Source organism: Aegilops tauschii, chromosome 2 (assembly GCF_002575655.3).
Source record: "Aegilops tauschii subsp. strangulata cultivar AL8/78 chromosome 2, Aet v6.0, whole genome shotgun sequence".
In the NCBI taxonomy this organism is placed as follows: domain Eukaryota; kingdom Viridiplantae; phylum Streptophyta; class Magnoliopsida; order Poales; family Poaceae; genus Aegilops; species Aegilops tauschii.
Genome location: NC_053036.3, coordinates 646,867,567 through 646,939,655, shown reverse-complemented (window position 1 = coordinate 646,939,655; position 72,089 = coordinate 646,867,567). Strand labels below are relative to the sequence as shown.

Below are 72,089 nucleotides of genomic sequence, written 5' to 3'. Positions count from 1 at the left end.
TATGTACAACGTGTAACCGTCAGATAAGAACCACTCCTACATGTAGCGTGCCATTGGCGCGCCGTCAAGGCGGTCGGCCGCTGTAGAACTCCTTCCATAAATTTAGCCAAAGTTTACGAAGATTGATATTCGGAGAATATCGGTAAGCACCCGTATTTTTTTAAGAACAATAAGCATTTTTATCGAGGCAAAAAAGTTTTTTGAGACATTTTTTCGAGGCAAATAATAAAGGGCACGGAGGTTTTGGACAGGCCAGCGAGCGGAGAACTGGGCCATACTTGTCTCTGGGCACTTCTTCTTGGACGGATACCGGGCTGGACTGAGCTTGCTTCCGGACCACTTGGTTGAAGCCTTTTCCCAAAACAAAACAAAAATACCTTGGCTGAAGCCTTCAACTAAAAAAAAGGAAGTCGATAAGGACCGAATGTTCGGTCTGGGGGCCTCCCAGACCGAACGAGGAGTTCGGTACGACAGGCAGCTCCCTACGAACGAAATCGTTCGGGAGGAGAGGCCTCCTAGCCCGAACGCTCCTTCCCGTCCCCGGTCTTTTCTATATACAAAAAATGCCCATAAAAAGGAAAAAGCCCTACAGGCCTTTCCTCTCTACAAAAAATGCCCATAAAAAGGAAAAAGCCCTACAGGCCTTTCCTCTCTACAAAAAATGCCCATAAAAAGGAAAAAGCCCTACAGGCCTTTCCTCTCTACAAAAAAAGCCCATAAGAACTAAAAAGACATGTTTTTATTGTGACAAAATAGACATTCACTAGTAGAAAACGAAGTTTTATCACCGGTTCGTACTAAAGAGTGGAGACTAAAGCCCCCCCACCCCTTTTAGTACCGGTTCGGCACGAACCGCCACTAAAGGCCCACCACGTGGCATGAGCTCGCGCTGTGGTATGGGGGACCTTTAGTACCGGTTGGTGTTACCAACCGGTACTAAAGGTTTTTTTTTTTGAATTTTTTTTCTGAAAATTTCAGAAAAAAAAATTGATTTTTTTTTTTATTTTCAATTTTCTGAATTATTTGATGATTTAGTAGTCTCTAATCACCCCTCTTAACTACTCAAGCGTGGATCACTCATTCCAAATCGTCTAACTTCCCGGCCGGTCACCCATCCTCTCACTCCACCAGCCTGAGCACGCTTAACTTCGGAGTTCTATTCCATCTACTTTCCAAGTCTGCACTTGTTGTTTTCCTAACAAATGTAAGCTGACAATCCTATTAACCCTCAGCAGTTTAGCTTGAGCATTAGGTCACACGTTTCATCTTTTGAGTTTGAAACTATTATTCTAAAAAACAGTAATTATTTAGTAACACTAATATTTTTTGAATAAGTTTGACCATAGTTTGACCAGATTTGACCAAAATTCAAAAAAATTGAAATAATTATTTAGTAACACTAATATTCTTGAATAATTATGTAGTAACATTAATACTTCTTGAATAAGTAGTTTGACCATAGTTTGACCAGATTTAACCAAAAAAACTGAAATTTGAGCATATCTTTTTTTCCTTTTGGAATTTGAGGATTCTAAAAAATTGCAAACAGGCCGTAGGCGGTCAAAATCGTATGCGGATTTTCGTGTTGAATTTTTTGATATATTATACGTTTTTTTCTAACATCGTATGCAAAAGTTATAGCCGTTTTACATTTTCCCTACACTTTTTGCAAAACATGTCCAAATTGAAGTTTTCAAATTTTCCTAACTAGTAGATGTAGTAATATAACTACCTCTCGAAGGATTTTATTTTTTGAAGTTTTTATCATTTTCTTTTGATTTTTTCAAAACTGAAATGGCGATACACGAGGGGGGGTAGAGTTTGAAAATTGCCCTATAGTCCCGGTTTGTGTCTCCAACCGGGACTATAGGTTAGACCCCTTTAGTCCCGGTTCATGGCACGAACCGGTACTAAAGGTTAGCCTTTTAGTACCGGTTTGTGCCACGAACCGGTACTAAAGGTGATCGTGGGGCCCTGGCCTGACGCCAGCCTGCCACCACCCCTTTAGTACCGGTTCGTGGCACAAACCGGTACTAAAGGTTCAACACGAACCGGCATTAATGCATAGCCGTTCGAACCGGCACTAATGGTACCATTAGTACCGGGCCAAAATCTAACCGGGACTAATGTGTCTCACATTAGGTCTTTTTTTACTAGTGATTGTTCGTTTGCATGACAAAAAATGCCATGGTCTTTTGCAATGCTATGAAAAAAGTTGACATGCTCATGTGTCCAGAATGTAAGTACACTAAAATAGTATGGGAAATCTACTAAAAAGTTGTTCAACAATTTGCCATGTTCTGCACAAAAAATGTACGTTATGTTATACTCAAATTTACCATCTTCAACATTTTCTACAAAATAGGCCATGTTCCCATGGCAGCTAAGTGAAGTTCATCTAGAGATTTATTTCATGCATCAGATTATATGAGAAGTAAAAAATGCCATGGCAAAAATAGAGTAAAAATTGCCATGGCAAAAAAGTAAAAATTGCCGTGCCATTAAAAGTAAAAATTCTCATGGCAAAAAAGAGTAAAACCCTCATGTCACTTGTGCTGGCAGGCCAAAATAGGCCCATTTAGGTAAATAAAAAAACCATCAAAAATACGAAACCAACTAAAAAACTGAAAAAAAAACTTTACAATAAATATCACACAGAAATCAAGATAATTTGCCATGGCAAAAATGTAGTACTTTTGCCATGGAAATAAATTAAAAAATGCCATGGCTACACAAGTATATTTAAGATGCTACATAGTAAAATTTGCCATGTTCTCTAAAATGTACATTTGCCATAATATTTAAATTAAAATTGCCATGCTCCTTACAATAAATTTGCCATGGCAACTAAAAATAAAATTTGCAATGGCAACTTAAACTAAAAATTTGCCATGTGATAACAAAAAATATTTTTGGCATGGCAAAAATAGAGTTAAATTTGCAATGGCAACTTAAACTAAAAATTTGCCATGTGAAAACAAAAAATATTTTTGGCATGGCAAAAATGGAGTTAAATTTGCCATGTCAAAAGATGGATTAATTATTTCCATGGCAAAAATGGAGTACTTTTGCCATGGAAACAAATTTAAAATGCCATGGCTATACAAATATATTTACCCTGCTACATAGTTAAAATTGCCATGTTCTAGAAAATGTAATTTTGCCATCATTTTTAAAACAAAACTTGCCATGATCTTTACAATAAATTTGCCGCAACTTAAACTAAAAATTTCCATGGCAACTTACACTAAAGTTTGCCATGTGAATAAAAGTATTTTTGCCATGGCAAAAAATTGAGTAAATTTGCCAAAAAAGGGCATGACAGAAGATGTGGATGTTCTTAACAATTACTAAACTTGCCATGATCTACAATTTGTTTTGCCATGGTCAATTACTAAATTTGCCATGATCGAGAAAGGACTTAAAATTTGCCATGGTCAATTAATAAAACTTGCCATGGTCAATAAACTAAATTTGCCATGGCCAATTATTAAACTTGCCATGGCCGGACTTACAATTTGCCATGGCCGATTAATAAAACTTGTCATGGTCCATAAACTAAATTTGCCATGGTTGAAAAAGAACTTAAAAATTTGCCATGGTCAATTAATAAAACTTGCCACATCAATAAACTAAATTTTCCATGGCCAAAACACTAAAATTTCCCATGCTCAATTATTGAATTGCCTTGGTCGAAAAATAGTACTCCAAATTTGACAAGACCAATAAACTAAATTTGCCATGGTAAGAAAAAACTAAAAAATGCCATGAACACTTTATCCTTGAAAAAAAATGCTTTTATGGGACCATATGAATTTGCCATGTGAACACAAGTTAAGTTGCAGTTGTGTTGAACCGAGCCTCAATTCAGAAAAATCATTATAACAAAAATACAGAAACGAAAAACAGGTTCTCTCAGAAAAAAATCATTCTGAAAAATTAGGTACTGATAGCAATCTTACGATCTCACCAGACCAAGAAACAAGCTATGGCAAAAATGACTGCCATCACTAGTGGAACAGAACTATCTAAAAACATGACCAAATAATTGCATGGGAAAACATCTTAAGTTGCCATCACAGAAAAAGGAATTACAAAAAACATGGTTCCTCTAGCTAAAATAAACCCAAACTTGGAGATAACAGAGTACTAGCAAGCAATACGACTGAAGAAATGCGAAAGATACTAGTAGCAGAAAAATGGCCCTCCACGCACATCCATGGCTCTCCAGAGCTTCACATGTACCGAATCGGATGATTTGTAGGAAAAGAATATGCACTAAGAGTTGCCATGGCAATTTTGGAGAATGTGAAAATGGATGAAAATTTCCATCACATCACACAAATCATCACTATAATGCCATCACTATTGGAATAGAACTATCTAAAAACATGACCAAATAATTGCCATGGGAAAAACATCTTAAGTTGCCATCACAGAAAAGGGAATTACGAAAAAGATGGTCCCTCTAGCTAAAATAAACTCAGACTTGGAGATAACAGAGTACTAGCAAGCAATACAACTGAAGAAACATGAAAGATACTAGTAGCAGAAAAAATGGGGACGCACCAACAACAGAAACGATGAGCTAGCAGCCCGCTCGATCCCCGCTCTGCTGCAAGGCGGCACGGCCAGCCATCAAAGAAGGCACACCTAGAGGCCGTGCGCCGTGCCATTCAATTGGTCGCCGTCGCGCAGCCGTCCAGGCAGCCTCCCTCTCACGGTCATCTGAATCGGTGCAGCCCATTACACCTGCCCATCGCAATGTGGATATTACGAAGAATGAAATATACAAAATTTGCCATGTTGTGGAAACATAATGTGTAAGCGAATTTGCCATACAAAGTATATATAAATTTGCCAAGTTATGAATGAATTCGATGAACTTCCTACAGAATAATGCATAGTTGCTATGTCCATCATTTACTGAATAAAAAACTGATGGCAACTTTATAAAAAAGTATTTTTGCCATGGCAATTAACATTACCAATGCATATGGTTCCAGCATCAATTTGGTATGTCAAAAACTGATGGTAACGATGCTCTCCACTCTTAAATTTCTCCCTAATATGATGTAGCCATATCATCTGAATATAAATTGCCATGTGCTATCTGAAGACAGAAAAATTCAGACAAAAAAATGCACAACAAAGAAGAGATCTAGAGCAGGGGGAGAGGGGGGGTCACAGGCGAGCTTGCCGAGCAGAAGGCAGCGATGAGGCAGAGGAAAACACGCCGGGAGCCGGCCTGGCCCTGGGCGACGCCGTGGAAGGTGGAAGCGAGGTCGGCAAAGCCATAATCGATCGGCGTTGAACACCCCTGCCTCATCACGCGTTCACCACGCGTTGAACACCCCCTAACCCCCCCTGCTTGAGACACACTACTGGTGACAAAAAATGTTGTGATAGCTACAAATGAGAACTGAACTTACTGTACAAATATTCAGTTATATCAAGGCTGCAAATGTTTGTGTGTTCTGTAAAATAGCATGGCAAATTTTTATCAAAAATGTTTGACTGTTTTTATATGTCTAAAAATCAGCATGGCAACTTTGTACATGACACAATCTTTGAGCATGGCAAAAATTATTCTAATTCTATGATGGTATCAAGTAAACTTGTATATGGCCGTGGACAGTGAAACTGCAATCACAAAATCAGCATGGCAACTTTGTACATGACACAATCTTTGAGCATGGCAAAAATTACTGCTATGCTCGTTTTATGAAGCTACAGTTGTGTACTAAAAATTGCCGTGTTTCCCACACTAAAACTACCATCTCACGGCCTCACCACTCCAAACATTTGCCATCTTAATAAGAAAGTTGCCATGGTGTTTTGTTTGCTTGTCTAGCCAATTTATATGGATATAATCTCATGCATATCTGCTCTCTCTACTCAAAAACTAAAAATGCTGCTCCTCTACCAATATAGTGAGACTGCAATAATGAAATCTGCCGTGCATCTACTGCATCGTGGCATGGCAAAAAATTGCAGACGATTAACCGAACAAATATGAAAGAAGGTTCAGCAGGATGCTACCTGCAGAGAAATGAATCCAATGGCGGGGTCTTGTGCGGTGAGTCGCCGTGGCTATCTAGCTCGAGTTGCGGCTGTGGCTTTGACCCCGCTTGGGTTGTCAGGAGCAAATCAGGGTGTGCCTTCACCGCGTCATCAGCCTACGCGTCGGTGAGGACACGTGGACAATGGCGAGCGGGGACGGCACGCGCCCTTGCAGCTCGATGGAAGCAGAGGAGCGCCATGTCCGTCCTCGAGCCCGATCCGTCACGCCCGCCCAAAGCCTATGGCTGCATGGATCGCCGCCCCTGTGGAGCATGTCGGCGTCGTCTTCGCCGTTTCTATGCCCCTCCGTGCGCCACGGGGACAACTCTACTCCACCCCCATCCGCGTCCAGCCTCCTCTAGAAGCGCCACCACCTACCTTCCATCTCTCTGGCAACTCCGGCCCACTGGAATCACCACACCACCACGCGCGTGGGCCCTTCTCCGCCGTCGTCGACATGGTCGCAGCCCGAGATCTGCTTGCCGCATGACACGCGCGAGCCTCCGTCTCCACGCCGCGCCATAGGGGCGGCGCTGGGAATCTCCAGCGGTGCCTCCCCGGAGGAAAGGGAGGGGGAGGATGGAGGAATTGATGATAGTTCCCGGTGGTGGGAAGAGAAGAATGCGGGGGGAAGGGGGGTGGGGGAGAGGGAAAATATCTGGTGCTCCGGGAGCACCTAAGCTTAAGTGCTCCCGTGCGCCCTCAGCCGTTGGATCTCAAATCCAACAGCTCCTGTGAGATGATGAATATTTTTGCACAAAAGCCATCATAGAATCTGAAAAATGCGCGCATGTACAACAGCTACAGCAGCTTCTCATACGCCGTTGGATCTGAGATCCGATGGCCCAAAAACCCGTATCATGGGAGCACCTAAGCTCCCGTATCACAGGATACTCTCCCGTGGGGGAGAAGGAAGAAAGACAACGGAGTGGGGGAGGGGAAGCCGTTCGTGGCGATGTGCGTATTTCCCGAACGAAAAAGGGTCTGACGTGGCTAATCACCTTGCTCCAAGATTCGTGCTAATGATCCAAGGGTACAAAACACGTTTGGGTTGGGATCCTAAAATCCTGACGTTCGGCAGTTATCTATTCCAAAAAAAAAAACTTGGTTGAAGCCTAATTGGCGGCGGAATCGGCGACGTAAAGAGAGATTCCGCCGCCGACTCAGAGATTCAGTCCGACTCTGACTCAGCGGAGATCTTATATATCATAGGCGGCGGCGGGAAGAGAGATCCTAACTGAGATCAACTGTGTTGGGGAGAAGAGACGAAGATGGACGTGGACTTCGAAAACAGACATGGTGGACGCTCTTGGTCGCTACCGTGAGACCCTGAGGTGGGAGACCGGTACGCTGAGGAGCGAGGCCACGTCCCGGGGCCTGGAGACGATCGCCGGAAAGAAGGATTACCTAAATCGTCATCATCCCGACGGGAGATCACTATCTCTCGAATCACCTCAGCTGGTCGATCAGAACCAGAAAGTCGCGAGCCTGCCTCTGGTCAGTTTGCCCTACCTCGTTGCAAATCAAGAGGAGGCCCTCGCTCTGCTCTTGCACGAGGCGCTCAAGCTGGGCTACCGGGTCCAATCTCTGAGGGAACTCGGTGTGCCAATCCCCTTGGAGACTGCCAGATTACTCTATCGCCTGTCAAAAAGATGCGCGGAGATCTCCAGAATCATAGCGAGGCATGGGTCACCCAATTCAGGCAAATCTAATTCTCAGGATGCTCCTGCAGTTTCGGCTTACAAAGAGCGCCGTGTCAGCTGGAAATCCATTTGGGGCAGCCCCGTGTTAAGGTGTGGCGGCTTCAATGGCTCCTTCATTATCACACCTAACTTAGTCTCTTTTTTCTTTGAAAAAACCTAACTTAGTCTTTATGGTCAGCTTTGCTTCCTTGTTCTTTCTTAATATGAATCAATTTCTCAATCAGTGCAATCGTATCACTTTCTGCCTTTACTTCTTGTACAGTAAAAGTTTTAGTAATTTTGATAGAAAATTTGTAACTCTGGGGAAACTCATTGTACTAGTTTAGGGGGAATTAGTGCTTGTGCCAGAATTTAGAAAAACCCACACCAAATTCCTAGAATATAATGTCAGTGTACTAATGCATCATGCATGTCAGATTTAGGAACAAATCAACTCTCACCAATTTACTGTAAAGACAAGTGAGTAATTACCAAGGGTATTGATTGATCATATACATATGTCTCTCAGAGGCCTAGCGAACCGTACCGTTCAAACATGGAGACAATAAGTTGTCAAATAGGATTAGCTGTTGGAAGGTAGTGATTAATGAACTAAAGTCAGGACTACAGTGCACATTTCAAAGGAAATAGACCAGTGATACGGATGGTGAAACAGGTATATACCTGCACAAATACACAGACACAAGTGCACAGTTTCCCAAGTGGATGTTCCGATTTGTTGTCGGTGAGGGTAGCACCTATGTGCTCATGTATTTCCTGCTTTTGGTTCCTTTTTGTTTCTTAATATGCATTTCTCAGTCAATGCAATCATATTACATGCTGCTTTCCTTCTTGTATAGTAAAATATTGCACTTCTCTTGGTTTAGTAATTTGTACATTTATATAACACTACACACATTGATGTTGCAGCCACATTGTCTCCTATGTACTTTACCCCCTTTGCTCCTGGTATCATCCCATACTCCGGCTTCGCCACCAAGGCATTGCAGATCTACTCCTTCAAAATATTTGATCTAGATGACAGCTTGAAGTGGCCACTCTATGTGTACGGCGTAGTTGCTGCTCGAGACGCTGTGGATGGTAACCACAACCTTCTCTTCTCTCGCTCCAGGACTAACTGCCAATTACTCACTGAAAAGGTATGTATATGAAATTTTTTTCTCTCTTGAATGTGATTTTGTGTGTTAAACATTTACACTAGCAAACATTTGAAAATTAATATGTTGGTCGATATGGCTCTGCTGGTTCTTAAATAAGCATAGCTTGATAATCATTTTTCATGGATGAAAACAATTTGATTGAAGCAAAGTTTATCCCTATCAGCGTGTAACTACACATGAAGGAAATGGAATTAAGCTCAGCAGCATTAGTCGAGTAGCACAACAGATAACAAACTCACTCTGTGAGTAACATCTAGTGGTAGTTAGTAAAGAAAAGGTTATATGAAAAAAAAGTTTCTACTTCTGGCCAAAGTCAAGATCTATTCTGGATTAATGCAAGCAGCTTCAATACTGCACCTTCCAGGCAGAATACCAGCCCTTGTTGATATGGTTGCATGGTTAAATTTGATTCCAATATTTTCATACATATCTCAACAGCAGCAATATCATAGGTTTCTGTGTTCTAACACTTGCTCCCCAGATATATATTTAGCTTATTCAGTAAACCGAAATGAAAACATTTTAGGAAGTAGAGGTCATTCTCCCGTTTCGACCTTCTAATGACCATGGAAGATGAGTCAGTTTTCATTCAGAGATATAATCAATTGTACTGTTGTCAGCAGCAAGAGGAACATTCAAACAATCAATATGACCATTAATTACTGGTGCTCTGTCCATCAGTACAAAAATCTCTTAGGAAGGGAATACCATTCTCATTCATAGGCATTTCAAACAAACAGATAGATAGCACCTCTATAAATTAAGCACGGCAAGCAACAAATCAAACCCTCTCTAAGCAAAATATCTGTATTTTTTAGCTATTTGTATTAAGGCACATGCAACTAAAACAACCATAAGAAGAAAAAATAGATGATTCATATGACCTTGCAAGCAAGAATATACATGTATTGAAACAAAAAAGGAGGGAGATGGCACTTTGTGTTATTTGTTCACCTTGGCAAAGATCTCATTTTTTTATCAGCTCTGTCACTTCTTAATTTTTTATCTAGTTGCTACATTTCACAATTGTAACTTCGGCAATATAGCACAGATTATCTTCCTCCTAAACATTACATGGCAACCTTCACGTGATTGTCTACGCTCACTTATATTGATGCAAATAAGTAGATATTTGATGCCTCGGTACCACAATGATGTAACTTGGATATTTGATTCGGTGACTCGCTGCTACGTGTTTCAGTTAATGAGATACACTATTGAGTTACCAAGATACCGTATTTAGGCGTCCATCTAGGAAAGACATCCTATCTAGCTACTTGAGCATGCACCGGAGCTTAAATTGTTTTATTTACTTGAGACATCGAAGATAGAAAGAAAGATAAGAGGGAAAAAATAAAAAGTGTTATGCAGGCACAAAACCCCTCGTGCTTGCACCTGAGTAAAACACAAGTAGCATGCAGATTGACTATGCCTATATGCATCTAAGTAACTAAGTACTTCTCCAGTTTGGTTAACTTTCCAATATGAACATGTCTTGTAGCTTCATGTTCCTGTTATGAGGAACATAAAAGTCATTGAGTTTGTTCCTAAGCAAAGTTGTGATGGTCTATTTAAATTTAATTCTTTGTAATACTTTCCATGTTATCTCATATGTTTCATTTTAGCGTTAGTAATGACAACAATGATGTTTGCAGGATCCTTTTTTGCACTTGACTGGCCCGTCTCGTGCTATTCTGGCCGAGTACCCTGTTGACTTTGAAGTTGAACTAAGGATAAAAGATGGAGCAGAGCCCCAAGACAAAGCATTGATGAGTTCTACTAACCACCACCATTTCGGTGGTGATACTGCTCTTTTCCTTGGCTGCCTGTGTAGCGCAGAGGTGGGCCTTCAGACTGTTCGTAGTGCGATCCAGGCCACTATCTTGTCTATTCGTGTTGTTGGAGGGGGATTTCCTTTTATGGTGTACAAGTTTCTTGTTCAACGTCTACTGAAGGTGCTATTGCTGCTGCATGTCGGCAAGTTGTGTTGCTTGATTCTGTTCAAAATTTTCCCGAAGATGGACTAGATGGTTACCTTCCTCTGTCAAGGAATGTTGTTACTGTGGAATCAAAAGGATCGCTTAGGATTATCATGAAAGGCTATTCAAAGTCTGGTATTGTTGCTGATGAAGCCCGGCTAGACTTCCCTGCTCAAGATTGCCAAATAAGCACTCAAGAATGTACTATTGGCAATGCTAAGCTGCAGGTTGTCATTGCTTGGTCTCTACTTGTGAGGGACAAGCTCGACAACTTGGCAGAGGGGTACATCTTCCCTCTATGACTCTTGTTTAGCTCATGCTCTTAGGCGATCAAACTTGGAACTAATTTGTTTATTTTGTTGTCTTGTGTAATCTAATTTGAAGTAGACCTATATATGTTTATGTTGTCTTGTGTGATCAAACCTGAAGAACTGGACGGATGTTTGTTTGATCTTACATGATCAAACTTGAAGAAGTAGTAGACCAATATATGTTTTTTTGTTCTATTCCTACAACTTCTAGGGAGGTACCTTTATTATTTATTATGTTTCAGCTTGGAGTAAACCTACATTTGAGTTTGGGTCGAATTGACGAATGTAATTGTTTTTGGTCGAAGACAAGAGCTTTGCCAAGCTAACAAATGTCGGTCACCCCGCATGGCCAAACTAGATCAAAATGTGCCTGTGCATGTTGGCTACTTGAGTTTTCTAAGCTATAGTACCTGTTTCTCATAGTAGAAAAATAACTATACCCTTGATTAATCACATTTGGGATGCAAATTGTAAGGCCGGGCAGATTGAGACAGAAGCGAGAGGGTAGCAGAGGTGCTTGTGTCGGAACTGGCTGTTGGGTGTTGCAGTACAGCACATCTTTTGCTTAATGGAACAACTTCAGCATATGATTTACAGTATCTAGTACTAATCTTTTTTTTTAAAAAGGAGGATGACCCCGGCCTCTGCATCCGGGAGATGCATGCGGCCACTTTATTGATTATTCTCGAGGACCTTACAAAGTATTACAACAATATGCCTGAATCCGCCATCTTGGCAACATATGCCACTACTCCTATCCATATGATGAAGGGATGCTAGCTGGGTCAAATACCCAGACCACTCACCTAGACCTATCATCAAAGGCCGGAAGCACCCAGCCGAGCCACATACCGGGTCTGGGGCACAAACCGGTCTGACGCACTCACATGTGTCGTCGCCGCCATCTTCCACAGGTCCGTCTTCAGAGTAGATATTGAGGCTGCTTCTACCTTGTCAGGCCACTCTGCCATCGACGCCACCATGACGCCAGACAGCCACCTCCTCCTGCGCGAGTCCATCTACACGCATCGGGCACCGAGTCTCCGCTGCGCCACGCCTCCAAGATCCGCCGTCTTCGATGCGGAGGAGGAAACACTACTCCACCTCTGGGCGCATCGCCGGCCACCTGCGGCGATGTCGTGCAAGTCCAGCTCTCGGAAAGCACGCAGGGAATCACGATCTTCAAGACGACGCCCTCGGGAGAGGAAGCGACGTACCACGCCATCGTCTGGTCCTGCACCGTAGGTCCTGGGCTTTCACCCGAAGAAAGTGACCCGAGAGCGGAGGAGGTCGGAGAACTCCACAACGGCCCCCAGGAGGAGAGCGACATCCGCAGACACCGCGCCATCGGATTTCGCCCGGAGCAACCCTACCTCCGCACCCTCACGCTGTCGGACGAGGATGGGGGAACCCTAGCGCCGCCAGCATGCGAACCCATTGGCCCAAGCACCTCTTGCGCGGCGGCGGCGCCATCACCACACACGACCACTAACCTCACCGCCGGCCGAAACTAACGGGCCAGATCGGCCGAGCCCGCCACGGTCAGATCTGAAACCTCGGGACGCCGTCGCGTCGAGGCAGCCACGAGCAGCCGGCAGCCCATCACCTGCGAGAGGACGAGGACGCCACGCCGGCCGGAGACGCCGAGGACGAGACTCCCACCACCACGGGCTCACGCCGGCAACCTAGGCCGCCGAGCGCGCGGAGATCCCCGCCGCCACCATCCTCCGGCGCGGGCTTCGCCCGGCGGACTCATCCAGCGGCGGCGGGAGGGGGGACGTGTTGTAGAGGGGAGCGGCGGCGGCGTACCTAGGGTTCCCCCGAGCCGCCCTGGGGACGACGCGGGGGACGCGCGGAGAACTCCTATGAAACGTGCGGAAATATTCAAACAAGCAAGCAATAAAGTACTAATCTGAGTAGTAAAATAAAGTAATAAAGCAGTTGATCCTACAGCAGTAGCGAGAATACCACAATGGACTGAACTTCAAACAAGCAATATATGGCATTGGCAGTTTCATAGGTTCCAAAGCATGCCGTTATATTCTAGCAGTCAGAGAGCCTAACACAAGCTTACTCCAGTACTATTGAGTTAATGTTGAGGATACTCTTATGTTTTCTGCTAATAAGGATATTCACCAGGGGCATCCAGTGTAATGATCTCATGCACAAGACTGCCCACAAGAACCCAAGACAGTTGGCGAGCTCTTTGACATCGGCAACATCCATAGGACTTGCGAGGAGGCCATTCGCGGCAGATCCAGAGGTGACAAGGGGAAGGAAGAGCAAGGCTCCAGAGTCCTGCAAGCCTAAGGACCGCACTGAGTCATCTAACAAGAAAAACAAGCAGCAGAAGCGTAAAAGTTGAGGACCTCGTCGCAGCAAATAAACTCTGCCTAGAGGAGAGTGTTAGAGTTGTGTCGAATATTGTGTACAAGGTAGGTTACAGTTGGACTCTGAGTAGTATTGTATTTAGATAGGATATGGAGTTATATCCTAGTAGGACACTTGTATCCTAGGCCTCTCATTTATAGCGGGGGTAGACACAAGATGTCACCTATGCCAACATAATAGCACCGGAACGCAGGGGAAGTTGGCGGCGTGTGCCGGTGTCCAGGGCGACCGTGTGCGGTATTGTAGCGGTGTCATGGGGAGGAGCGCCCATAGTCAGGCCCCGGAGATGTAGCCATATCGGTGAACCTCGTTAACAAATCTCAGTGTCGTGCTCGTGTGATTGCTTGGTCCTCGGATGATCAACGGTATGCCTCGGATTTATTCTATCAAGTGGTATCAGACCTAGGTTGTTCGGAGGCTGCAGATTGTTGATCTAGAGGAGGAAGGAGCGGAGCGGATGAATTCATATCGATGGTCGGGTGGACCGATTGGAAAAGTCGATGGTGCGGCGAGATGCTCTGTTCTTAGCAGTCGGAGGAGTCGTTCATGCGGAAGCTGTCGGCGTGGGATTTTGATCGGCTGATCTCGGCGTCGGATTGGTTCGATCTGGCGATCTCCGCAGCATCAAGGTTACAGCGGCTCTAGACAGAATCGTGTAGCGGCAGGATGCAGCTCTCGGCGAAATCGTGCGGTCGCAGGAGACCAAGGCGGCTCGTGGGCATAGGGCGTGGCATGGTGGCCCAGGTGGGGGCTCGCATGCTTGATGGGCTAGGCCCTCTTGCATGTGTCGTCGCCGTCGTCTTCCATCAATCTATCTTCAGAGCAAAAACTAACGCATCGAGCTTGCCAGGCCTCTCTGCCGTCGACACCACCATGACGTCAGACAACCTCCTCCTCCTGCGCGAGTCCATCTCTGTGCATCGGACACCGAGTTTCCACTGTGCCACACCGCCGAGATCCACCGCCATCAATGTGTAAGATGAAGCACCGCTCCACCAAAGAAGCCGTCCACTGATCCCTCGAGCCCGTGTACACCTCCAAAAATGACGCCCCCAAGGGGGAAACGACACCAGAGCGTCGTCGTCATCCGATCTACTGATCTAGGGTTTCCCCTAAGATAGCGGATAGAGATCTGGAGCTTCTCCACGGCGATGTCTTCAAGAAGGTAACGACACAAAAGAATACCGCCATCGCCGGTCTCGGCAACAAGCCGAAAACGAGATTTTCACCCGGATCCTCTCAACAAACCTCCATCAAGTATCATGTGCACGGCTCACCACCGATCTGAGCCGCCGCACAAACGAGTAGGCCGCACCGGCCATATCAGATCCGTCCGGAGGCCAAACCATACATGGTCGTCGCCGCAGATCCGATCGTCGCCGCCGAACGCAGCCAACGCTGCTGCACGGCCGGCCACCGCGCCCGCAGCCATCGCCGGCTGTCGCGCCACCGCCGGTCAAGGCAGGGCCGCCCGCCGTGCCGCCAAATCAGATCGGCCACGCCCCGCCTAGTATTCCCATTTTATCCTGCCGTCGAGCGAAGGACGAAAGCCCCGCCGCCGCCGTCCTTGGGAGCCTCGAGGGCTTGCCCTGCGGCTCACTCTGGCGGCGGCGGGGAGGGGATGGGAGGAGGGGATGTGTGACGCCCCAAGACCGGTGATTCAGAAGACTTCCATATATTTCGTGATCACCGTGTGTTTCTTTTTGCTTGCTCTATTTATTTTGCATTGCATCATGTCATCATGCCATCATGTCATTTAATTTTTAAAAACTCAACTAAGTAAATTGCATGGATCTTCGATCCATTTAAATCGAGGGAAATGCACATGGTGATTTCTCTTTATAACAATTACCCTCCCAATATTATTAGGGAGCTATGATAAATATTCCATCCTTTAGGAATAAACCATAACACACTTACAGTTTATGTTCCATGCATTTTCTACCTCAATTCCTCGCCTCAAACTTTGCCAACAATTCTTATCTCATTTATCGAGGCTCTTCCAAAATTCTCAACATTTTTGGATCTACCAAATACCCACTTCCTTCCTACACTCATTTGAAAATAATTCAAATGAGCTTGAAGTCAACTTCACGCCCATGCTCACTTTCTATTTTTCTTGGATCAAGCTCATTTTTATGAATCCGGGAAAATTATCCGCGTGTCCAACTTCTTCCCTTAACCTCTCTTTCTTTTCTTTCTTATCTCTGTTTTATTTTTTTATTTTGTTTTAGAGTGAGAGAGAGCCCAGCAGGCCATCTAGGCCCATCCGCAGCCCAGCTCCTCCATGGCCCAAGGCCCAGCAGCCCCCTCGCTAACCCTAGCGCCAGGGGAGAGCCTCCTGCTCGATCCCCATCTCCCTCCCGAGCGCCGTCACGCAGGGAGAGGGCAGCACTAACCCTTCTCCCGATCCACTTCTCTCCCTCCTCTCGTTCGCTCCCTCATCCCGCACCTACACCTTGTCCTCGTGGACCCGCGCCTCCCCGTCGCCCTTGCTCGAGCTTCGCAGCCATGGCATCGCCACCACCATCTCCAGCCGCTCCTCTGCAGCTCCTCCTCCGCCTCGTCCTCACATCCGGCCTCGTCCCGACCCGCCGTTCGCCTCCTCCATCGACCGTCCCGGCCACCAGAGTTGTTGACGGCCGAAGCCCGGCCGCATCGTAGCCTCTGCTGCCGGCGACCTCGACCTCCCCTGCGCCTCAAGACTCTCCCGTCGGAGCCCCGCAGACCCGCGTCGTCGCCTCGACGCCACCCAGTACTGGGGCGGGAGTTCAGGAGTATTGCCATAACTCGTATAACGGATGCTTTTCGACGGTTGAGGTACACGATTTCCGAAGGTTTCTTGGTTATGTGTTGACGGATGGATACAGCTGGATCTAGGGATTGTTAGTTTGGGTGATATATTTTGTGTCCCTTGTATCCCCAACACCAGATTGCATAACCAGAAAGTTTCGGGAGTTTATAAGTGGGAATTCAAGTATCTCGTAGGATATCTTTCCAACACACACATGATACGATATGGGATCTATCATATGTTTGTTTCCGGCTTATTCTGCAAGCCAAATCCTTTGTTTTGTTTTATTTGTGGTATTCGAGTTGCTTCGAAGTCAAATGTTGAATCCATACCTTTCCTAAACGGTGTTCTCATATTGCTATGTGAATACTAATCCTTCTTGATCATCGAGGTCGTCATGTTAATTCTTTTCCAACCGGCGTGCTTCTCTTCAAGTGGATCCGATCATTTCAACATTCGCGAGATCAATTCTAAGTTTTCTCAACGGTGTTTGTTTCATCCGTCCCAAGTTGCCTTTGTTTTTCCCACCCTCCCACCCTTTTTCTTCAAACACTAAGATTTCTTAACCAAGTATCCTTTTTATTGATGGGAAGTCTCTCCATCATTTTCCGTCAATGTTCTTATCCGGTGATTCTCAGGAAGATACTAACGGAGCTTCAAGTTTATCATTCTTCGTTCTCTTTTCTTCTCCGGTGGCTTCAATTCAAGCTTTCGGTGTTGATCATATTCCCTTCCTCGTTTCAAGTGTTTTCGTATGCCGGTGTATCTCTTAATCATTCCCCGTTTGCTATTCAATTGTTCCGGAGTGTTGAAGATATCTCTGAAAATTCGTGTTTCCACTCCGCATCAATTCTAACTATTTCGAGGGTGTTACCTCATTCAAGCCATTTAATTCAACCGATGCAATCTCCTTTTTCAAGTAATCTTTTCAACGGTGTTTCTCTTGAGTGGGCCCCCTAACCCACAGGTCTTTTTCCAGGATCTTACCTGACTCTTCTAATTTATCCGGAGCGATTCTCAAATTCTTTCGAAGTTTGACGTAAGAATGAATTTTCGTCAGTCATATGTCTTTCTCCAAGATCTTTCAAATTCTTTTCATCGTTGGTTCAACCTTTCCAATTTTCATTCTGGAGTGCCTCAACAATTCATGGTGGTGTTTCTCATCGTCATTCTCAACATTTGAAGACCGAAGAAGAGTTTCTCTTAAATCTTGCTCCATTCTCTTCAAGATTCATGGTTCTAGCTTGATGACCTCCTCTCATAATTGTTTTCGATTGTGAGAATTCTTTTCACCCATCCGGAGCATTTCAGGAGTCTTTTCAGTTTGATTCTCCGGAGCCCATCATCTCAGAATTATTCATTCAAGCTTTCAACTCTCGTTCTCCAAATCATACTGGTGCATCATTCAAGTATTACCTAAACAACTCGGGACCTCTGCGTTCACTTATATCTAAATTCTGTCAAGTATCTTTATTCGTTTTCTAATTCTTCCCGGTGTTCCTTTATCTTATCTTCGTTGATTTTCAGATTCTTACGGTGGTTCGTTCAAGATTTCTCTTCCTTCGTCACATATCAATTTATTCGTTGTTTCAATCCTACCGGTGGTTCGATGAAGACCTTCTCAAGTTTGCGCTATATCTCTCTTCAATCTTTTTTTCAATGAGAATAAGTAGTATGCCAAATCCGTTGCTTGTCATCAATCTAAATTGGTGAAGGATAAGCATAACATAATTCTTATTCTTGTTTCATCCAAGTGTTTAATCCCTTCTTTTGGAGTTCATTCGTGATATCAATTTGTCGGTGCTAAGTTGTTCACCTTTTGTTTCCGGAGTTCCAATCTCTCTCAGTTAACTCGCGCGAAGCTCCATCTAAATCATTGCAAGGATTCTTTTCATTCTTCAATTGTTCTTCAAGATTTCTCTCGGAGTTAAGATCCGCCAAGCTATATTCTAAAATAAACATGGTGTTCAACACATGTTTTGTTTTGTGGAGTCCAAGCATTCTTCATCTTGCATTCTAAAGTGCAATTCGTTCTACCTTATCATTTGAGGTGGTGTTATGTCATTCTTGACAATTTGAGTTCGTGTTTCATGATTCACATGTTGTCAAGAATGAGATATTTTAAATCCACCAATCTCTTCGTTGGATTTATCTTGTGTCATGTTTCACCTAAAGCCTTCCCTAAGGAATGTTGCTATTATGGTGCTTATCAATGATCCAAATTTTCTCCTATCCTCTTGGTGAAAGAAGTTTTTTTCATCGCCTTGGTGCTCTCACTCAAATCAATGGCTTCCTTTAGTGGCCGTTTGTCACCTCATAATGTTGAGATGTTTCCATAAGTCCACTACAAGCTTATTCTTTTCGTTGTTGGTTTTCCAACAACTCCGTTCAATCCTTCTTTTTAAGGAGGCTCTTTTAAATTCAATTGTGATATAAGTTGTTGTTCTCTTCTGTGTTCTCTTGATTCCACTCTTTCATTTGTCCCGAAGGCATTGTGATGTTTTCTTCGACCCATCATCTCGTTTTGCCAAGATCATATTCTTTTCTTGCTTATCCATTTAACCGGAGTGTTGTATGAAATCTTTCTTACCCCTTGTGCCATTTTTCAACAGTTCCGGAGGCAGTGTGTTGTTGATTTCATCAAGTATCATCCCATCTTCTCAAGTTCATGTTAATTCCTTCCATTTTTAGTCGGATTGCTGTCCAAATTATATCATTCTTAATCCTACTCTATTTTGAACGGAGTGGCTTCAATATCTATCTTGTCCCTTAACCTCTTGGTTCTCGTCGTATTCCATGTTCCTCTTATGTAATGGAGTGTTCTCAACTTCATTCATCTCCGCCGTATTCTTTCCTTGAAATTGGTTAAACTCTCAAGGTTCGTGGTTTTACTCTTTTGTCAAGAAGCAACTTTGTTTTACCTCTTCCTCTTTCGTTTTCTCTCCGGTGCCATCCCTAGATCTCGGGACGAGATCTCTTGTAAGTGGAGGAGTGTTGTGACGCCCCAAGACCGGTGATTCAGAAGACTTCCATATATTTCGTGATCACCGTGTGTTTCTTTTTGCTTGCTCTATTTATTTTGCATTGCATCATGTCATCATGCCATCATGTCATTTAATTTTTAAAAACTCAACTAAGTAAATTGCATGGATCTTCGATCCATTTAAATCGAGGGAAATGCACATGGTGATTTCTCTTTATAACAATTACCCTCCCAATATTATTAGGGAGCTACGATAAATATTCCATCCTTTAGGAATAAACCATAACACACTTACAGTTTAAGTTCCATGCATTTTCTACCTCAATTCCTCGCCTCAAACTTTGCCAACAATTCTTATCTCATTTATCGAGGCTCTTCCAAAATTCTCAACATTTTTGGATCTACCAAATACCCACTTCCCTCCTACACTCATTTGAAAATAATTCAAATGAGCTTGAAGTCAACTTCACGCCCATGCTCACTTTCTATTTTTCTTGGATCAAGCTCATTTTTATGAATCCGGGAAAATTATCCGCGTGTCCAACTTCTTCCCCTAACCTCTCTTTCTTTTCTTTCTTATCTCTGTTTTGTTTTTTTATTTTGTTTTAGAGTGAGAGAGAGCCCAGCAGGCCATCTAGGCCCATCCGCAGCCCAGCTCCTCCATGGCCCAAGGCCCAGCAGCCCCCTCGCTAACCCTAGCGCCAGGGGAGAGCCTCCTGCTCGATCCCCATCTCCCTCCCGAGCGCCGTCACGCAGGGAGAGGGCAGCGCTAACCCTTCTCCCGATCCACTTCTCTCCCTCCTCTCGTTCGCTCCCTCATCCCGCACCTACACCTTGTCCTCGTGGACCCGCGCCTCCCCGTCGCCCTTACTCGAGCTTCGTAGCCATGGCGTCGCCACCACCATCTCCAGCCGCTCCTCTGCAGCTCCTCCTCCGCCTCGTCCTCACGTCCGGTCTCGTCCCCGACCCGCCGTTCGCCTCCTCCATCGACCGTCCCGGCCACCAGAGTTATTGACGGCCGAAGCCCGGCCGCGTTGTAGCCTCTGCTGCCGGCGACCTCGACCTCCCCTGCGCCTCAAGACTCTCCCGTCGGAGCCCCGCAGACCCGCGCCGTCGCCTCCTCTGCATCGAGCGGGAGGACGACGAGAAGTGCCTTCTCTGCGCCCGAGTTTTCCCCCGACCTGAGGCCGTCGTCCTCGACAGCGCCAAGTCCTTTGTCGCGCCGCCCTTCGCCAAGTCCCGCTCGCTGATGCTCCTTGACTCCGTCTTTCCCGCGCGGTACCCGCCTCGCCAAGCCCCTGCATCGCGCCGCTGTTTCCTCTCCTTCAACCCGCGTCGCCTCTGCCAGCCCTGTGCTGCTGCTTGCATCCGCCAAGCTCCTCTGCCCCGTTTCGCCTCGGCCTCGACCGAGGAGGACGAGTTGCGTTGCTGCCTGCTCGATCCGCCTGCACGCGCGCCTCGCGCGTTGACCGCGACCAGCTCCATGCCCGAGCGAGCACGCTCCTGATCCCGATGCCCAGCACCGCCCAAGTTGTCGCCTCTACGCACCATGCTGTGTTACCGTGGACGCATGCACCCCCGGATCGGAACCTCAAGCACCAAGTACACCACCGACAAGACCCGGACTCCGAACGCCAAGTACAACTACGAACCCGAAGACCTCGGATGCATCAAGTTCCTCTACGACCTGTGTACAACTACCGTCGCCAAGACCGGACCGACAAGTACCCTGACAACGTGTGTACCACTACCGTCGACCCTTGAAGACTCCGTGGACGTCAAGTTCCTCGCCGTGACCCCGAACATCTACCGAATGTGTGCGACTACGAAACGTGTACCACTACTTCCACCACTGTCGCGAGAACGTCTACTTCCACTATGAACTTGATCCGTTCCGAAAAGTCACGCCTCGAAGGTATAACCCCGAGATGACGCCCGTAAACGAATGCTTTGTTGTATGAGATGCCCACGTTTGCACCGTGTTCGAATTTGTCACTTGCACGGTCCTCCTCGTTTGCCTTGCGTCGACCCGTGGGAACCCGGTAATCGGGATCACCCCACCATCTCTAGCATGTTCCGCATATCCGCACACTTCCTTCTTTTGCACCGTTATCTCCATGAGCTACCGGAACCGATATGTTGCCGTAGCATCATTTTCGGATTAGTTGCCGTGGCACCCCTTTCTTCCACCACGGTGACAAATGCTTCATAACATGCTCATGTCAACATTTTCATAAAATGGCAAAAAACTTGCATTGTCATCCGCATCATGATAACAACATTTAAAAATGTTTATTATTGTTGTTTCCTTTAAATTGCTAAATGACATATGGGGATTTTCCGGAATTGTTGTTTGTTATTTCCGGCCTCATTTAAACTTGCCTAAATAGTTAGTTTTCATATGCTTCACCTCTTGCCATGTTAATCAACATTTAATATTGATGAGTACCATAAGCGAGAGAGAACTAAATAATTGATGTGGTGTTTCGTCAATATGCAACTCGTTGCATATTGAGCTCCACTTAATTTGTAGTATTGTTTGTTGCACTTTGCCATGCCTTTTTAAACTGGACATGCATCATACTTGATTGTGCATCATGCCATGTTTATGATTGTGTGTTTACTATGTTGTTTGTTTCTTTCCGGGTTGTTTCTCTCGTTAGCTTCGGTTTCATTCCGGAGTTGTGAGGATTCGTTCGACTTCGTCTGTTTGTCTTCTTCATGGACTTGATCTTCTTCCTAGCGGAATTTCAGGCAAGATGACCATACCCTCGAAATCACTTCTATCTTTGCTTGCTAGTTGTTCGCTCTATCGCTATGTTGCGCTACCTACCACTTGCTATATCATGCCTCCCATGTTGCCATGTCAAGCCTCTAACCATCCTTTCCTAGCAAACCGTTGTTTGGCTAAGTTACCGCTTTTGCTCAGCCCTTCTTATAGCGTTGCTAGTTGCAGGTGAAGTTGAAGTTGGTTCCATGTTGGAACATGGATATGTTGGGATATCACAATATCTCTTATTTAATTAATGCATCTATATACTTGGTAAAGGGTGGAAGGCTCGGCCTTATGCCTGGTGTTTTGTTCCACTCTTGCCGCCCTAGATTCCGTCATACCGGTGTTATGTTCCTTGATTTTGCGTCCCTTACGCGGTTGGGTGATTTATGGGACCCCCTTGACAGTTCGCTTTGAATAAAACTCCTCCAGCAAGGCCCAACCTTGGTTTTACCATTTGCCTATCACCTATTTCTTTTCCCTAGGGAGTCGCGCTCCCGAGGGTCATCTTTATTTAACCCCCCCGGGCCAGTGCTTCTCTAAGTGTTGGTCCGAACCGAGCAGCCTGCGGGGCCACCTCGGGGAAACTCGAGGTCTGGTTTTACTCGTAGCTTGACTTATCCGGTGTTGCCCTGAGAACGAGATATGTGCAGCTCCTATCGGGATTGTCGGCACATCGGGCGGCTTTGCTGGTCTTGTTTTACCATTGCCGAAATGTCTTGTAAACCGGGATTCCGAGACTGATCGGGTCTTCCCGGGAGAAGGTTTATCCTTCGTTGACCGTGAGAGCTTATAATGGGCTAAGTTGGGACACCCCTGTAGGGTATAAACTTTCGAGAGCCGTGCCCGCGGTTATGTGGCAGATGGGAATTTGTTAATGTCCGGTTGTAGAGAACTTGACACTTGACTTAATTAAAACGCATCAACCGTGTGTGTAACCGTGATGGTCTCTTTTCGGCGGAGTCCGGGAAGTGAACACGGCTTTTGGGTTATGTTTGACGTAAGTAGGGGTTCAGGATCACTTCTTGATCATTGCTAGTTGACGACCGTTCCGTTGCTCCTCTTCTCGCTCTTATTTGCGTATGTTAGCCACCATATATGCTTAGTGTTTGCTGCAGCTCCACCTCATTACCCCATCCTTCCTATAAACTTAAATAGTCTTGATCTCGCGGGTGTGAGATTGCTGAGTCCTCGTGACTCACAGATTCTACCAAAACAGTTGCAGGTGCCGACGATACCAGTGCAGGTGATGCTACCGAACTCAGGTGGGAGTTCGACGAGGACCTTGGTCGTTATTATGTTTCGTTTCCTGTTGATCAGTAGTGGAGCCCAGTTGGGACGATCGGGGATCTAGCAGTTGGGTTATCTTCTTTTCTTTTGACTTTGACCGTAGTCGGTCTATGTGTGTACTCTGATTGATGTATGATTTATTTAAGTATTGTGTGAAGTGGCGATTGTAAGCCAACTCTCTTTATCCCATTCTTGTTCATTACATGGGATTGTGTGAAGATGACCCTTCTTGCGACAAAACCTACAATGCGGTTATGCCTCTAAGTCGTGCCTCGACACGTGGGAGATATAGCCGCATCATGGGCGTTACAGGATGGGAGGAGGAGAAGGGTGTCGGCGGCGCTCGGCTGGTTGCCGCTCGAGTCGCTTGTCACGAGCGACGCGGGGGCGTCCTGATTTTTCGGATCGCGGGGGCATCCTGATTTTTCGGATCATTGAACGTGAGGGACGCATTCATCGGAATTAGCAAGGCAAGGCAAAGGAAACTAGCCAGCATTAAAAATTTGTGTCAAGGGAGCTAAGTGCGAAGACCAAAAGGTTTTTTGGTTGGAAATTGCTATTGGTATGCGGAGGCTGTTCGTGTACTTGAGCATCGCGTTGATAGCTCGGATTTATTGGCACAACAGGGATGCTTGAAGGCATTGCGGAAAGTCATGTCAGCTGAGATGGAATTATCATGTGATGGATGGAGATTCGCGAAAGACGATTTGGGAGTCTCGAGTGTGTCATGCAGTCAGTTAATTTAGGCTAGGTTGGACTGGATTGTCTAACGGATCGACTGGGATGTTGGTTGGTACAGAAGACGGTGGTGGCATCGGCGACGACGGCATAGGGGCGTGGTGCTGATGATGACCGACTTCTGGGCGTGGAAACACGTGGCGCAGGCCTGAGGGCTTATGTGGCTTCGACAAGACTATGGCGCAGGATTGATTCAAGGTGGTGTATATACGGAGCTTGAAGTCGATGAGGCGTGGGGGTGGACTGATCATCTACCATGGAGTCATGTTGAAGGTGGAGCTGGAATCTGGAGGACTTCACTCGGTGCTGATTGAGGGGCTACGACATAAGTCGATAGAGAGTCGAAGCCTATTCAGCGGGGAAAAGTGAGTGACACGTAATTCGGACTGGAGCCCAGTGGTTTGATGGAAGCGTGAAACTCTTCATCGGTAGGTGATGATCGGTGGTACTCTGCAGTGGGGGTTGAGTGGTGTGGGTTCGCGACCCTTGAGACTCGACCAGGACAGCGGAGGCTCGACGCGGAAATAGCGGCGAGGCGTGCGGCGCGCACGGGACATGGAGACGAGCCAGAGCTCTGGTGGTCATACATGTGGTGAGACAACTGCGAATTTGACTCGGGATGACTACAAGCAATGGTGAAATTTCTTCAAGTTTAAGACTGGCGGTCAAGGAAAGGAGCGGTGATGTGGAGTTCAGGTAACTCTTATCTGTGACACTCAATATGTGAGTTGTTCATTTTCACGCAGGGCAGTGATCAGTGTGCGATGGTGTTGGACGGATACTCTGAAAGTTGGGAGCATAGACTAGAGTAAAAAGAAACTTAATTTCGCTCGAGCGTTGACTGTGGTCAAGAAAAGGAGGGACTACAAGTTGCAGGTGGAGTCATATGGAGTCTTTGGAGTATCAGCGGTACTCATGGGATAAACTCAAGTCCAATGTACATGGAAGTTTGATGCATTGATGAATTCAAGGTGGTGGAGAATATTCGCCAAGGTGGAGTTTGTTAGAGTTGTGTCGAATATTGTGTACAAGGTAGGTTATAGTTGGACTCTGAGTAGTATTGTGTTTAGATAGGATATGGAGTTGTGTCCTAGTAGGCCACTTGTATCCTAGGCCTCTTATTTATAGCAGGGGTAGACACAAGATGTAACTTATGCCAACATAATAGCACTGGAATGCAGGGGAAGCCGGCGGCATGTGCCGGTGTCCATAGCGACCGGGTGCAGTATTGTAGCGGTGTCATGGGGAGGAGCGCCCATAGTCAGGCCCCAGGGATGTAGCCATATCGTTGAACCTTGTTAACAAATCTCGGTGTCGTGCTCGCGTGATTACTTGGTCCTTGGATGATCAACGGTATGCCTTGGATTTATTCTATCAGAGAAGACATCTCTGCCTGTTTATTATATGTACGATATACTTTTCTCTCAGAAATTATTAGCAAAAGTCGACTGGAGCGGTCAGGGATGTTTGGTGGACGAGACTCTCCAACTAAACCTCTTTGTATTGTAAGGCCTGCGAAGAGATTTGCAAGTCAAAGAAGAGAAGGAACTTGGGCGTCAGAAATCCAGAAGCAGCGAATAAGGCATTACTTTGTCAATTCAGCATGGAAGATTGTGTTTAATCCTGAAAATAATACTTCAATATTTAGAGGAGAAGAATCAAGCTGCATTGAGAGCGGCTTCATCTGCTTCCTGTGTTTCAGATCTATAAGAAGTAAGCCATGAACTCTAGCACTAATACATTGGAACTCCAGCGAGCACAAACAGATTCAAGCGACTTCAGTTGCAGAAACTGCATTGCAGGCGGAAAGCCCAAGCCCCAGGTATTGGCCGCTCAAACTAGAGAAGATGCCTTCTTAACTGACTGTCAAGCTCCTGCCAAGGCAGCAGCACGAAAAGCACCCATGGCATGGAACAATCAGATCCGATCTGCATTAGTTTGTTCGGTATTATCCGAATCTTGAAAATCAGAAGGGAGAACAATAAGCTAGCTCATACACAGGCTTAGGATGTATAGTTGTTTCCAACCAAGGTAGTCTTCTTCTACGTGCCCTGTAAAAAGCTGGTATCACTTATCAGAGTGCAAGCACATTGAAGTTAGTGACTTGGCTTTGAGTTTAATAAATTTCAAGTTGCGAGAAAAAAAGGTATAACCTCTGTAAAGAAATGTAAGACGTTTTAGCTCACTACGTTAATGATCTATAAAACATCTCATATTTGTTTACAGAGGGAGTATCTATGAGTTGCTTGAACTGTAGAATGACTGTCCTTCGTTACATATTTGATTCAATTGTGTTCTGTGACAAGAACTCCAGCCATCTAACATCCCTGGAGGACCCGACACTGGATACTCTATAAATTAATTTTCTTCCTTGGAGTAGACTTGCATCCTGCAATTACCACCTTATTGCTCGAATTTTATCTATTTATGGGCCAGCCCAATAACAATTTCAGAAATTCCTAATAAATCCTAGAGGTCCACTTAGCCCATTCGTGCAAGGCAAGGGGCACTAGTAAAGTTTAGTCCCACATTGCTAGTTTAGAGGGAGTTGGACCTATTTATAAGGGAGGTTCTTTCCCCACATGTATGAGCATGAGAACAAGAGTGGCATCCACGCCCGCTCCTCCTTCGCCGCCCGCCTCGGCGTGTTGCGGGTTGCGGGAATGAACCGAGCCGATGTCTAAATTTTTGCCACGCACGACGGGTATACGAACGGTCACACAGGAGCCACCAAGTTCCTGAGCACTGCACTGCTGCTACGCTCTTCCCCATCCCGGCTTGTGGCGTGCACCGCAGGTCGGGACAGTAGGCCTCCGAAACCGCACCTTTTGAGTCTTGTACGGGAGCAGGGTGATAAGGCTTTTGGGGAGCGCTCCGCGCTACTACTGACTTCTTCGTCACAGACGCCCCGGACTCCGACGACTACTTCCCCGACGACGAGTTCTTCCCCGACGTTGACAACCTCCTCGACGACATGGCTGGCGAGGACACCGACCCCAAGTCCAGTGCTATTGCTACTGCTGCTGTCCCGTACATGTTCTTGCTCTTTCTGTTAGAGGTCCTGCCATAGTTCCTTGTTCTAGTGTTTGCCCTACATATGTTAGGCTCTACTTCATATATGCAGATACTATTTACCCTCTCTCTGTCAGATCGCATGACTTGTTTTATGTCTGCTATATTAGTCATGCTTTATCTAGTATTTCTATTAATAAAATCATTTGGTAAATTGCTCATATTTCCAACAATCCAAAGACCTTATTATAGGCAATTTACCCCAAGTGGTTTTGCTGCTTCCATGAGACCTCCTATGTTTGAGGGTATCCATTATAAGAGATGGCGCGTGAGAGCGGTCTTATGGTTTCAAACCATGAGTTGCTATGATGCCACTCTTGGCAAACCTGAAGGAGAGCATGATGCTCAACAGGCACAAGCTTTTCAGAAAATGGATACTATGTTTAAGGCTGCTCTCTTGAGTGTTCTTGGTCAGAACATAGTTGATGCTTATGCGTCAATTGATAATGGAAAAGATATATGGGACACACTCGAGGCCAAGTTTGGGGTCTCAGATGCTGGCACTGAGCTGTACACCATGGAGCAATTCTATGATTACAGGATGACTGAAGAGCGCTCTGTGGTTGAGCAAGCTCATGAGACACAGTCATTTGCTAGAGAACTTGAGCACTTCAATTGTATTCTACCGGACAAGTTTGTTGCCGGAGGTATCATCACAAAGCTTCCTCCTTCGTGGAGGAACTTTGCTACCTTACTGAAACATAAGAGGTAGGAGTTTTCTGTTCCGGATCTCATTGTTACTCTTGATGTGGAAGAAAGCGAGAGCAAAGGACACACGTGCTTGAGGTATTGAGGGAGGATCTAGTGCCAATCTGGTACAAAAGAAAAACTTCCAGCCCCACAAGTTCAAGAACAAGGGCAAGTTTGATGGAAAAGCAAAGTTTGACGGGAAGAACAAGGCTGTACAACACACGAACATCAAGAGTAAGAATGACAAGAAGAAAGGTGTTTGTCATGTCTGTGGAGATCCTAATCATTGGGCACCTAGTTGCCCTAATCGCTATGACAAGCGTCATCCTGGAAAAGGTGGCAAGATCGCTAATGTTGTCATTGGAGACACTGACATGAAGGATGCTGGGTATGGTATATTTCCCACTATTCTTTCAGTATGTCATTCTCCTGATTGGTTAATTGACACGGGTGCTAATGTGCATGTATGCCTTGATTTTTCCATGTTTTCGTCTTATCAGACCATAGGGACTTCCACCGTGCTGATGGGCAACGGTTCAAGTGCTTCTGTTCGTGGTGTTGGCACGGTTGATCTGAAGTTTACTTCGGGGAAGATCGTGCGACTGAAGAACGTGCATTATGTCCCCTCCGTCAATAAAAATCTTGTTAGCGGATCTCTTCTGTGTAGAGATGGCTATAAGCTTGTCTTTGAGTCGAATAAATTTGTAATATCTAAGTATGGAACCTTTGTTGGTAAAGGCTATGAGTCAGGAGGCCTGTTTCGTTTATCCTTGTCAGACATTTGCAATAAAGTTGTTAATCATGTTTGCAATAATAGTGAATCAAATGTGTGGCATTCACGTCTTTGTCATGTTAACTTTGGTTGCATGTCGCGATTAGTGAAGTTGAACTTAATCCCTAGTTTCACCACTGTCAAGGATCTAAGTGTCAAGTGTGTGTGCAAGCTAAGCAACCTCGTAAGTCTCATACGACTGCGGAAACGAGAAATCTTGCACCACTAGAGCTCATACATTCAGATCTTTGTGAAATGAATGGTGTGTTGACAAAAGGTGAAAAGAAATATTTTATGACGTTAATTGATGACTCCACTAGATACTGCGATGTGTATCTTTTGAAATCTAAGGATGAGGCTTTGAACTATTTCAAGATCTATAAAGCTGAAGCGGAAAACCAACTTGATCGAAAGATCAAGAGGCTTAGGTCCGATGTGGTGGAGAGTATTTCTCAAGTGAATTTAATTCCTTTTGTGCGGAACATGGTATAATCCATGAGAGGACGCCTCCCTATTCACCTTAGTCAAATGGGGTAGCTGAAAGAAAGAACCGTACTCTAACTAATTTGGTTAACACCATGTTAGACACATCGGGTCTCTCCAAGGCATGGTGGGGGGAGGCGATATTGACAACATGTCATGTCCTAAACCAAGTTCCCACAAAGAACAAAGAGATAACTCCATTCGAGGAATGGGACAAGAAAAGGTTAAAGCTCTCTTATCTACGAACCTGGGGTTGTTTGGCGAAAGTCAATGTGCCAATTCCAAAGAAGCGCAAGCTTGGACTAAAGACTATGGATTGTGTTTTCCTGGGATATGCTTTTCATAGCACTGGTTATAGATTCTTGGTTGTAAAATCTGAGGTACCTGACATGCATGTCAGTACGATCATGGAGTCGAATGATGCGACTTTCTTTGAAAATATCTTTTCCATGAAGGATATGGCTACCTCATCTAGTCAGGAGATGCCTAGTTCATCGAATCAGGAACAAGTTACAATTACTGAACCTGCCATTTCAATGGAACACTTCGAAAATCATGTGGAGGAGAACAATGAAGTTCCTAGTCGGAGCAAGAGACAGAGGACTGCAAAGTCCTCTGGTGATGATTTTCTTGTGTATCTCATAGATGACACTCCCAGTTCTATTTCAGAGGCCTATGCATCTGAAGATGCTGACTACTGGAAGGAAGCAGTCCGTAGTGAGATGGATTCCATCTTGGCAAATGAAACTTGGGAGATAACTGAGCGTCCCTATGTGTGCAAACCTATAGGGTGCAAATGGGTATTCAAGAAGAAGCTTAGGCCTGATGGTACTATCGAAAACTACAAGGCACGGCTCGTGGCCAAGGGTTATACTTAAAAAGAAGGCGAAGACTTCTTTGATACCTACTCACCTGTGGCTCGACGACCATTATTCGAGTTCTACTTTCACTAGCTACCTCACATGGTCTTCTCGTCCATCAAATGGAAGTTAAGGCTGCTTTCCTAAATGGAGAGTTGGATGAGGAAATCTACATGGAACAACCAGATGGGTTTGTACTAGATGGTCAGGAAGGAAAAGTGTGCAAGTTGCTGAAGTCGTTGTATGGACTTAAGCAAGAACCCAAGCAGTGGCACGAGAAGTTTGAAAGAACTTTAACAGCTGCAGGCTTTGTTGTAAATGAAGCTGATAAATGTGTGTACTATCGCCATGTTTGGGGCGAGGGAATTATCCTTTGCTTGTATGTTGATGACATACTGATTTTCGGAACAAATCTGAATGTTATTAAGGAGGTCAAGGATTTCCTATCTCGCTGTTTTGAGATGAAGGATTTAGGAGTGGCTGATGTCATTCTGAACATCAAGTTGTTGAAAGACGATGATGGTGGGATTACATTGCTTCAATCTCACTATGTGCAAAAGTTCTTGAGTCGCTTTGGCTATAGTGACTGCAAGCCCTCTCCAACACCATATGATGCTAGCGTGCTGCTTCGAAAGAATTGAAGAATTGCTAGAGATCAATTGAAATATTCTCAGATTATTGGCTCGCTTATGTACTTAGCCAGTGCTACAAGACCTGACATCTCTTTTTCGGTTAGCAAACTGAGTCGGTTTATCTCAAAACCAGGAGATGTGCATTGGTAAGCTCTAGAGAGAGTTTTGCGTTATTTGAAAGGCACTACGAACTATGGAATTCACTACACTAGGCACCCAAAGGTGCTTGAAGGGTATAGTGACTCAAACTGGATCTCAGATGCTGATGAGATAAAGGCCACAAACGGATATGTATTCACTCATGGAGGTGGCGCTGTTTCTTGGAAGTCTTGCAAACAGACCATCTTAACGAGGTCAACAATGGAAGCAGAACTCACAGCACTACATATAGCTACGGTTGAAGCAGATTGGTTTCGTCGGCTCTTGAATGACTTGTCGGTTGTTGAGAAACCTGTACCGGGTATCCTTATGAACTACGACAATCAAACTGTGATCACGAAAGTGAGCAGCTCAAAGGATAACATGAAGTCATCAAGACACGTTCAGAGAAGGTTAAAATCTGTCAGAAAAATGAGAAACTCCGGAGTTATTGCATTGGATTACATCCAAACGTCTAAAATCTGGCAGATCCTTTTACTAAGGATCTATCACGTAATGTGATAGATAATGCCGTAGGAGATGGGTATGAGACCCACAATATGAGTTGTTCACAGTGGTAACCTAGTCTATGTGATCGGAGATCCTATGAATTAGATGTGGAAGACAAACTGTTGGTTAACTGAGAGGAGAGTATCCTTACTATTAACAATATACCACTCCATGAATATGCAATACTCTCCTAATCTGCATGGCAGGTTAATTATATCTTAATGTGTTCTAAGTGGCTCATTAAAGCAGAGATGTTGTCCTGCAGAACATCTTTTGAAGAACGCATCTATATGAGTCTGATTGTTGAACGTCGCAATCTATGAGAGGAGGGTGCTCTCTAGTAAACTCATGAAAGGTCTCGGAGTATTACGCATAAGCTCCACCCGCGGGGAAGACCCACGGTAGCCAAATATCGGTCAAGGCTTTGTGTGAAGCTAGATTCACAGAAAACTTGCAGATCAAGGCCTAGTCCACTGTTCAAGTTGCTTACTAGTGTAGCATAGAGTTCTAGGTGGAAGTTCAATTTAACAGTCTCCACTGTAGTACCTGTATATAAAACAATGTTTTGAAACTAAAGGCAAATTCTATGTGCCTCTAGGATCTGGTGGGGGATTGCTGAAATTTTATCTATTTATGGGCCAGTCCAATAACAATTTCAGAAAATCCTAATAAATCCTAGAGGCCCACTTAGCCCATTCGTGCAAGGCAAGGGGAACTACTAAAGTTTAGTCCCACATTGCTAGTTTAGAGGGAGTTGGACCTCTTTATAAGGGAGGTTCTTTCCCCACATGTATGAGCATGAGAACAAGAGGGACATCCACGCGCGCTCCTCCTCCGCCGCCCGCCTCGCCACGACGCGCCGCGCCGCGCCGCGCCGCGCCGCGGGTTGCGGGAATGAGTCGAGCTGAAAGGTTTTTGTTGTAGTGGAGATTGAATACGAACGGCGCACCTCTTCGCCTGCTGCCTGTTGGCTTCGTCTCCCTCCCATCACAGCATGTTCGCCTCTCTCTCCTGTGCCTATATAAGAGAGGTCGCTCCTCTCCAGAGAGACACGTCAGAAAGACCATCTCCCTCTCGCCACCAAGTTCCTGAGCACTGCACTGCTGCTACGCTCTTCCCCATCCCGGCTTGCGGCGTGCACCGCAGGTCAGGATAGTAGGCCTTCGAAACCGCACCTTTTGAGTCATGTACGGGAGAAGGGTGATAAGGTTTTTGGGGAGCGCTCCGCGCGACTACTGACTTCTTCATCACGGACGCCCTGGACTCCGACGACTACTTCCCCGACGACGAGTTCTTCCCCGACGTCGACAACCTCCTCGACGACATGGCTGGCGAGGACACCGACCCCAAGTCCAGTGCTATTGCTACTGCTGCTGTCCCGTACGTGTTCTTGCTCTTTCTGTTAGAGGTCCTGCCATATTTCCTTGTTCTAGTGTTTGCCCTACATATGTTAGGCTCTACTTCATATATGCAGATACTATTTACCCTCTCTCTGTCAAATCGCATGACTTGTTTTATCTCTGCTATATTAGTCATGCTTTATATAGTATTTCTATTAATAAAATTATTTGGTAAATTGCTCATATTTCCAACACTTATGATGATTTGGTAGATCACCAGCTCACAGGCCTGACTTATGCAATGTCCACAAACAAGCCATCAATGGCAGCAGGTGGGAAATTAAATGCACTAGACGTGCCAAGCAACCAAAAGTATAATAACATATAATAGTACAATAAGGTATAGTGAGATCCGATAGTACAATATAAAGTCGAACAAATAACATAGTACAATAAGTTATAGTCAGATCAGATAACACACAATAGAGAGAAATACACAAATAGTTGGGACGTCATCCTACTTGCATAGCTGGCCGACATACAAATAACATACCACTAGCAAACATATTAGATGGGCAAGACAGCACACTACGCCTGATAAGAATAACCCTCAATTAGTAAATCCATCTTGTCTCGGACAATCCGGGACCAAGCAACCGTGATGTCCACCTTAGTGCCATAGACAAAACAACTACCCATACTTACGTTGCAATCCTGGGGATGGAAGTCAACATCGACTGGAGGATCAGATTCCCCGTCTGCTCGTATGCCTTGTATGCTAACTTTCAACCGTCCTTGCAATTGTACTGACACAACGCTCCTTGAAAGAGAAATATACCCATCTAAACCATCTTCAGGAATTTTTTCAGCGGAATCAAGCAAAACAACTTCATCACATGAGTGATCATCAAGCTCTGCAGAATACGAGGTGCAAGTAACTCGGCCTCCGCATTCAAAAGGCCACCCCCCTTTACCAATATGAACCCCCACGATAGTTGCCTGGACCGTTGCAGCAAGTCGCCCAAGGCTCAACTCTGCACTGCACATGGACCATGGAAGCATAAAGGTTGTTCTGAACCGTCGTAACGCTTGCTAAGACTCATCAATACTCTGTCTTTGATCTCATCATCGCCCTCAATAATTCTTAGTTTGACTTCAAAGTCAACAGGATCCTCGGCTACAATTGCACAAGAAGGGCCAGTCAAGCATAGGGAAGAGCTGCAAGCATTATATCATCATTTCACTTGAATAGAATGTTTTGCTGAAGAAGGGAAAAAACACTTAAAAAAGAGATGAAAATGAAGAGAAAACTAAATCTAAAACAATGCATACATTTTCAGTGAGTACTTGGCCATAAAACTTTGATCGGCAGAAGAGAAGGTTGCGGTTGCGGTCCACGGTGTCCCGGGCAGCGACCTCGCCGTAGACATAGAGTGGCCACTTGAGGTCATTGTGCAGTCGAGTAATTTTTAAGGAGTAGATCTGCACGGTTGTCCCAGTGAGAGCAGCAGGGGGCAGGGTGATACCGGGTGTGTAGTGTGTAAACTGCATAGGACTCAAAGTGGCTGCAGCACCAAACCAAAGTGTGAGCTGTCGTCAGAAATCTAATAATATGATGACTAAATTGAGCCATTCTCTTACATACAGAAAAATGAGGGGGGAAGTTGGTGATCTGCTGAAGTTCCTTGAGACATGTATAGATATATAGAGCAAACAGACTAGCTAGACATATAAAGTTGAGTAACCCAAGCAGCATGCATGCATGTTTTACTTACTTTTATCTTGGAACCGGCCGCACTGTCCCGTCTTGCTGGTGTTTGTATCTTCTCAGTATCCACGGTGGCCGGCGAAAAGTCGCAGCTCGGTATCCATACCCTCTTTGAGACGCTCCATTGGGGATTTTGTTTCCTGCTGGTCAGGGGCTTGCGCCACCACCATCGGCTGCTTCTTCTTCTTTTGCTTCCACTGCTTCCTCTTCTCCTCCCTCTCCCTCGCTGCCTCCCTCTCCGCCTCCTTCTCCCTCTCATACTCCTCCTCGTCCTCCTCCGTGAACATCATCGCCAACTCATTCTTGTAAAGGTAGGGTCTCTCCCTGACATTGGAGGAGAGACGCAAGAATTCGTTGGACAGCACAATCTCCTTCTCACCATCATCCTTCTTCTCCTCCTTCCTCATCTCCTCTGCTGCGTCCTCCACGGCCTCGTCGGCAGGCTTGTGGAAGAGATCCTTGGAGATTTTCATTAATCTGGACGTTGTGCGAATCAGATCTTCGCCCTTGTACGAGGAGATGGTGGCACGGGAGCTCGAGAGAAATTGTGACATGGATAGCATCCGGTGGCCCAAGTCCTCCGTGTCTTGGAGGATGAAATCGAAGTAGTTTACGAGTCCTTTGTCGTCTTTGCTAACCTGCAGTGATTCCATCTTCTTCTGGACGGAGAGGGACGATGTGTTCTCGGCCATGATTCCCTTTCGGGAGACCCTGGACGTTGCTCTTGCAGAGATGGTGTCCTCCCAGCGAGAAATCCCGGGAGTAAGAGAGTCAAGCAGGTCTTTGCGCTCCTTCTCCAAGGACATGATATCCTCTATCAGCATCCACAACTCATCAGGCCGCTGCTCTTTCCCGGGTCCGCTCTCCCTCTCCATCTCCCTTCCTAGCAGGCAGCAGCAGGAGGGACGAGATCGACCGGCCGCCCGCCGCTCTCTGTTTCAGTTTAGGGTTTAGGGTTAAGAGACGAGACAGACGTGCGCTCACGATCGAGGCCGAAATCAATTTCCGTCGTGCGCGCGGCCGCGCGACCTAATCCACGCCGTCATGATGGACCCCTTAATCTTATACGTTCCTTTTTTTGTTGGGTTGGTTCCCTTATATGTCGCCGTGCCGTGCATAATACCTACTGTACTGGTTTAGGTAGACGTGTTTTAGGCCGCACTCAGCCTTGTACACGCGCTCAACAAGTATATCCACGCGCGTCTCTTCTCTTGGTACGTCTCGTCTCCTTTTTTTCCTCCTTCCATTCCATTCGATCGATTCGAGGTTCTCGTCTCTTAACCCTAAACCCGTGCAGGCCGCCGCCGGATCTCACAGTTTCCTTTTCCTTTTCTTATCTTCCTTTTCGCAAGCTCAGTCCGCCCCGGTCTGCGTCCTCTCCTCTACCTGAACTCGAAGAAGCGCCGAGAGCAATCATCTTGGCTTAAAGTTAACCCTAAAGCTGTAGGATCGAGTAGGTTATTCGCAAAAAAGGAAAATAAACCCAAGGCGGTTGCCGAAGCAGAAAGAGGCCCAAAAGATGCAGATGGACAGGGGGTCGATCCCGTCGGAGAAGAAATACTTGGTAGACGCCCTTCGTCGTCACCGTGAGATCCTGAGGTGGGAGACCATTTTGCTGAGGAGCGAGATCACGTCCCGAAATCTGGCGACGATCACCGGAAAGAAGGCTTATCTAAAGCGCCACGATGCAGATGGCGATGGGAGATCAATATCACCTCAGTTGGTCGAGCACATGTCCCTCCACAAGATCAAAGAAATCAAACCGGTGAGTTTGCCGTACCTCGTTGATAATCATGAGGAGGCCCTCGATCTGCTCTTGCACGAGGCACACAAGTTGGCCTACCGGATCCAGTCTCTGAGCAAAGAATTCAGTGCCACCATCCCCTTGGAGAAGCTCAGATTATTCCATCTCCTGTCGCAAGAATGTCTGAGCATCTCCGAAACCATAGCCACGCATGGATCGCCAATTTCTTCTGAATCTTCTGAGGATGCTGAAATTTCTCTTTTCAAAGAGCGTCGTAACGGCTGGGAATCTACTTGGGGCAGTCCGGTGTTACGGTGTGGCAGCTTCAATGATATAAGTAAGATAACAGTTCATCCACCTAATTTCCTCTTGTTAGTCCGCTTTGCTCCTTTTTTACCACTCCCTCCTTTCCTAAGTATAAAACTTTTTAGCGAATTCAATATGGACTACATACGGAACAAAATGAGTGAATGTACACTCTAAATAAGTCTATATACATCCAAATCTAGTCCATATTGGAAACTGTAAAAGGTCTTATATTTAGGAATGGAGGGAGTATTGTTTAATTAATCTACATGTCCCAATCAGTGCAATCATAACACTTGCTGCTTTGCTTCTTGGATAGTGAAAAGAATATTCTAGTCCCTTGATTTACTGATTTCTAGATTTATATAACACTACCCACATTGATGATGCAGCCACACTGTCCCCTATGTACTCTACGCACTCTGCACCTCGTGTCATTGAATCCTCTCGTTACATCACCAAGGCCTTGCAGATCTACTCCTTCAAAATCTTTGACCTAAATGAGAACTTGAAGTGGCCACTCGATGTGTACGGTGTGGTGGCTGCTCGAGACGCTGTGGACTTTAACCGCAACCTTCTCTTCTCCTGCTCCAGGGCTAACTGCCAAGTAGTCACAGAAAAGGTATGTATGAAATGGTTTTCCCCTTCCTCTTGTATGCATGTGATTTTTTGTAATTATACTAGCAAACATAGAAACTTAATATGTCCATATGGCTCAGCTAGTTCTTAAGTAAGAAAAGCATAGCTTGGTTATTAGTATTACTCTTGGCTGAAAACAACCTGATCGAAGCAACTCATTTCTTTTATCTGGTTACTACATTTCACAATTGTACCTTCAGTAATATTGAACAGATTTCCTTCCTTCCTCCTAAAAGTCACATGCCCACCTTCAGGTGATTGTCCATGCACATTCATATGGATGCAGACAATTAGTTATTTGATGCCTTTGTACCACAATGATGCAACTTGAATGCTCGATTGGGTGACTGGCTGCTACTTTTTTCAGTTAATGGGATACAATATTCAGTTAACAAGATACAATATTTAGGCGTCCTTGCAGGAAAGACATCCTATCTAGCTAGCTACTTGAGCATGCACTGGCGCTTAAAAGAGACGTCCAGGACAGAAATAAAGATAAGAGGAAAAATAATAAAAGTTCTAGCAGGAGCAAAACACCTGTGCATGCACCCGAGCAAAAAGCAAGTAGCATGCAGATTAACTATGCCTATGCATCCCAGTAAATAAGTAATATCTAGTTTGGCTAACTTTCCTGTGTGAACATGTCTTGCAGCACACAACCTTTATACTCTATCAGTCTATCTATAGTTTGTTTACTGAAAATGGGAGCTTGTGTTCCATTTATGAGAAACCAAAAGGCATTGAGTTTGTTCCTAAGAAAAGTTGTGATGGTCTATTTAAATTTACACCTTTATAATACTTTCCATACTATCTCATTATATGTCTGTCCGTTTCAGTTAAGCATTAGTAATGACAATGATGATGTTTGCAGGATCCTTTTTTGCACCTGACTGGCCCTTCTCGTGCAATTGTCGCTGACGAACCTGTTGACTTCGAAGTCGAGCTAAAGATAAAATTTGGAACAGATCAGTCCCAAGATATTGCATTGATCAGTGCTACTAACCACTACACTTCTAGAGGTGATGCTGCTTTTTTCTCTGGCCGCTCTTGTTCGGCAACATTGAGGCTTGAGACAGTTCCTAGAGCGGCCCAAGCAACTATATTGTCTATTCGAGTGGTTGGAGGAGTGTCTCTTTTCGAATTTGGAGGCCGGGTTGCTTGCTCGTTCTCTACTGAAGAGTATGTTGATCCCACAAGCGAGCAAGTTGTGCTGGTTGAGTCTGCTGAAAAGATTCCTGAGGATGATGGTTACCTTACACTGTCAAGGAAGGTTGTTACGGCAGGACTACAAGGAGGATTGCAAGTTGCCATACAAGCCTATGGGGGATCTGACCGTCCATCCGTATCCGGTCTTCTTTACTTCCCTTCCCAGTATTGCAGGGTAAGTCGGCGCACATGCTTGGTCGGTGGCTTTGAGGTGGAGGTAACCGTTGCTTGGTCGTGGTTTGTACAGGACAAGATGGAAATCTTGTGATCAAGGGATCTACTACCTATCTTGCCCATCTACTATGTATCACTACTCGTTAGTAAAAATGTTGAATTATTTGTATGTCGGCCAGCTATGCAAGTAGGATGGTGTCCCAACTCCCAACTGTTTGTGTATCGACTTTATATTGTGTTATCTGATCTGACTATAACTTATTGTACTATGTTATACTTTCGGTTGCTTTTTTTCTTTTTCGACGAAGGATGGATTTTATTGAATCAAAATGAAGCATCAAGTGGATACAAACACAATGAGCACACACCCGGTCTCTGCATAGCTAGGATGCACACAGCCAACACCAATGCACACACACTAAAAAACTTGCCGGCAAAATGCAAAGTCATACAAGACCGAAGCTATGCCGAAGCAAGGAAAAAAACCCGAAAGTGATCGACAACCTATGACAATGACTATATCTGCACCAACCATATTTTGACAATAGAAGGACAACGAGATTCTTGAACGGCAACGCCTTCATAAAGGGAACGACGCTCAAGCGCCTTCGTCACCGGATCCAACCAATAAAAGTCAGATTCTAGGTTTTCACCCTGAAGAAAAAGTCTGACCAAATCTGAGCAATGCCTTCAACAAGGAAACGACGCGAAAACATCGTCATGCTAGGTATAACCAATATACACTAGTAGGAAAAGGGGCTTTTACCCCGGTTTGTAAGGGCCTTTTGTCCCGGTTTTCAAACCGGGACTAAAGGGTCGTTATTAAAGCCCTAACCCTTTAGTCCCGGTTCTTACACGAACCGGGACAGAAGGTCCTCCACGTGGCCGCTGCTGCCAGCCCAGGCAGGGGGGCCTTTTGTCCCGGTTGGTGTCACCAACCGGGACCAATAGGCATCCACGCGTCAGCATTTCAGGGGCTGGGGTTTTTGTTTTTTTTTGAAGGGGGGGGGGGGTTTGGGGGGTTTTGGGGGGGTTAATTTAGGTGTTTCATATATTGTGTTAGCTAGCTAATTAATAGAGATAAGTGTCCTCTCTTATCTCCGTGCTTGGTCGACGCTACGTACTATATACGTATGGAGAGGACTAGACACGCTAGCTAGTAAGCAAATGAAGAAAACAGAAGATCGTCATGAACATATGCATACAGAGAGAAGTGATATCGACCACCTCTCCTTCTCCGAGAGATTGGTCGAACAACAAGTTCTCGTATATCTATCTGACACTACCGGCTACATATATACAATAATTATCTTTTACAATATAATCTCCTAATTAAATTGTAAGAACACAGGGTCCACATAGTATTCTCCGTTTTCAGCGATCACGTGGTCAAGGAAGAATGCCGCCAATTCCTCTTGAATTGCTCGCATACGATCTTCTGCTAGGAGTTCATCCCGCATCCGAAACATCTAATTTGAAGAAGGGGGTCAATACATATATATATGAATAAATGAAACTCGACACAAATGATGGTAATAAAATAAAATTGTGAATATTATTGCTTACGCACTTCATATTGTTCGTCAGAGTAGCCCCGCTCACAGGTCGTGTGACGGATAGACTCGCAAACGTAGTATCCACAGAAATCATTCCCTTGTTCCTGCCACAACCACTTTACAAGAAATAGAGGTCAATCTAACTGATAAGCAAGCATGCTAAATGGTATTGATGAAACTAGCGCTTGAATCACTAGGAGATGTGCGGAACATGCTACTATAGTACTTACTTTCGGGTGTCTAAATTGCAGCTACTTCGGCAGTCCCGGAGCTTTTGTGGTGAATTTACTCCAAACCTGCCAGACAAAGAAAATAATTACTTGATATCAGGAAATGAACAAAGTTGCTGATATGGTGGATAATGATCGATTTAACTTACTTCTCGAGCATTTGAGTCATGTTCGCATAGTCCTGGGGATCTTTTCGTCTTGAGTCTAAGACGGTTACTACTCCCTGCTCAAGCTTAATCTCTAGGAGAATATAGTGGAAGCTGCGCATGCATGCATAAGTCATCAATTACATTACCATAACCTGGACTAATAAGGGAAACCGAATATGCACAAGACAGTAACACTCACTTAAAGTTGTAAGGAAAGAGTATTATATCTTTGTTTTGATTTAATACCAACGATCGTAGCAAATTGGCCTCGGCTTCTTTGGCATGTTTTTCAACCGTATATGCATCTATGAGATTTGTGTTAATGAACCCAATATCACCGATTTGTCTTTTCTTCAATTCGGCGATCTTCAATCTGCATAATATAGTGAGGATAATTATAAATACATGCAATGAAAGAGCTGACCTATATAGAGAGACTTAATGACAGAAGTAGTACTACTTACAGAAAGTAGCAAGTGATCGTTGTTTTATCGAGGGCCTTTTGATTGATGGAGGCTGAGCTGCCAGTAAGCAGCAGTGAAGGTTTGAACTTGGAAAGCAAGGAGGAACAGTGGAAATGTGGCTTTTGGTAGGAGGGAGGGGGCGGGGAGATAGATATTTCCGTGGTGGCAAAAAAAATTCGCTCGGTGCCGCGAGAAACTAGCGCGCAAGTGTGGTTCCAGCGGGGGCGGTGAAATGTATATGACGAAGCTTCCTGCGTAAGCTAGACAAGACGGTGCACAAGGATATTTTATATCGCATCCCACACAATTCTTTCTAGTAAACTGTTTGTGGTATACCTGATTTTTCATTATGTTTTGATAGACAAAATGGTGTTACGGAGGGAAATGATGGTGTCTGAATTGCTAGAACATTTACGTACAGTGAACATGCAACTAGTACATGAGTGTCGTGTTTAAATTTGGAATTATTCCGGGTTCGTTTGGCATTTTTATGCATTAATTGAGTTTCTGGGCATTTAATGTGCATAATTCAAATTTGAACTACAAGCACACGCTCCAATGCATCAAAGTTTGCTGAAAAATAACATGTGTGTCTTTAGGTGAATTTATAGGTCCCATGGAAGAAATGGGAATAAATTCAAACATCTGGGTGTCGTGGCTCAGCCGGAATGATTGAGAAACTTGGTTTTTTAATTCCTGTAAATTCAAAACACGGCTGAAAATCATGAAACTTGGCATGGTGTCATGACATGGCACCAACATGCTGCAGTAAATTTTTTGGCCGAATTGGGACAAGCTTTGGTGTAAGCTTCTTGCAAACCGGAGCTTCCCTCAAGAAGTCTCCTGGTCCGGAGAGGGAACGTCACCTCCATGTGCGAAACAACATAAGTACACAGCCTTCTCCCGCCTTAATTTTTTTACAGAGGTAGATTAGACCAAATAGAAGTATCGTGCTAAATTTTGGAATTATTCCGTGTTTGTTTGGCCTTTTTATACATTAATTGAGTTTCTGTGCATTTAATGTGCATAATTCAAATTTGAACTACAAGCATGTGCTGCAGTGCACCAAAGTTGTTTGAAAAATCACATGTGTGTCTTTGGGTGAATTTATAGGCCCATGCAAGAGATGAGAGTGAAATTCAAACATCTGGGTGTCGTGGCTCGGCCGGAATGATTGAGAAACTTGATTTTTTAATTCCTGTAAATCCAAAACACGGCTAAAAATCATGAAACTTGGCATGGTGTGATGACATGGCACGAACATGCTGCGGTAATTTTTTTGGCCGAATTGGGACAAGCTTTGGTGTAAGCTTCTTGCAAACCGGACCTTCCCTCAAGAAGGCTCCTGGTTCCGAGAGGGAACGTGTCACCTCCGTGTGCGAAACGACATACGTACACTGCCTTCTCCCGCCTTAATTTTTTTACATAGATAGATTAGGCCAAATAGAAGTATCGTGCTAAATTTTGGAATTATTCCGTGTTCGTTTGGCCTTTTCTATACATTAATTGAGTTTCTGGGCATTTAATGTGCATAATTCAAATTTGAACTACAAGCACGTGCTCCAGGAACCATAGTTGTTTGAAAAATCACATGTGTGTCCTTGGGTGAATTACTAGGTCCCATGCAAGAGATGAGAGTGAAATTCAAACATCTGGGCGTCGTGGCTCAGCCGGAAATATTGAGAAACTTGGTTTTTTAATTCCTGTAATTCCAAAACACGCCAGAAAATCATGAAACTTGGCATGGTCTCATGACATGGCATGAACATGCTGCGGTAATTTTTTTGGCCGAATTGGGACAGGCTTTGGTTTAAGATTCTTGCAAACCGGAGCTTCCCTCAAGAAGGCTTGTGGTTCCGAGAGGGAACGTGTCACCCCCGTGTGCGTAACGACATACGTACACTGCCTTCTCCTGCCTTAATGTTTTTGCACATCCAGATTAGACCAAATAGAAGTACCGTGCTAAATTTTGGAATTATTCCGGACTCGTTTCGCCTTTTTTATACATTAATTGAGTTTCTGGGCATTTAATGTGCATAATTCAAATTTGAACTACGAGCACATGCTCCAGTGCACCAAAGTTGTTTGAAAAATCACATGTGTGTCCTTGGGTGAATTTCTAGGTCCCATGCAAGAGATGAGAGTGAAATTCAAACATCTGGGTGTCGTGGCTCGGCCGGAATGATTGAGAAACTTGATTTTTTAATTCCTGTAATCCAAAACACGGCTGAAAATCATGAAACTTGGCATGGTGTGATGACATGGCACGAACATGCTGCGGTAATTTTTTTGGCCGAATTGGGACAAGCTTTGGTGTAAGCTTCTTGCAAACCGGACCTTCCCTCAAGAAGGCTCCTGGTTCCGAGAGGGAACGTGTCACCTCCGTGTGCGAAACGACATACGTACACTGCCTTCTCCCGCCTTAATTTTTTTACATAGATAGATTAGGCCAAATAGAAGTATTGTGCTAAATTTTGGAATTATTCCGTGTTCGTTTGGCCTTTTCTATACATTAATTGAGTTTCTGGGCATTTAATGTGCATAATTCAAATTTGAACTACAAGCACGTGCTCCAGGCACCATAGTTGTTTGAAAAATCACATGTGTGTCCTTGGGTGAATTTCTAGGTCCCATGCAAGAGATGAGAGTGAAATTCAAACATCTGGGCGTCATGGCTCAGCCGGAAATATTGAGAAACTTGGTTTTTTAATTCCTGTAATTCCAAAACACGCCAGAAAATCATGAAACTTGGCATGGTCTCATGACATGGCACGAACATGCTGCGGTAATTTTTTTGGCCGAATTGGGACAGGCTTTGGTTTAAGATTCTTGCAAACCGGAGCTTCCCTCAAGAAGGCTCGTGGTTCCGAGAGGGAACGTGTCACATCTGTGTGCGAAACGACATACGTACACTGCCTTCTCCCGCCTTATTTTTTTACACAGCCAGATTAGACCAAATAGAAGTACCGTGCTAAATTTTGGAATTATTCTGGATTCGTTTGGCCTTTTTTATACATTAATTGAGTTTCTGGGCATTCAATGGGCATAATTCAAATTTGAACTACGAGCACATGCTCCAGTGCACCAAAGTTGTTTGAAAAATCACATGTGTGTCCTTGGGTGAATTTCTAGGTCCCAATGCAAGATATCGGAGTTAAATTCAAACATCTAGGCGTCGTGGCTCAGCCGGAAAGATTGAGAAACATGGTTTTTTAATCCTGTAATTCCAAAACACGTCTGAAAATCATGAAACTTGGCATGGTCTCATGACATGGCACCAACATGCTGTGGTAATTTTTCTCTCAGATTTGCGAAGGCCCACACATTAACAATCAACAAAGTCATTTTGGAACAAGTGTTGTCACGTTACAAATCGGAAACAAGTATTATTGAAACTGTGGGCGTTCGACTTACCAATTACGTACGGCCACGCGTCCCTTTTTTTTATTGGCTAGGAGATGCCGTGCGGGGTAGCTATTTGAGTACGGGAGGCTTGCGATCAGACCCCTGCGCGTGCTCATCGGGAGGAGAGCCCTTTGACCACTACCCGCCGCGCACCTCCCTCCCAACGTCTCCATTAATGGCGTCGGAGCACCTGTTCTACGGCGTGGCTATAAGTCTCACTGGACTGAGATTTAAGAGAGAAAAATGAAAATCTGAAAAGAATGTTTTGCACGGATCTTGATGTAAGATCCGACGGACCTATATAGCATCGACTGCGACTTATAGCAAGCATGATGAATATAATGACGATGACTGTGGATAATAATTGTCTTATATATTTAGAAACATATTAAAAAAAGCCACATGCGGCAACGCCCGAAATACACAAGGGCAAAAGAAGAAGGAAGACAACGATCTGACTCGCTGATCTCTACTTTCTTGATGCGTTGCTGCAGGCCGCGGGAACTAGTCTCCTCGGCGAGCGGGGACGAGCTCTTTCTTGTCCTCAATATGCTGCTTGAGAGCATCCACGAATTCCCCCACCAGCCTTCTACGCTCGATGCGCAGCTTGTTATGCTCGTCCATAAGTTTCTCGACGATGAGGCCGGTCCTCTTCAACAAGGCAGTGGTCTGCTCCTGCTCTTCCGCACTTTCAACGATCTTCGCCCTCAGCAGGTCGCGCTCGGCCCAGAGCTTCGCATTGCTGTCATTTAGTTGCCGGATGATGTCGGTAGACTGTTCAAACGAGGCTTGTAGTAGGTCATCCTACAACCTCGCCCACGTGGAGATCTAATCCATCTGCCTATGGACGAGGGCACGCATGCGCCTATAAGAGTCCTCGCCTGCCCGCGAGGCATTTTCCCAGGCCGCGGCGGCAAGGGAGGACATCTCTGCTGCATTCACGGCGTGGCGGGACATCTCTTCTGCTTCTGCGGTGCGGCCGGACCAGTCTGCTGCATCGACGGTGCGGCGGGTCCTCCGGCCTGCTTCGCCGGCGCAGCGGGACCTCTTTGCTGCTACGGCCGTGCGACAGGACATGTTGGCTGCTATCGCGGCGAGGTGGGACATCTCTCGTGCTCCCGCTTCCAGGCTCGCCTCTCCCTGGTCGCAATCTCTCGACCCAGAACTCACGCTGGCCATGGCGGACGCAAGGGAACGATGATGAATGACTTGTTTGTTTTTGACTTTTTGTGGATGAGGAGTTGAGGAGGAATGTGCAGTCATCTTGGAGTAGTAGTATTTATAACCGCGTAGTAATACGCTCCGAAGTGGGAAACCGTTTATGTTTTGATCGGTGTGAACATGTTTGCAATTTGGAATGTGACGGGACGCATGCTCAAAATTTACTGATGGTTATAAGTGCGACACTATTCCCGGAAGGCATAACATGGGCACGTATGCCTTCTCTGCCGCGTACGTGGCATTTGCACCATAGGGTGCACCGCAATAGGCAATGTCAACACACGTCTTTTTATTAGAATGGGTGTGCCCGTCTAGCGCAGACACATTGATCTATGTAACTGTTTCAGTTTGTTGTGGCTAATCGCAAACAGTTCATCCATGTGAAGTGTATGCCATCAATCGCAGACACTTTGATCTGGCCTACCCATTTCTGTTCTGTTGCCTAATAGCAAACAGTTAATCCTTCTGAAGCGTATGCCCTCAATCAGACACACCTTGATCTGGCTGACCATTTCTTTTGTGTTGCCTAATCACAAACAGTTAATCCTTCTGAAGCGCATGCCCTCAATCAGACACACCTTGATCTGGCTGACCATTTCTTTTGTGTTGCCTAATCACAAACAGTTCATCCGAGTGAACCGTATGTTGTATATCGCACACACCTTCATCTGGCTGCCCGTTTCTTTTGTGTTGCATAATCACAAATAGTTCATCTGAGTGAACCGTATGCTCTATATCGCACACGCCTTCATCAGGCTGCCCGTTTCTTTAGTTCCACCTCATCGCAAACAGTTCATTGGACTGAACCGTATGCCCTTGATCGCACACGCAACTAAAATCTGAACCGTGTTTGATGCGTCCTCCATCGCAAACGTTTTCACCTTTTTTGACGGTTTTCATACAACACTGTTTGCGATTATGGCATCGCACACAGTTTCTCGAAGGGTCTCTGATCGTAGTGTCGCGTTAGCAGCATCCTAGAATAGTGATACGTGCATGCTATAGGACTCACAAACTTTAACACAAGTATTTCTCAAATCCACAATTACTCACTAGCATGACTCTAATATCACCATCTTTATATCTCAAAACAATCATAAAGAATCAAACTTCTCATAGTATTCAATGCACTTTATATGAAAGTTTTTATTATATCTCTCTTGGATGCCTATCATATTAGGAGTTTAGAACTAAATTTATAACCAAAGCAAATTACCATGTTGTTTAGAGAAACTCAAAATAATATAAGTGAAGCATGAGAGTTCAACAATTTTCATAAAATAAAGCCACCGCCGTGCTCTAAAAAGATATAATTGAAGCACTAGAGCAAAATTGCCAAGCTCAAAAGATATAAGTGAAGCACATAGAGTATTCTAATAAATCACGATTCATGCATGTCCCTATCAAAAGGTGTGTACATGAAGGACAATTGTGGCAAACTAAAAAGCAAAGACCCAAATCATAAAAGACGCTCCAAGCAAAATACATATCATGTGATGTATAAAAATATAGCCTCAAGTAAAGTTACTGATAGACGAAGACGAAAGATGGGATGCCTTCCGGGGCATCCCCAAGCTTAAGATCTTGGTTGTCCTTGAATATTTCATTGGGTTGCGTTGGGCATCCCCAAGCTTAGGCTCTTGCCACTACTTATTCCATAATCCATCAAATCCTTACCCAAAACTTGAAAACTTCAGAACACAAAACTCAACAGAAAATCTCATAAGCTCCCTTAGTATAAGAAAATAAATCACCACTTTTGGTACTGTTGTGAACTCATTCTTTATTTATAATAGTGTAATTTCTACTGTATTCCAACTTTTCCATGGTCCATACTGATACATCTCCAACGTATATATAATTTTTAATTGTTCCATGCTATTATATTAACTGTTTTGGATGTTTTATAGGCATTAATATGCTATTGTTATTATTTTTGGGACTAACCTATTAACCTAGAGCCTAGTGCTAGTTCCTATTTTTTTCTTGTTTTTGAGATTCACAGAAAAGGAATACCAAACGGAGTCCAAACGGAATAAAACCTTCGTGATGATTTTTCTTGGACCAGAAGACAACGAGGGGACTTGGAGTGCAGGTCAGGAAAGCCACGAGGCAGCCACAAGGACGGAGGGCGCGCCCAGGGGGGTAAGGCGCGCCCCCATCCTTGTGGGCCCCCTGTGACCCTCCTGACCAAATTCTTTCTCCTATATATACCCATATATCCCCAAACCACCAAAGGCGTCAACGAAAACACTTTTCCACCGCCGTAACCTTCTGTACCCGTGAGATCCCATTTAGGGACCTTTTCCAGCACCCTGCCGAAGGGGGATTCGATCACAGAGGGCTTCTACATCAATCCTATTGCCCTTCCGATGAAGCATGAGTAGTTTACCACAGACTTACTGGTCCATAGCTAGTAGCTAGATAACTTCTTCTCTCTCTTTGATTCTCAATACCATGTTCTCCTCGATGTTCTTGGAGACCTATTCGATGTAATACTTTTTTGTGGTGTGTTTGCCGAGATCCGATGAATTGTGGAATTATGATCAGCTTATCTATGACTATTATTTGAATCTTCTTTGGATTCTTATATGCATGATTTGATATCTTTGTAATTCTCTTCGAACTATCGGTTTGGTTTGGCCAACTAGATTGGTTTTTCTTGCAATGCGAGAAGTGCTTAGCTTTGGTTCAATCTTGCGGTGTCCTTTCCCAGTGACAGTGGGGATAGCAAGGCATCGAGGATAAAAAGATGGGGTTTACGTCATATTGCTTGAGTTTATTCCTCTACATCATGTCATCTTACTTAATGTGTTACTCTGTCCTTCATGAACTTAATACTCTAGATGCAGGTAGGACTCGGTCGATGTGTGGAGTAATAGTAGTAGATTCAGAATCATTTCGGTCTACTTGACACGGACGTGAGGCCTATATTCATGATCATTGACTTAGATATTGTCATAACTATGCGCTCTTCTATCAATTGCTCGACAGTAATCTATGCACCCACCGTATTATTTTCTATCTTGAGAGAAGCCTCTAGTGAAACCTATGGCCCTCGAGTCTATTTTCCATCATATAAGTTTCTATTTTCCATCAAATTAGTTTCCGATCTACTATTTTGCAATCATTACTTTCCGTTTAATAAATCAAAAATACCAAATTATTTACTTTATCATTTATCTATCTCTATCAGATCTCACTTTTGCAAGTAACCGTGAAGGGATTGACAACCCCTTTATCACGTTGGGTGCAAGTTGTTTGATTGTTTGTGTAGGTATTCGGTGATTTGTGCGTTGTCTCCTCCTGGATTGATACCTTGGTTCTCAAACTTGGGGAAATACTTATCTCTATTTTGCTGCATCACCCTTTCCTCTTCAAGGGAAAACCAACACAAGCTCAAGAAGTAGCAAGAAGAATTTTTGGCACCGTTGCCGGGGAGATCTACGCCAAGTCAAGTCATACCAAGTACCCATCATAAACTCTCATCTCTTGCATTACATTATTCTCCATTCGCCTCTCGTTTTCCTCTCCCCCACTTCTAAAATGATTTTTTAAAAGATTTCCCTTTTCTTCGTCCCTCTTCTGTTCGTCTTCTTCGTTTGCCTTTTGTGTGCTCGTGTGTTTGATCGCTTGCCTCGCTCCCATGGCTAGTCCTCCCATCATTGTTAACACTCCCGATAACGAACTTCTCAAGTTTAAACAAATGGAGGAAGATAATTTAAAAGATGCTTGGTATAGAATTTGCAATGCTCAGAATAGATTTACTCAAAAGCAATCTACTTCCGTTCTTCTTCGCAATTTTTATGTGGGCATTACTCCTTGGAATAGATATGTTCTAGATACCTTTACCGGTGGGAATTTCTTGGGGAGCCATATTTGTGATTCTTACAATGCTATGATAGAATTGTTAGGCCCATCACCTCGTCTGATTAATGGAACTGTTTTAACCTTGGAACATGTGATGCAAAGGCTTGATATTATTGAGAATAAAATTGCTACTATAGAGTTGATTGAAAATTTGGATAAAAAGATTCATAATCAGATTACTCAATATAGATCTAAGGTAGGAGTTACTTTAAAGAATATTAGAGAAAAGGAACCCATAGTTAATGAAAAGATACATCTAGATTCTACTAGAATTGGCAAACTAGAAGACATTATTACTAACTTGGATTCCGCTTTTTCTTCCGTTAAAACTACTCAAAATCTTCCTCCTACTAAGACTGCCAAGTTTAGTTACGTTCCTAAGAATAAGGGTGAATCTTCTAGCAAAGATAATGAAGATCTCAAAACAATAAGTGTTCAGCCCAATTTTATCGATGTCATTAAGGAACCTATTGCCACGAGTGAAATTCTTGATTTCTTGCTTAGGAGTTTGATAATAGATAAAACCAAAGAATCTCCTGGATTATAAGTGCGCAATTGAGGAGTTGCATACCAAAGATGACAATACCTAGATCTATTCGTGTTCTATGCCTAGCTAAGGGCGTTAAACAATAGCGCTTATTGGGAGGCAACCCAATTTTATTTTTCTTTTTGCTTTTTAGGTTCTTTTTTGCAATAAATAATTCATCTAGCCTCTAGTTAGATGTGGTTTTGTGTTTTAATTAGTGTTTGTGCCAAGTAAGACCTTTGGGATAGCTTGCGGTGATAGTTGATTTTGATCTTGCTGAAAAATAGAAACTTTTGCGCTCAGTCACAGAATTATTAAAATTCACAGAAGCGCGATAAAATACTGATTCTTTTTGTAGAAGATTTATATACCAATTTCCCTGTTTTCCTAATTATTCAGAATTTTTGGAGTTACATAAGTATTCGAGAGTTACAGATTACTATAGACTATTCTGTTTATGACAAATTCTATTTTCTATGTGTTGTTTGCTTATTTTGATGAATCTATGGGTAGTATCGGGGGGTATGAACCATGGAAAAGTTAGAATACGGTAGATATTACACCAATATAAATAAAGAATGAGTTCACAACAGTACCAAAAGTGGTGATTTATTTTTTATACTAACGGAGCTTATGAGATTTTCTGTTGAGTTTTGTGTTGTAAAGTTTTCAAGTTTTGGGTAAGGATTTGATGGACTATGGAAGAAGAAGTGGCAAGCGCCTAAGCTTGGGGATGCCCATGGTATCCCAAGGTAATATTCAAGGACAACCAAGAGCCTAAACTTGGGGATGCCCCAGAAGGCATCCCCTCTTTCGTCTTCGTCTATTGGTAAGTTTACTTGAGGCTATATTTTTATTCACCACATGATATGTGTTTTGTTCGGAGCGTCTTTTATGATTTGAGTCTTTGCTTTTTAGTTTAACACAATCATCCTTACTGTACACACCTTTTGAGAGGGACACGCATGAATCGTGATTTATTAGAATACTCTATGTGCTTCACTTATATCTTTGAGCTAGGCAATTTCGCTCTAGTGCTTCACTTATATCTTTTTAGAGCACGACAGTGGCTTTATTTTGTAGAAGTTATTGATCTCATGCTTCACTTATATTATTTTGAGAGTCTCTTAGAACAGCATGGTAATTTGCTTTTGTTATGAATTTAGTCCTAATATGATAGACATCCAAGAGGGATATAATAAAAACTTTCATATAAAGTGCATTGAATACGATGAGAAGTTTGATTCCTTATGATTGTTTTGAGATATAAAGATGGGGATTTTAGAGTCATGCTAGTGGGTAATTATTAATTGGAGAAATACTTGTGTTAAGGTTTGTGAGTCCCGTAGCATGCACGTATGGTGAACCATTATGTAACAAAGTCGGAGCATGAGGTATTTTTTGATTGCCATCCTTTGTGTGGAGGTCGGGATCGCGCGATGGTTAACTCCTACCAACCCTTCCCCTAGAGCATGCGCGTAGTACTTTGTTTCGATGGCTAATAGATTTTTGCAATAAGTATGTGAGTTCTTCATGACTAATGTTGAGTCAATGGATTATACGCACTCTCACCCTTCCACCGTTGCTAGCGTATCTTGTGCCGCGCAACTTTCTCTCGTACCATACACCCACCATATACCTTCATCGAAACAGCCACCATACTTATCTATTATGGCATTTTCATAGCCATTCCAAGATATATTGACATGCAACTTTCCACCGTTCCCTTTATTATGACACACTCTATCATTGTCATATTGCTTTGCATGATCATGTAGTGGACATCGTATTTGTGGCAAAGCCACCTTTCATAATTTTTTCATACATGTCACTCTTGAGTCATTGCACATCCCGGTACACTGCCGGAGGCATTCATATAGAGTCATATTTTGTTCTAAGTATCGAGTTGTAATTCTTGAGTTGTAAGTAAATAAAAGTGTGATGATCTTCATTATTAGAGCATTATCCCATGTGAGGGAAGGATGATGGAGACTATGATTCCCCCACAAGTCGAGATGAGACTCCGGACGAAAAATAAATAAAAAATGGAGAGAAAAAGAGAAAAACAAGAAAAAGAGAAAAAAGGAAAAAGTGAGAGAAAAAGAGAGGGGGCAATGTTACTATCCTTTTACCACACATGTGCTTCAAAGTAGCACTATGATCTTCATGATAGAGAGTCTCCTATGTTGCCACTTTCATATACTAGTGGGAATTTTCTTAATTATAGAATTTGGCTTGTATATTCCAATGATGAGCTTCCTCAAATTGCCCGAGGTCTTCATGAGCAAGCAAGTTTGATGCACACCCACTTAGTTTTCTTTTTGAGCTTTCATACACTTATAGCTCTAGTGCGTCCGTTGCATGGCAATCCCTACTCACTCACATTGATATCTATTGATGTGCATCTCCATAGCCCGTTGATACGCCTGGTTGATGTGAGATTATCTCCTTCTTTTTGTCTTCTCCACAATCACCATATTCTATTCCACCTATAGTGCTATGTCCATGGCTCACACTAATGTATTGCGTGAAAGTTGAAAAAAGTTTGAGAATTCTGAAGTATGAAACAATTGCTTGGCCAATATCAGGGTTGTGCATGATTTGAGTATTTTGTGTGGTGAAGATGGAGCATAGCCAGACTATATGATTTTGTAGGGATAAGCTTTCTTTGGCCATGTTATTTTGAGAAGACATAATTGCCTTGTTAGTATGCTTGAAGTATTGTTTTTATGTCAATATTAAACTTTTGTTTTGAATCTTATGGATCTGAACATTCATGCCACAATAAAGAAAATTACACAAATAAATATGTTAGGTAGCATTGAACATCAAAAATTCTGTTTTTACAATTTACATACTTGAGGACGAGCAGGAATTAAGCTTGGGGATGCTTGATACGTCTCCAACGTATATTTTTTTTTATTGTTCCATGCTATTATATTATCTGTTTTGGATGTTTTATAGGCATTAATATGCTATTTTTTTATTTTTTTTGGGACTACCCAATTAACCTAGAGCGCAGTGCTAGTTCCTTTTTTTCCTTGTTTTTTAGTTTCGCAGAAAAGGAATACCAATCGGAGCCAAACGGAATAAAACCTTTGCGATGATTTTTCTTGGACCAGAAGACACCCAGGGGACTTGGAGTGCCAGTCAGGAAAGCCACAAGGTGGCCACAAGGATGGAGGGCGCGCCCCCACCCTTGTGAGGCCCCCGTGACCCTCCTGGCCTAATTCTTTCGCCTATATGTACCCATATATGACCAAACCACTAGAGGCATCCACGAAAACAACTTTCCACCGCTGCAACCTTTTGTACCTGTGAGAGACCATCTAGGGACCTTTTCCGACACCCTGCTGGAGGGGGATTCGGTCACGGAGGGCTTCTACATCAACTCTATTGCCCTTCCAATGAAGCGTGAGTAGTTTTACCACAGACCTACGGGTCCATAGCTAGTAGCTAGACGGCTTCTTCTCTCTCTTTGATTCTCAATACCATGTCCTCCTCGATGTGCTTGGAGATCTATTCGATGTAATACTTTTCTGCGGTGTGTTTGCCGAGATCCGATGAATTGTGGATTTATGATCAGCTTATCTATGAATATTATTTGAATCTTCTTTGAATTCTTATATGCATGTTTTGATATCTTTGTAATTCTCTTCGAACTATCGGTTTGGTTTGGCCGACTAGATTGGTTTTTTCTTGCAATGGGAGAAGTGCTTAGCTATGGGTTCAATCTTGCGGTGTCCTTTCCCAGTGACAGTAGGGGCACCATGGCACGTATTGTATTGTTGGCATCGAGGATTAAAAGATGGGGTTTACATCATATTGCTTGAGTTAATTCCTCTACATCATGTCATCTTACTTAATGTGTTACTCTGTTCTTCATGAACTTAATACTCTAGATGCAGGCAGGAGTCGGTCGATGTGTGGAGTAATAGTAGTAGATGCAGAATCGTTTCGGTCTACTTGACACAGACGTGATGCCTATATTCATGATTATTCCCTTAGATATCGTCATAACTATGTGCTCTTCTATCAATTGCTCGGCAGTAATTTGTTCACCCACCATATAGGGAGCATAGGTTAATAGGGTAGTCCCAAAATTAATATAAAATGGCATATTAATGCATAGGTTAATACGGTAGTCCCGAAATTAATATAAAACAGATAAAAATAATATCATGGAACAATAAAAAATTATAGATACGTTGGAGACATATCAGTATGTTGCACTATCGTTATCAACTTTGCATCTTTTGGCATCAATATTACATTCCTCAAGGGTGCATAACCATAAAAGATATTACTCATAAATAGAACAAACATAATTCCCTGACTTAAATGAATAACTGTCTCGCATTAAACAAGATCCACATATAATGTTCATGCTCAACGCTAGCATCAAATAACAATTACTGAGGTCTAAAAACTAATCCTGAAGGTAGATGTAGAGGTAGCGTGCGGACGGCGATTGATACGTCTCCAATGTATCTATAATTTATGAAGTATTCATGCCATGTTTACAATAGTTTATATGATTTGATTAGAACCAACCCGTACTGCCGCTGTTTTCAGCAGAACTACCGTGGTGTTGTTTTTGTGCAGAATTAAAAGTACACAGAATGCGATGAAAATCAACGGAGAATTTTTCTGGAAAATATAAAAAATACTGGAATGAAGAGTTTCCGGAGGGGAGGCCCGTGGGCCCCATGAGGGTGGAGGTGCGCCCACCTCCCTAGGGCGCGCCCTTGTGCCTCATGGACTTCCCGTGGGGCCCCCTGACTTGTTCTCGACGCCAAACTCTCCTATAAATGCCCAAACCTCCAAAAAATAACCTAGATCAGAAGTTCCACCGCCGCTTGCCTCTGTAGCCACGAGAAACCAATGTAGGCCCTCTCTGGCACCCTGCCGGAGCGGGCCATTATCACCGGAGGCCATGGAGGAGGATCCCGGATGGGCCATCATCGCCATGAAGGCCAAGTACCAGAGAGAGAACCTGTCCCCATCTAGGGGGGAGGCCATAGAGGAGGAAGCACAAGGTGGAGAACCTCTCCTCCTCTCTCTCGGTGGCGCCGAAGTGCCATCGGGAGGGGAATCATCGCCGCAGTGATCGTCTTCGTCAACATCACAATCATCATCACCATCCTCATCTCTTTTACGCGGTCCACTCTCCCGCACCCCGCTGTAATCCCTACTTGAACATGGTGCTTTATACCACATATTATGATTCAATGATGTGTTGCCATCCTATGATGTTTTGAGTAGACATCCTTTGTCTTTTGGTTGATTGATGATCTAGATTAGTATGAGTTGTATGTTTTATTTTGGTGCTGTCCTATTGTGCCCTCCGTGTCGCGCAAGCGTGAGGGATTCCCGCTGTAGGGTGTCGCAATACATTCATGATTCGCTTATAGTGGGTTGCTTGAGTGACAGAAGCATAAACCCGAGTAAGGGGGTTGTTGCGTATGGGATAAAGGGGACTTGATGCTTTAATGCTATGGTTGGGTTTTACCTTAATGATCATTAGTAGTTGCGGATGCTTGCTAGAGTTCCAATCATAAGTGCATATGCTCCAAGAAGAGAAAGTATGTTAGCTTATGCCTCTCCCTCATATGAAATTGCAATGACAACTACCGGTCTTGTTAACTATTGCCTAGGATAATTCCGCACACCGACCCATCATTATTCCACACTCGCTATTTATAATATTTAGTAATATATTCTAACTTTATGATAACAGCACCTACTTTTATGTTTTAGCTCTCCGATATCATGCAAAGTTATCCTTTTCATACCCACAACGTAGTTTTATTTCTCATTTCTAGTTGGAAGCAAACGTTCGGTGTATGTAGAGTCGTATCAGTGGAAGATTGGACTCGAGAGAATATTGATCTTACCTTTAGCTCCTTGTGGGTTCAACACTCCATACTTATCACTTCAACCTTTGGGAATTGCTACGATGATTCCCTGCACTTGGGGATTATCAAGCTCTTTTTTGGCGCCGTTGCCGGGGAGCAATAGCGTGCGGTTGATATTTTCGTGTATGCTTGTTTGCTTTCTTCACTAAGTAGATTTTGTTTTTCCTTTTTGTTTCTATTTAGTTGTGGGTGAAACATACATTTTTTTTAAAAGAATGAAAATACAAAAAAAATTACTTGCCTCTCATGCCTAAACAGTTTTGCAATAAGAGAAGTGATTGGAAGGTTATGCATTGGAGAAGTGAGGGTCGACCTTGAAAACTTGTGTTCATGCTCATGGAAAAAATGTAAAAAATTTCATGGAAGCTTCTCTGAAAATAATTATCCCCTTGTATATAACCATTGTATTATAAAAATATTGTGCCAAGCTTTGGTTTTAGGATGATTAGATTGCTTGTTTACTTTGTGCAGTACAAAAACAGAAACATTGGCTGTAGAGCATGAATTTACATTTTTTACTGGAAAGTCAAATTGGTCTGAAGTGTTTTGCAGATTACTTCTGTACAATTTTTTTAAATTTTCTTATTTTTTAGAATTTTTTGGAGTTACAGAAGTTTACTAAACTTCCAGATTACTATAGACTGTCATGTTTTTGACATATTCTGTTTTCTATGTGTTGATCGCTTATTTTGATGAATCTATGGGTAGTATCGGGGGGTATGAACCATGGTGAAGTTGGAATACAGTAGATATAATTCTAATATGAAATTGGAATAAGTTTGCAACAGTACCTAAAGGTAGTGATTTTCTTTATTATACTAACGGATCTCACAAAGTTTTTGTATAAGTTTTGTGTGGATGAAGTGTTCGAAGATCGAGGAGCTATCAATATGAGAAGAATAAAGAGAGGCAAGATTTCAAGCTTGGGGATGCCCAAGGCACCCCAAGTAAATATTTCAAGGATACTTAAGCATCTAAGCTTGGGGATGCCCCAGTTGGCATCCCATCTTTCTTCTTCAACAATTATCGGTATACCTCGGTTTTTGTTTTGTTCACATGATGTGTGTCCTTTGTGTTTTTGTTTTTACTTTAATAACCATGCTAGTATGAGGTAGCCCTTCATTGATTTATAGAATACTTCATGTGCTTCACTTATATCTTTTAAGTATGATCTTATAGAATTGCTCTTTGTGCTTCACTTAAGTCTTTTGAGTATGGTTTTATAGAATGCTTCGTGTGCTTCACTTATATATTTCGAGCTTGGATATTGGTTAGTCTATATTAATTGTAGAATGCTCCATGAACTTCACTTATATCTTTTGGAGTATGAATAATCCTAGAATCTGAAGTGGGGCTGGAAGAGTGTCAACTTTAGGAATTAGTGATCCCACTATTTTGGAGGGTGTTGAATCATAGTGTGATATTTATGAAAGTGGATTTGTGCTACGTCTTGAGCATGCGTTGGTTTTCCCTTGAATTGAAAGGGTGATGCATCAAGGTAGCATAAGTATTTGCCTCGGTTTTGAGAACCAATGTATCAATCCAGTAGGAGGTTACGCACAAGTCGCCTCGTACTTACACAAACAAATAAGAACCTTGCAACCAACGTGATAAAGGGGTTGTCAATCCCTTCACGGCCACTTGCAAAAGTGAGATCTGATAGAGATAATAAGATAAATATTTTTGGTATTTTTATGATATAGATTGGAAAGTAAAGATTGCAAAATAAAAGACGGAAGGAATAGTAAATTGATAGGGAAATAATATGATGGAAAATAGACCGGGGGGGCATAGGTTTCACTTGTGGCTTCTCTCAAGATAGCATAATTTACGGTGGGTGAACGAATTACTGTCGAGCAATTGATAGAAAAGCGCATAGTTATGAGAATATCTAGGCATGATCATGTATATAGGCATCACGTCCGTGACAAGTAGACCGAAACGATTCTGCATCTACTACTATTACTCCACACATCGACCGCTATCCAGCATGCATCTAGAGTATTAAGTTCATAAGAACAGAGTAACGCATTAGGCAAGATGACATGATGTAGAGGGATAAACTCAAGTAATATGATATAAACCCCATCTTTTTATCCTCAATGGCAACAATACAATACGTGCCTTGCTGCCCCTGTTGTCACTGGGAAAGGACACCACAAGATTGAACCCAAAGCTAAGCACTTCTCCCATTGCAAGAAAGATCAATCTAGTAGGCCAAACCAAGCTGATAATTCGAAGGGACTTGCAAAGATAATTAATTCATTCATAAAATAATTCAGAGAAGATTCAAATATTGTTCATAGATAATCTTGATCGTAAACCCACAATTCATTGGATCTCGACAAACACACCGCAAAAAGAATTACATCGAATAGATCTCCAAGAAGACCGAGGAGAACTTTGTATTGAGATCCAAAGAGAGAGACGAAGCCATCTAGCTAACAACTATGGACCCGAAGGTCTGTGGTAAACTACTCACACATCATCGGAGAGGCTATGGTGTTGGTGTAGAAGCCCTCCATGATCGATTCCCCCTCTGGTGGAGTGCCGGAAAAGGCTCCAAGATGGGATCTCACGGGTACAGAAGGTTGCGGCGGTGGAAATAGGGTTTTGTGGTGCTCTCGGATGTTTTCAGGGTATATGAGTATATATGGGCGAAAGAAGTAGGTCGGTGGAGCCACGAGGGGCCCACGAGGGTGGGGGGCGCGCCTACCCCCCTGGGCGTGCCCTACTGCCTCGTGGCCTCCTCGTTTCTTTCTTGACGTCCACTCCAAGTCTCCTGGATTGCGTTTGTTCCAAAAATTAACTCTCCTGAAGGTTTCATTCCGTTTGGACTCCGTTTGATATTCCTTTTTTGCAAAACACTGAAATAGGCAAAAAAAAACTTCAATTTGCACTGGGCCTTCGGTTAATAGGTTAGTCCCAAAAAATATATAAAAGTTCATAGTAAAGCCCATTAAACATCCAAAACAGATAATATAATAGCATGGAACAATAAAAAATTATAGATACGTTGGAGACGTATCAATTTGGAACAGTGTCAACTTTAGTTAGTAATGATTCCACTATTTCGGAAGAGGTTCCAATTGATTATGAGAACAAAGCTGCTATCTATGATGATTATTGTGATGACATGTATGCTATAAAGAATAATGGTAACCATGAAACTTGTCATCATGATTTTAATTGGATTATGCATCACATGACCGTTATTCCGTTGAGTTTGCTCCCATTATTCCGAATGAGAAGAATTTTGCTTATGTGGAGAGTAGAAAAATTTCTATGCTTGTAGATCATGAAAAGAATGCTTTATGTGATGATTATATTGTTGAATTCATTCATGATGCTACTTAAACTATTATGGGGGAGGAATATATGCTTGTAGGAGTTGCAATAATATCAAGTTTCCTCTCTATGTGCTTAAAGTTTTGAAGTTATGCTTGTTTTGCCTTCCTATGCTAGTTGATTCTTGTTCCTATAAATTGTGTGCTCACAAAATCCGTAGGCATAGGAAGTGGGTTATATTTAAATGTGCTAGGCATATTCTTCATGATGCTCTCTTTATGTTTCAATTCTTATCTTCTATGTGAGCATCATTGAAATCATCATGCCAAGCTAAAAGGCATTAAAGAAAAGCGCTTGTTGGGAGACAACCCAATATTTATCATTACTGTTTTTGTGTGTTTACATGATTGAGATACTGTAGTAATCATGTTTTATAGCTTTTGTTTCAATAAAGTGCCAAGTAAGACCTTTGAGAAGACTTGGGTGAAAGTTAATGTAATCTTGTTGTAAAAAACAGAAACTTTGCGCTCACGAGATTAGCTGTCATTTTTTACAGAAGAGTGATTTTGAGTTGATTCTTTTTTCAGAAGATTAATATACAAATTCCGCACGACCACAAATTTGTTTCATAATTTTTGGCATAGCAGAAGTATGGTTTCTGTTCAGATCATTACAGACTGTTCTGTTTCTATGGCTTATATTTCTCAATATAAATTGTAGAAATGATATGGTATAGTAGGAATTGTGTGAGAACAATTATGAACCTTGTCTTTGACAGTACCAAAGTGAATGGTTTACTCTTTAACATACTACCCTATGTCACGAAGTTCCGTTAAGTTTTGTGTGATTGAAGTATTCAACCTTTGGGTGAGATATCGATGAGGAGAATAAGGAGTGGAAAGACCCTAAGCTTGGGGATGCCCAAGGTACCCCAAGGTAATATTCAAGGAAGACTCAAGCGCATAAGCTTGGGGATGCCCCGGAAGGCATCCCCTCTTTCGTCTTCAAAACTATCGGTATACCTTACTCGGAGCTATATTTTTATTTGTCACATGATATGTGATTTGTTGGGGCGTGTTTTCAATTTTACATGCTGTTTGAATAAAATCATTGGATCCGAAATCTTGAATGAAAAGGAATCCTCCCATGGCTAGTTAATTATGTGACTATTCAGTGTTCTTCACTTATATCTTTGTGGAGTAGTTTGTCATTTACTCACGTGCTTCACGTATATCCTATGAGTAAATGGTTGAATGAATTGAATATCACAAATCTGAATTTGTATATGTTTGATATGCTTATAACATGGGGAGTAATGACTTCACACATAATAAGTATAGGTAGTAAACTTATTGAAAGTTAGCAAACGCAGAATTGGTCACTTGAACAATTCATGAAACAATATTGAAGGAAGAGAGATTTCACATATAAATATACTATCTTGGACATCTTTTGTAATTGTGAGCACTCATTAAAATATGGCATGCTAAAAAGTTGATGTTGGACAAGGAAGACAACTTAATGGGTTATGTTTTCCTATATCTGAAACGTTATATTGTTTTGGATCATCCAACATGTTGAGCTTGCCTTTCCCTCTCATGCTAGCCAAATTCCTTGCACCAAGTAGAGATACTACTTGTGCTTCCAAACGTTACTTAACCCAGTTTTGCCATGAGAGTCCACCATACCTACCTATGGATTGAGTGAGATCCTTCAAGTAAGTTGTCATCGGTGCATGCAATAAAAATTGCTCTCTAAATATGTATGATCTATTAGTGCGAAGAAAATAAGCGTTATACGAACTTGTGATAGGGAAGAAATAAAAGCGCCAGACTGCATAATAAAGGTCTTTATCACAAGTGGCAATATAAAGTGACGTTCTTTTGCATTAAGATTTTGTGCATCCAACCATAAAAGCGCATGAGCTGCTTCCCTCTGCGAAGGGCCTATCTTTTACTTTTAACTTCTACCCTTATACAAGAGTCATGGTGATCATCACCTTTCCTTTTTACAAATTTTCCTTTGGCAAGCACTTTATGTTGGAGTGATCCGGATATATATATATATATATATTCACTTGGATGTAGGTTTTCATAAAGTATTATTGTTGACATTACCCTTGAGGTAAAAGGTTGGGAGGCGAAACTATAAGCCCCTATCTTTCTCTGTGTCTGATTAAAACTTTGAACCCATAAATATCATGTGAGTGTTAGCAATTGTGAAAGATTAAATGATAGTTGAGTATGTGGAGTTTGCTGAATCAAAGCTCTTACATAGGCCCTTCCCGAAATAAGATGAATTGCAATTGTTTGATGACTAAGAGCGTGGTTTATTAGTTTCAAGAAAGTTTATGATATATACTTTAACATGTGAATAGCTTTTTACTTGATCATGAGAAGTTTTATGAGTTGCGCTACTGTTATGATATATAATGATGCTAGAAAAAGTGATTGGAACTATCATTGATCAAACTGATGCACTTGCTAGCATTCACACTTCATAAATTATTTCTTTTATCATTTACCTACTCGAGGATGAGCAGGAATTAAGCTTGGGGATGCTGATACGTCTCCAACGTATCTATAATTTATGAAGTATTCATGCCATGTTTACAATAGTTTTATATGATTTTCGTATGATTTGATTAGAACTAACCCGGACTAACGCTATTTTCAGCAGAACTACCGTGGTGTTGTTTTTGTGCAGAAATAAAAGTTCTCGGAATGCGATGAAAATCAACGGAGAATTTTTCTGGAAAATATAAAAAATACTGGGACGAAGAGTTACCGGAGGGGAGGCCCATGGGCCCCACGAGGGTGGAGGGCGCGCCCTTGTGCCTAGTGGACTTCCCGTGGGGGCCCCTGACTTGTTCTCGACGCCAACCTCTCCTATAAATGCCCAAACCTCCAGAAAATAACCTAGATCAGAAGTTTCGCCGCCGCAAGCCACTATAGCCACGAGAAACCAATCTAGGACCTCTCTGGCGCCCTGCCGGAGGGGACCATCATCACCGGAGGCCATGGAGGAAGATCCCGGAGGGGCCATCATCGCCATGAAGGACAAGGAACAGAGGGAGAACCTCTCCCCATCTAGGGGGGAGGCCATGGAGGAGGAAGCACAAGGGGGAGAACCTCTCCTCCTCTCTCTCGGTGGCACCGGAGTGCCATCTGGAGGGGAATCATCGCCGCGGTGATCGTCTTCATCAACATCACCATCATTATCACCATCCTCGTCTCTTTTACGTGGTCCACTCTCCCGCACCCCACTGTAATCCCTACTTGAACATGGTGCTTTATGCAACATATTGTGATCCAATGATGTGTTGCCATCCTATGATGTTTTGAGTAGATATCCTTTGTCTTTGGGTTGATTGATGATCTAGATTGATATGAGTTGTATGTTTTATTTTGGTGCTGTCCTATTGTGCCCTTCGTGTCGCGCAAGCGTGAGGTATTCCCGCTGTAGGGTGTTGCAATACGTTCATGATTCTCTTATAGTGGGTTGCTTGAGTGACAGAAGCATAAACCCGAGTAAGGGGGTTGTTGCGTATGCGATAAAGGGGACTTGATGCTTTAATGCTATGGTTGGGTTTTACCTTAATGATCTTTAGTAGTTGCGGATGCTTGCTAGAGTTCCAATCATAAGTGCATATGATCCAAGAAGAGAAAGTATGTTAGCTTATGCCTCTCCCTCATATGAAATTGCAATGACGACTACCGGTCTTGTTAACGATTGCCTAGGATAATTCCGCACACCGACCCATCATTATTCCACACTCGCTATTTATAATATTTAGTAATATATTCTAACTTTATGATAACAACACCTAATTTTATTTTTTAGCTCTCCAATATCATGCAAAGTTATCCTCTTCATACCCACAACGTAGTTTTATTTCCCGTTCCTAGTTGGAAGCGAATGTTCGGTGTATGTAGAGTCGTATCAGTGGCAGATAGGACTCGAGAGAATATTGATCTTACCTTTAGCTCCTTGTGGGTTCGAGACTCCATACTTATCACTTCCACCTTTGGGAATTGCTACGATGATTCCCTGCACTTGGGGATTATCAGCGATCACATGACCTTGGAACCATTCCCGACGCGCATCGCCACCTCGTCCTTAGCCAATCTTCGTTTATTCTGTAGCTCTTGTTTTGAGTTAAAAATATGTGCAACCGAACTAGTATCAAATACCTAGGCTCTACTACGAGCATTAGTAAGGAACACATCAATAACATGTATATCAAATATACCTTTGTTCACTTTGCCATCCTTCTTATCTGCCAAATACTTGGGGCGGTTCCGCTTCCAGTGACCACTTCCTTTGAAGAAGAAGCACTCAGTTTCAGGCTTTGTTCCATCTTTGGGCTTCTTCACGGGAGTGGCAACTTGTTTGCCATTCTACTTGAAGTTCCTTTTCTCTCCTTTGCCCTTTATATTTAAACTAGTGGTCTTGTCAACCATCAACACTTGATGTTCCTTCTTGATTTCTACCTCCACCGATTTCAGCATCACGAAGAGCTCGAGAATTGTTTTCTCCATCCCTTGCATATTATAGTTTGTCACGAAGCCTTTGTAGCTTGGTGGCAGTGATTTAAGAACTCTGTCAATAACACTCTCAACTAGAAGATCAATTCCCAACTGAGTCAAGTGGTTGTGATACCCAGACATTTTGACTATGTGTTCACTGACAGAACTATCCTGCTCCATCTTGCAGCTATAGAAGTTGTTGGCGACTTCATATCTCTCAACCCGGGCATTAGCTTGAAATATCAACTTCAGCTCTTGGAACATCTCATATGCTCCACGGCGTTCAAAATTTCTTTGAAGTCCCGGTTCTAAGCCTTAAAGCATGGCACACTAAACTATAGAGTAGTCATCAGATCGAGTCTGCCAGACGTTCATAACATCTGCAGTTGCTCCTGCAGCAGGTCTGTCACCTAGCGGTGCATCAAGACATAATTCTTTTGTGCATCAATGAGGATAATCCTCAAGTTACGAACATAGTCCATGTAGTTGCTACCGTCATCTTTCAACTTAGCTTTCTCTAGGAACACATTAAATTCAAGGGAACGGTAGCACGGGCCATTGATCTACAACATAGGTATGCAAAACTATTAAGACTAAGTTCATGGTAAATTAAGTTCAATTAATCAAATTACTAAAGAACTCCCACTTAATAAATTAATATCCCTCAAGTTATCTAAATGATACATGATCCAAATCAACTAACCCATGTCCGATCATCACATGAGATGGGGTAGTCATCAAGGGTGAACATCTCTATGTTGATCATATATACTATATGACTCATATTCGACCTTTCGGTCTCCAGTGATCCGAGACCATGTATGTACATGCTAGGCTCATCAATTTTAACCCAAGTATTCCGCTTGTGTAAATCTGGCTTACACCCGTTGTATGTGAACGTAGAGTCTGTCACACCCGATCATCACGAGGTGCTTCGAAATGATGAACTTTAGCAACGGTGCATACTCAGGGAGAACACTTTTATCTTGAAATTTAGTGAAGGGGTCATCTTATAATGCTACCGCCGTTCTAAGCAAAATAGGATGCATAAAGGATAAACATCACATTAATTCAAAATATGTGACATGATATGGCCATCATTGAAGGAAATATGCCCTAGAGGCAATAATAAAGTTGTTATTTTATATTTCCTTATTCATGATAAATGTTTATTATTCATGATAGAATTGTATTGATCGGAAACCTTGATACATGTGTGAATACATAAACAAAAAACATGTCCCTAGCACTACAAAAAAAGACACTTCCATGATGATACGTGTTTGTCACAGTAGGTCATGTTTTCTGTCATGCATGTACATCCATGACAAATTTATGATAGAATCAAGATAGTCATACCTGTGCTGTCGTAGAAGTGTTCCATGACATTACCAAAATTATCATCACGGAAGTGTCCACTTCCATGACGATAAATCGCGCGTCATAGAAGTGCTTTCGTCAAGGGTGACCGACATGTGGCATCCACCGTAACGGAACGCTGTTAAGCTATCGGGTCCAGCTTTGGATCTGATAACCCGTTAACAGCCCTGACCAATGGGGATTTTCCACGTGTAAAATACTCATTGGCCGGAGGAAACACATGTTTGCTCACCGTTGGGACAGGTGTCACTCATCCAATGGGCGAGATGCGTCTATGATACGTTGACACGTGGACAGGCCCAAAAGTGGCCCATAAAGATTAAATGGGCTGGCCCAACTAAAGGCCCACAAGATTTAGCGGGCCATAATGGGCTTGCCCAGCTAAAGGCCCACAAGATTTTGCAGACCATAATGGGCAGGCCCAGCTAAAGGCCCAACAGTCTCAGTTAAGGCCCGTACGGCTAGTGTCAAATCCGCCCATCAATGGCCCATCCAAAACTTGTCATCGCGGCCCATTGTCACTTCTGGCCTGTTAACAGTCCGCTAAGAATTTGGGCCGAAATACGGCCCGGTGTGTTTCCGGCCTATTAAAGGTCCTGCTTCATTTGGGCCCATTTATAGGCCATTGAAACTTTCGGCCCATAAATGACCGTGAAGGATATGGGTCATATTCGGCCATGTCTGACATTCGGCCTGTTAGCGGCCCACTACATATTTGTGCCACTTTCAGCCTGTTGTGACTTTCGGCCTGTTAACGTCGGACGAAATCCATGGGCCATATGTGGCCTAATGCCACATCAGGCCCACTAACGGCCCATAGAAAAATGACACTAATCAAGCCCGACCGAACTTCCGGCCTGTTAAAGGCCCGTGTAGTAGGTCGGCGCATTTATGGCCCGTCTGAATTTTGGCCTGTGGATGATCCGCATTGTAAATGGGCCGACCATTGGGTAATTTGGCACAATCAGGGCCCAATCTTACTTTCGGTCTATTAAAGGCCCTTGTTTTTATGGGCTCGAGATATTTACACATGTAAACGGCCTATTATTACTGAGGGCCCAAATTATATTTAGGCCTGTTAAAGGCCCACTACGGGCACATGTCTACCAGAAAAATATGAAAGCTTATGCTGATTTAGGCCCAGATGTTTTTAGTGGGCTACATGCAAATTTCGGCCTAGAATCGTTTTTAGCCTAATTGGAATGGGCCCGATGAATGTTGGCATGTTGGGCTCCTACGAAGCTTTCTGCCGAATACATTACTAAGATAAACCTACACTATACAATAATAGCGTCGTAATTACTGCAGCCTTTGGCAGCATAAAAAATGTTGTATCACAACAAAATAAATTCCAACCATACAACAAAAGGCCTGTTGGCATAAAGTTTACAGTCCTTGCAGATAAAAGCACCATCAGATGTATAGAAGCACAAATCATTTGACCTGAGTGCTTATGTTTCGGGTTGTAGAATCTGATGGAGTAGCACGATCTTCCCCTTTTTTCCGCCATTGGTCTTGAACACCGAAGCAAATGTCTGATAGTCTGGTTTCAAAACCATTCATATCTTCACGACATTTGTCAACCACTATTTTTGTTTCCGACACAATGTCCATTAGGGATTGGACTTGTGTCTGGAGCACAGATATATTACGTACTCTATCTAGCCGGAAGATTTTGTTCAGTAGGCGATTTGGACGAGGTTACCTTGACAACCAACCCAGAATTAAGCAGGAAGGTGCTTTTTGCACTGTTAGTCGAGAGATACTGACGCACTGCAGCAAGAGGTGAAATTGTGCCTGTGGTAGCCTCGTCACCTTCGGGTGGTTGTGGCTGTTTAATCAGTTGTTCCATAACTTGTTGAAAGTTTGAACTTGTAGATTAGTGTACCAGATAAGTTACTAATGAGACAAAAACAAACAAAGTAGGTTTCATGTTTATACGTAACTTATTTTGATGAACTACTGTAATACATTAGCATGTATTGTAGTGCCAACTACATAATAAAATCACTTTCGGAACATATGTCCATGTAGCATGCCTACTGTATTGTCTATTTCCTAACATTCGTTGACATCTAAGAATAAAAAGACATGGTGGAAAGTAGGATGAAAATAGTATGACATCATTCATATGATGGGCAAACATATATAAAACAAATAGTCTATTCTATCATTGTGTGCGCACGTGAACATCACAACTAGATTACAGATCAAGACCAAAAGAATATCCTTCATCTCTTTTAAACCATGTAAGGTGAAATGATACGTTAAGACAACTGTGTATAAGTGAACAGAGTAACTAACATTGGCTGCAAACCAAGCAGTTAAATGAACACATCACAGTACCAATCAGTTCAAAGGCAGGAGGAATAAGGACTTACAACAGCGGCCTGAACTGGTGTGCTCATGCCCTTCATATTACTGGTGTGGCAATCCTTGAAGATTTGCACTGCATTCGGTTCAGGTTCTTTTTGGTCCGCACGGGTTTTCCTCTGTATTTGGAACAAGTCAATATAGATACGATAATATGACAGAGAAAAAAGAAGGAAGTAGAAGCTATTTACAAGAGCCTTGCAGTGTGCAATATAGCTACAAGATCCTGTTGTCTGTTGGAATTTCACTTTAGAACGGTTGGTCTTGTTCTTCAAACAGTTAGCCTAGAAGAAGATACACTTGTAAGGCACATACATAAATACAAGCCCGATGTGTGGTCTGATCAAATACATATACCCTACTTGATATTTGGATCAGACTAGTGTTTAACAAGGGATGTCCAGTCTTCATCTATAATATATTCCACTGGAGATGTTTGGGCGATTTCATTGTTAGCCTTGCCTTCAAAGTGAGATTTTCTAAGGTGGTACCGATACGGTCGCAGAGCAGACTGAAAAACATGAGTGCATGCTTGTTTAGTTGGATCATGTTTCGGATCCAACTTGAACCTCATCTGTTGAAAAAAGAATGTGAGTCTTATTAGGAGGAAGCTAGAAAGTATGGCACAGAGCAAGACAATATTACAAATTGCGATGAATAACATTACTTACGGATAAATGGTCAGGGAAGGTGTTAAACTGGGTATTGTCTTTCTCATTCCTCTAGTGGATCCATGTTGGGAGGATACGTGCATGACACCTAACGGCAATGGCTGCCGCTGATACTAACTTGGCTGACTCTGTAGAATCACGTGGCCTTTTTAAACCTGCCTCAAAATGGATCTCCATTCTTCCTCCTTTAGATTTTGTTAATCTGTCAAGCATTATACATGATGTCTGTTTTCGCTTGCGCCATGTTGCTAGTTCAACAACGAATATGAAAAGTGTTAGTGCACATCAAACTGTGAGAGTACATATAAAGGAGCATGCAACTGCAACTTGACTCGGTCAGGTGCAATCTTGGTGTTGATGCTCATGAGGTTCATCTGATCTTGCCAAGTCCTGTTGTGTCAGCAGTGCTTTGGAAGTAGTGTTAGGTGTGAATGCAGCTTGGGAACTGGCCAGTTCCGGAGCAAACGAATGAGTAACTCGTTGAGATGCTGGTAGAGTTGAAGAGGATGTTGGAGTTGGTGGAGCAGGTGATACTGTGTTTTTAGATTTAGCCGGTGGACTTGGACCTTCTACTGCACTATAAGTACCAGCAGAATCTCGAGGGCAGATCCTTTTCCGTTTCACCCGACGAGTAACATCATTCCCTACTATATTCTTTTCCTTGCTATTTTTTGACTTTGCCATGTCAAGGCATACCCACAACACAAAAGAATAAAATCGCTCTTCACAACTCATTGATGCATGATACAGACAAGCAATACTTTGATGTAAGACAATTGTATGCGGATGGAATATGTAAGAAAAACAGGACGGCATGACATATTCACAGCTACGATGTGTAAACTAAGCAGAATGATTTTCAAAAAAATAGAAGTAATGCAAGCTAGACACCATATGAAAGATGCAACCAATATCACTCTGCCTAGTTAAACGTGTCTTGTCATAAGTGGCATTTCGAAAATTAGAAGTAGTACAACATAGAAATCAATGCAAGATGCAACCACTATCAAACTGCCATGTTAAAAGCGTCAAATCATGAGTGACTGATGCGGGATACACAACAGTAGTACTTTGATGTAAGAACATGGTAAGATTGATAGATGCAGTGTATTCTAGACACAGAAAGGCATGTCATATGCACATGAATAACGTATAAACTCAGCAGGTGCAATTTAATCAAAATAGAAGAAATACAGGCTAGACAACATATGCAACATGAAACCAATTATCACACTGCCAACTTAGAGCAAGCACTTGTGATGGTGGAGTACGGGAGATGAACTCATCATGTAGACTTGGGACTTCAACTTCATTAGTAGTAGCAGTGGCAAATCTAGAGAGTCTCTGTTTGCGTCGGTCCAGAGGACCACCAACATCCCCTAACTTACTCTTTTCCTTCCTATTTTCTGATATTTCCTTATGAAGTCAAAACCAAAATAAGATGAATAAAATTAGCTCTACATAACTGGTTGATGCATGATACAAACGAACACTACTTTGATGTAAGGCAAGTGCAGAATAGGAGGATGGAATATATACAAAAAGAAGACAACGTTGCATATTCAGACGTACGATAGGAGGATGGAATATGTATGAAAAACAGTAAGCAGAAGGCATTTCAACAAAATAAGAAGAAATGAAAGCTAGGCACCATATGAACATGCAAGCAATATCACTCTATAAGGTAAAAAGTGTTTCGTCGTAAGTGCCATTTCAAGAAATTAGAAGCAGTACAACCTAGAAGACAATGCAAGATGCAACCTACATCACACTCCCAAGTTAAATGTGTCTTATGGGTAAGTGATCGTTGCATGTATAAGTTGTAAGCTACGCAGATGCAATTCAACAAAATCAGAAGCAATACAAACTAGACATCTTATGGAACACGCGACCACATATAACAGTTCCAAGTTAGAGCAAGAACCTGTGATGGTGGAGATTTGCTCATCATCTACACGTATGTTCTAGAAACACACTACAGGAAACATGAGATTTGCCGTCAGTACTGCTCTTTGCCGTCAGCATTTGGTCGGGGCAGACGGCAAAAATCAATTCTGCTGACAGCTGCTGGCGGCAAAGAATGGCAGACGGCGAAGACATATTTTGCCGTCTGCTAAAAATAAAATAGACGGCAAAGACGCTTTGCCGTCTGTGGTTTTTATTACAGACGGCAAAGAGCTTGCTTTGCCGTCTGCAAAAAAACCGCGGACAGCAAAGACTTTGCCGTCTGTGTTTTTTTTGGCAGACGGCAAAGCGAGCTCTTTGCCGTCCGTTAAAAAACATAGACGACAAAGAGAAAACACATCTCGCGGATTGATCCCACGGATCGATGAGGTGGCACAATCAGAGCCGACCGCTACAATGCCTATCCCTGATCTCTCACCCACGCTTTGACCCCACCACGTACCCCACCATGTTCTCTCTCTCTCCCTAATCCTCCCACTCATGCACCCACGTCCACATCCATCCACCCACGCACACACACGCCTCCCTTATCCTCTCACACAGGCAAACATGCCACCACCAGCCACCCGTGCATGCCCACGACGGGGATGGCACCGGCGCGGGCTAGGGCGGCGGTCGGCGAGAGCCAGCGAGTCTGGGTGGCCAGCGCAAGCGAGGGAGGTGGCCAGCGCTGCTGTGCGGCGGGTGTAGGTGTCAAAACCGGCGGATCTTGGGTAGGGGGTCCCGGACTGTGCGTCTAAGGTCGATGGTAACAGGAGACAGGGGACACAATGTTTACCCAGGTTCGGGCTGAGGGAGTCCTGGACTAAGGGGTCCTCGGGAGTCCAGTCTGTTAGCCATGGGCAGGCCCGATGGGCCGTGAAGATACGAAGACCGAAGACTACACCCGTGTCCGGATGGAACTCTCCTTGGCATGGAAGGTAAGCTTGGCGACCGAATATGTAACCGACCTTGTATAACCCTAGATCCTCCCAGTGCCTATATAAACCGGAGGACTTAGTCCGGAAAGCACAGATAGAAATTACCATAGTCATACAGGCTAGACTACTAGGGTTTAGCCATTACGATCTCGTGGTAGATCAACTCTTGTAATACTCATATCCATCAAGATCAATCAAGTAGGAAGTAGGATATTACCTCCATAGAGAGGGCCCGAACCTGGGTAAACATCGTGTCCCCTTTCTCCTATTACCATCGACCTTAGATGCACAGTTCGGGACACCCTACCCGAGATCCGCCGGTTTTGCCACCGACATTGGTGCTTTCATTGAGAGTTCCACTATGACGTCCCCAAAAGGTTCGATGGCCCCTTCAATCGTCAATGATGACGCTGTCCAAGGAGAAACCTTCCTCCCCAGACAGATCTTCGTGTTCGGCGCCTTCGCACTGCGGGCCAACTCGTTTGGCCACCTGGAGCAGATCGATAGCTACGCCCCTGGCCATCAAGTCAGATTTGGGAGCTTGAATTACGTTGCGGACATCCGTGGAGATTTGATCTTTGCCGGATTCGAGACCGCGGCGACCGCTCCTGTCACCTTGACGAGCATGACCTAAATCTGTCGTTAGACCGTATCCAGGAGATAGCTCCTGCGACCACTCCGGCCTTAGATCCAGAGCACACGACGGCATCCAAGGATTGGAGGCTCGACCCCACCACGGAGGCCACAGATTCCCCGGCATTGGAGCCGCACATGGAATTAACCTCACACAATATCTGTGTCACCGGAATTCCGGACTCGTATCTGGTTATAAGTTCCGAACCATGTGAGCCCACGGACGCCGAACTTGATCGCACATCAATCTCCGAATTCAGCGCCGTGGACATCTTCTAGCACTCGCCTTTGGGCGATGTGCTAAACTCATTAAAGAGCCTGTACTTGGTGGGGGACTCACAGCCGAACTCTGTCCGGTTCGGACTAGGGGATGATGGTCGAGAATTTTGCTTCCCACCCGCCACCCACTTCATAGCCACTGTCGAGGATTTAACAGACATGCTTGACTATGGCTCCGAAGACATCGCTAGTA

General features: G+C 43.6%; 1 protein-coding gene and 1 pseudogene across 1 annotated transcript; both read left to right on the top strand.

Annotated features, from left to right (window-relative positions):
* Positions 1–6,304: 6,304 nt before the first annotated feature.
* Positions 6,305–11,207, top strand: LOC109759507 (uncharacterized; annotated as a pseudogene).
* A 24,762-nt stretch (positions 11,208–35,969) lies between these two features.
* Positions 35,970–38,755, top strand: LOC109759506 (uncharacterized). Its single transcript, XM_020318329.2, has 3 exons — positions 35,970–36,531; positions 36,893–37,122; positions 38,011–38,755. Exons 1-3 carry the CDS (start codon positions 35,970–35,972, stop codon positions 38,611–38,613), a joined length of 1,395 nt encoding a protein of 464 aa, XP_020173918.1. The 3' UTR covers positions 38,614–38,755.
* Positions 38,756–72,089: the final 33,334 nt, after the last annotated feature.

Bases quoted from the DNA above. Each gene is read 5' to 3' on its own strand.
- LOC109759506 (XM_020318329.2), top strand. From the start codon at position 35,970: ATGCAGATGGACAGGGGGTCGATCCCGTCGGAGAAGAAATACTTGGTA. The intron at 36,532-36,892 runs GTAAGATAACAG...TTGATGATGCAG, and splicing joins TGGCAGCTTCAATGATATAA to CCACACTGTCCCCTATGTAC. The intron at 37,123-38,010 runs GTATGTATGAAA...TGATGTTTGCAG, and splicing joins GCCAAGTAGTCACAGAAAAG to GATCCTTTTTTGCACCTGAC.